At 44.7% G+C, this 72,089-nt stretch overlaps 1 long non-coding RNA gene across 1 annotated transcript; it reads right to left on the reverse strand.

Annotated features, from left to right (window-relative positions):
* Positions 1 to 9,601: 9,601 nt before the first annotated feature.
* Positions 9,602 to 36,907, reverse strand: LOC120638744. Its single transcript, XR_005660645.1, has 3 exons — positions 36,516 to 36,907; positions 29,605 to 29,658; positions 9,602 to 9,892 (listed from the first exon to the last, which is right to left on the reverse strand). It is a non-coding gene; the product is annotated as an uncharacterized LOC120638744 (long non-coding RNA).
* Positions 36,908 to 72,089: the final 35,182 nt, after the last annotated feature.

Consider the following 72,089-nt stretch of genomic DNA (forward strand, 5'->3'; position numbering starts at 1 on the left):
AGAGCCCCATGAGGGACCAGGACTGTGTTTAACCTGGTTCGCCCTATCTGCTACGGCACTTAATACAGTGCCTGGCCCTGAGCAAGCACTCGAATGCCGTAAAAAAAGAAAAATCGATAATACTTATTGACTACATTCTGCGTGCCTATTAAGCATGAGCCAGTATAATCAAAGGAACAGTCATAATCTCTTCCCCTAAGGAACACTGAATCCTCACCACATTCATTACAGTGATTTCAGTTTATCCTTTACTGAATTTCTCAAATCCAGTCCTCTCTATCCTCACATTCTCTATCACTACAAATCAAGCCATCCTCAACTCTCAGCTGCGTCTTTACCGTCTTTCTTCCTCTGACCTCTTCCCTCTTCAGTATAACTACAGGCAACATCATTAAGTTCGACTCCTTCCAAAACAACCTGCTCTACCTATTTCTCTCTGCAGTGAATAAAAATCAATCAATAGTATTTATCTTCATCCAGCCTAAGTATTCGATCTATAGGCGTTGCAACAACTTTTTCCCACTTATGTCTCTTTTCTTTCACTAGACTCCTAGCTGACACTCTCTGCTCTCTTGAGCTTATTGTAGTGCTCTGCACCAGGCCACTCTTAACGATATTATTATGTATTTATTTATATCCTTATACTTTGGTTCATTTCCTTACCTGTAACTTTGATGTCCACTCCCAGCTAGAAGTAAGGTTTTTGAGAACGGGGAGTGTATCTACTTCAGTATATAAAATACTTAGTACAGTGCTCTACACGGTGCAAATAATCACTAAATAGAGTTTTGAATAGAATTGATTGCCTGGACAGCTATAGTCGGCAAACTGAAAATAAAAATGAGATTGGAGAATCACGATAACAACTGAGAGGTCTGCATTGAGGGCAGATGGGACTGCCCAGCCCTAAAATTATACAGCTACTTTTTAAACAAGGTTATTAATAATAACAATTGTGTTATTTGTTATGTGCTTACTATGTCCCAAGCACTGTACTAAGTGCTGGGGTGGATACAAGTAAATCGAGTTGGACACAATCCCTGCCCCACAAGGAGCTCAGAGTTAACCCTCATTCATGATGAAGGGAGGAAAGGAGGAGGATGCAGGGGATAGCTTTCCATACCAAAACACACAAATCGTTTTTTTTTTCTTTTTGTATTGTAGAGATAAGGCAAAACCCAAGAGATTAATCCTGCTTTTATTGCTCTTTGGTCAGGAATCAAGATCAGTCAGTACTCCAGAAAGTGAGCGGAACAAGATTAAGACATGCAAAGCCTGGATGAAATCCATCCTGTTTGACTCTCCCTCAAATTCCATAAAAATAAAGGTGCTTTCTACTGAAAGAGGATAATTTTGAGGAAACAGCTCAGGTCTATGGCAACACCAACAACCGCGGAAGCCTTTAAACTTCAAAGTGAGACTAATTCTGGGTGATTGCTTCAGATCATTAGCCATGGATCTCTCATCTCTTGTAATGTCAATTTCCACTTTGATATTTGCCTTGACAGAAGATTTAAGCATAGGTATACATTTTATTTTTGTTTGTCTCTCCCGTTTCTCAGCTCCTTGTAGAGTTTCTTTATTCTGTGCTTTTCCAAGTCCCTAGTACGGTGCAGTAGACCAATCGATTCTAGTTGAATGCTTACTATCTACAGAGCACTGTATTAAGCGCTCAATATCACTAGCCCTGCAGAAGTTGCCCAACAATGGTATTTCTTGAGTGCTTAGTTTGTGCAGAGCAGTGCCCTAAATCTTAACAACACAAGACATGATTCCTGCCCTCAATAAGTAAAGATAGCAAATGTAGCCCGCGTATCCAGAACTTTTACACTCACCAAACCATCAGTAGCATTTCTTGCAAACCTACTATGTGCCAATCAGAATATGTAATTTCTATTAGTGTTTGTCTCCCCGTCTAGACTGTAAGCTCGTGGTGGGCAGGGAATGTATCCATCGTTATTTTACTTAGAACCGTGCTCTGCACACAGTAAGCAGAAGCAGAGAAACAGAGAAGCAGCATAGCATAATGCAAGAGCACGGGCGGGGAGTCGGAGAGCATGGGTTCTAATCCTGACTCCGCCACTTGACAGCTGTGCGACTCTGGGCAAGCCACTTAACTTCTCTGTGCCTCTTGTACCTCATCTGTAAAATGGGGATTAAGACTACCAACCTGATTATCTTGTATCCACCACAGCGTTTAGAAGCTCCTAAATATCATTGTTATCATTAAGCATTCAAATATGATTGATTGACTAGGATAGGTGTTTTGGAGAGTACAACAGAGGTAGAAGACACACTCTCTGCCCTCAGCGAGTTTACCCTCTAACAGTGGAGACAGATAGTTTACAGATAAGAGGAAGAAGAGACTGGAAATGTGTGGAAAAGCAAATACTTACAAAGGAGAGGTGAAAAATCAATCACTTCCAGAAAAATAATGATTACTGTGGTATATATATATATATATATTTTTTTTTTAAGAGCCATGTGTCCCATGTGGGACAAGGACTGTCCAACGTCACTGACTTGTATCTACCTCAGCACTTAGAACAGTGTTCGGTACATAGTAAGCACTTAAGTACCATAATTATTATTATTTTTAAGTGTCGGGGTACATACAGGTTAATCGGATCAGAGAGAGCTCCTGTCTCACATAGGGCTCACTGTCTGGAGGAGGAAGAACAGGTATTTTAATCAATCAGTGATATTTATTGATACTTTATTATGTGGAGAACAGTATACAGCGCTCTTGGGAGAATACAATTAGCAGACTGGTTCCCTGCCCATGATAAGCTTACAGTCTAGAGGGAGAGACTGACATCAATTAATTCAATCATATTTGAGCGAGTACTGTATGCAAAACACTGTCCTAAGAGCTTGACAAATAAACAAGATCTTATCCCCATTTTACAGATGTGGGCACTGAGGTTCAAAGAAGTGACTTGCCCAAGCACACAGAAGTAAAGAGATGGAGCCAGGATTAGAATCCAGATCTTTCCTCTCCAAAGCCAATGCTCTAGCTACTAGGCTATGCTGCTTCCCTGGTGAGGTACTTTGTTCCCACCTGTTATAAAAATGAATGTGGGGAAAAAGACAAGCATCCAGCAGTGGACACCAAAAATTAACTGAGAAGCAAGAGGATCGTACTAGTGAGAAATAGGAGGGGCAGTGGTATTTACAGAGGACTTACTGAATGCCGTACACTGTGCTAAGTGCTGGGGAAAGAAAGGAAAGGAATTGGGATTGTTTTAGTACTGGATAGGAGAAAGCTATGAGACAAATTTCAAGAGACACTTCACCATTAAATTTGCCATAACTATGGATGAATGAACCTAAGGACATGGCCCTTGAGAGCTGAGCAGTGTTGCTTAGTGGATAGAGCATAGGCCTGGGGAGTCAGAAGGAGCTGGGCTCCGCGCCACTCATCTGCTGTGTGACCTTGGGCAGATCATTTCACTGTGCCTCAGTTCCCTCATCTGTAAAATGAGGATTAAGATTGTGAGCCCCATGCGGACCGGGGACTCCGTCCAATCTGATTAATTTGCATCTACTCCAGGGCTTGGAACAGTGTGTGGCATTATAGTAAGAGCTTAACAAGAACCTCAGTGGAAAGAGCACGGGCTCTGGAGTCAGAAGTCAGAAGTTCGAATTCCGACTCTGCCACTTGTCAGCTGTGTGACTGTGGGCAAGTCACTTAACATCTCTGTGCCTCAGTTACCTCATCTGTAAAATGGGGATGAAGACTGAGCCCCACGTGGGACAAGCTGATTCCCCTGTGTCTCCCCCAGCGCTTAGAACAGTGCTCTCCACATAGTAAGTGCTTAACAAATACCGACATTATTATTATTATTACCTTGTATAGGCAAGGGAATTTGGAGTCTTTAAGGACCGACAACCAGAAAAGCAGCATGACCTAGTGGAAAGAGGATGGGCCTGGGAAACAGAAAACTTAATTTCTAATCCCGGCTATGCCCCCATCTGCTGCGAGACCTTAGTCAAGTCATTTCTCTTCCTCTGTGCCTCGGTCATCTCATCTGCGAAATGAGGACTAAGACTGTGAGCCTATGCGCGACATGGATGGTGTCCAACCTCAGTGACTTCTATCTACACCAGCGCTCAGTACAGTGCCTGGCACATAGGAAAGGCTTAGCAAATTCCATTTTCAAAAAGAAAAGTTGAAAAGTAAGTCTGCTCTATGTGCCGACTGCAGACACAGAGCCGTCCAGGAAATCTTTCAAGGAACCGTCCAGGACTAAGATTGTAAATGAATCAGCGTCCACCATGTCTAAGGAAACTGGCATCAGCTAAGGCAGAAAGTGCTGATGTCGAGGGGCAGCCCGGTGACGACACTTGGCGGAAGAACAAGGTCTCTCAGAGCTCTCCTATCTTGGAAAGTTTGTCTGCTCCTGGCAATTAAGAAAATTAGCTTTTGAAATGAATAGTTTGAATCCCCGACAGCCTATTAGAGGGAACGGGAATTCAGCGAGGACTTTTGACTCTTGATTGCCATCGAAATCTTTGATGGGGTGACCTCCTCGTTCTAAAGGTCCGCAGCTAATTCTTGCCGTTTTCCTCCCTCTGGGAATAGAGACGCAAAGTAGAAACTGAGTCCAGTCAAGTCAGCGCGACCCGTGGAAAACTGACGCTCTGTCCGGGATGCGAATATCGTCATCGACTTTGTCACCCTTAACAGAGGAGGGCACCTAAAAGAATAGCATTGCCTAATTGTCCACAGGGTTATGAAACAAAGATATGTTCTGTCTAGTTTCTTGGACAGTTCCTTCTTTATTCCACAGGAAGAACATCACTGAGGATATACTACTACAAAAAGATAAGTCAGTGTTGTCGTTATCCTCAAATGTGAAGGGCAGTGATTTGTTAGCCATCCTTTCAAATCGAAATTTTTTCTCCTCGGGGCCACCAATTGATTGGTTTTACACAACAATGTTATATTTGAGGCGTAGCATGGCTTACTGGAAAGAGCACAGGCCTTGCAATCAGAGGGCCTGCGTTCTAATCCTGGATCTGCCAGTGTCCTGGTGTGTGACTTTGGGCCAGTCACTTAATTTCTCTGTGTCTCTGTTTCCTCATCTATAAAATGGGGATTTAATACTTGTTTACCCTCCTACCTAGACTGTGAGCAGAAGATGGATAGGAACTCTGTCTAACCAAGTTAACTCGTATCTACCTCAGTGCCTACAACAGTGTTTGAGAGATATTAAACCCTTAACAAATAATAATGATAAAAACAACAATAATGATGATCTAGAGCCACCTTTGCCCCACCAAGACACAGCTAGGATAAGGGCTTTTGTTTGTTTTTTTAAGACATAGGTGAGTTGTTTTAACTTGAAAAGTATTAGCAGGTGACTTTTTTTTTAGAAAAAGCCATGTTTATTACAAAGACCACTGAAAGGTTTACTATCTCGGCAGAATCCCTTTCTTGAGGCAGATATGAATTCCCAGTTGACCACACTAACCTCACTGGATAATAAGAGTATTTATGGTATTTGTTAAATGCTTATTATGTGCCAAGCGCTACTAGCTTCAAGACAGTCAGGTCAGACACCATTCCTGTCCCATACAGGCTTACGGTGTAAGGAGGTGGGAGAACGGGTATTGAAGTGTCATTTTACAGATGAGAAAACTGAGGCATGGAGAAGTTAAGTGACTTGTCCAAAGGAAACAGTGCAAGAAAGGGGAGGAGCTGGACTTAGAATCCCGGTCCTCCGACTTCTCGGCTTCTGCTCTTTCCACTGGGCCGTGCTGCTTGTAGAGTGAAGGGAGAGAGAATGTAGAATGAGTGAGCAAGAGAGTGTGTGTGTGCTTACACAAAAATACAGCTGAAGCTGTTTAGTCTGCAGACTCTAAACCCCCTCTAGTCTGGAAGCTCATTAAGGCAGGGAACCTGTCTACTAATTCTGTTTTGCATTCTCCCAAGTACTTAAGGGCTCTGCACATAGTGATTGTTCAAATAAATACCATCAGTTGATTAGTCCAGGTATCTGGACACTTCTTGAGGATAGATTTTTTTTTTTTTTTCTGAATTTCCCTTCACATTAGAGAGAAAAGCTTGCCTGCTTCTCGAGGCAAATGGCAGAGTCAGGGTTGCAACCCAGGTCCTCTGATTCCCAAATGTGTAATCTTTCCATTGGGTATTGCAAAGGAGCTTATGGTCAGATGGGGGAGATGAACACTTAAAAGGAATAAAATTAAAAATAAGATACTCATCACTTAAAAAAAATGGTGGTATTTGTTAAGCGCTTACTATGTGCAGAGCACTGTTCTAAGAGCTGGGGTAGATAGTGGGTAATCAGGTTGTCCCACGTGAGGTTCACGGTCTTAATCCCCATTTTACAGACGAGGGAACTGAGGCACAGAGAAGTCAAGTGACTTGCCCACAATCACACAGCTGACAAGTGGCAGAGCTGGGATTCAAACCCATGTCTTCTGACTCCCAAGCCCGGGCTCTTTCCACTGAGCCACGCTGCTTCTCGTGCAGGGCTTTCCACATGGAAGCCTTGGAAAGAAAAAAAAAAAAGTCAGTTAAGGAACTCCAAACTGGCATCATTTGCCAAACAAGAGGAGGCAGCTTTGACAAAAACTCTTCTTAAACTTCAGTAACGAAGCAGATTTCCAGTCATCCTCATTTGGGGCCAAATGGGAAAAGTCTGGATTCTGGGACAAGCCATATTTTTTTTCTTTTCCCAATGAAACAAAGGACAGAAACCAAAGTCATGTTCCAAAAATAGCATGACCTAAATAGACTGTGTGAGCCTGTGATAGCTCTCCCCAAGGATGCACACACACACACACACACGCACACGCAGAGAGAGAGAGAGGGAGAGAGAGAGAGATGGGCGGGGGTTGGCAGGCCAACCCCAGTGCTTTGGGAGGGATAAACCATCTCTACCCCTACTCTGAGTAGTTTTTATGGAGCCAGTTTTCTCACCTCAGGTGACCAGATCAATAGCTAGTCCAGCTGCCGCGGAAGGGAAAACACAAACAAAACAAAAATCAGCTGGCCGGAATTCTGCCCAAAGCAGTCTCTCTTCAACAACTCAGCACCAGCTTTCTGATCTTGAAATATCCACACAGTGCCCTTCCACGATGTGAATCTACCTCATATGTGAACGTGAACCTAGAGCATCAAAACTTTTGATTCTACGTTTGAGAATATCCGGAATCTCTTCCAACACTTCCAAGTCCTGTATACAGGTTGAACTGTATTTTCACAAAACTCACATCGATCCAATAAATAAGTTATAATAAGAAGCAGTACTTCAAAGAGCGTTAATATAGCCTGTAATGTTATATTATAAATTATATCATCTTACCTATCATAATAATAATGAAATAAAAGCTCCTTGTGGGCAGGGAATATTGTTCTCTCCCAAGTGCTTAGTACAGTTCTGTGCACAAAGTAACACTCAAATCCCACTGATCATTGTTATTATTAATAATAATGACAATCATAATAATTTGTAAGGGACTAGATTTTTGCCAAGTCCTGTATTAAGCACTGGGGTAGATACAAGATAATCGAGGCTTACAGTATAAGTAGGAGAGAGAAGAGGTATTGAAACTTAATTTTACGCATCTGGAAAATGGTACACAGAAAAGTTAAAAGACTTGCCCACGATCACACAGAGGGCTAGTGACAGAGCCATGATTCGAACCCAGGTCTTCTTTCTCCTGTACATCTAGGGGGAACCTCGTCCTTCAGCCAAATAATTTTCCTCTTAATAGGGAAGAACCTCCCTCACCCCTCCGCTTCACCCAAAGTTGAGGCCCCGCTCTCAGAATGAGCAATCTTCACAACCTCTTCTCTGGTGGCCCACAAGCGTCTGCTTACACAACTGAGTGTCCCACTGAAATAAAAGGTCAAGCGCCTGCCGGGGCCAAGTTCATTCATGGTGATGGATGGGCTGCTTTCATGAGTATTCCTGACTGATCCCTCTTTCAAGCAGGTCCCACTCCCTCCCATATCGTCCACGCTTCGAGCAAGACAACAAAATTTCACTACGATTGTGGGGACGGAAAGAAGATCGTGATTTTAGGGAAGGCAAAAGACAGAAGGGGCCACATTTCAGAGAGAACGTCGGAAAACCATCACGTGCGGGTCTCTCCGGACTTGACCCAACCTTTGGAGGTCTTGGGATACCGTCGTTTCTGTTAAGCATTTATCTGCCAGGGGCTGTACTAAGCGCTGGGGTGGATACAGGTCAACCCAGTTGGATAGAGTCCCTGTCCCCCACGGGGCTCATAGTCCCAACCCTCATTTTACAGACGAGGTCATTGAGGCCCGGAGCAACTTGTCCAAGGTCACATAGTGGACAAGTGGCAGAGCAAGGATTAGAACCTATGACCTTCCTCCCAGGCCCGGGCCCTATCCACTATGCCGTACTTCTCCTTACACGTCCTGAATTTCCCCCCACAGTCGTCCGATAGGAGCGAGTGCTCAACAACGTCATCGTGGGGCCCAAGCTCTTTCCGGATTTGCCTTTCCTCTAAAAACACACAATTGCCCATCTGGGGTGCACGTACTGTTGTGATTGTACTCTGCCAGGCGTTTAGTATAGTGCCCTGCACTCAGTAAGCACTTGAGAAGCAGCATGGCTTAGTGGAAGAGCGTGGACCTGGGAGTTAGAGGTTGTTAGTTCTAATCCTGGCTCTACCACTTGTCAGCTGTGTGATTTGGGGCAAGTCATTTCACTTCTCTGGGCCTCAGCTACTTCATCTGTAAAATGAGGATTAAGACTGTGAGCCCCTCGTGAGATAACCCGACTACCTTGAATCTACCCCAGGGCTCAGAACAGTGCTTGGCACCCAGTAAGCACTTAAATACCATAATAATAATAATGATAATTAATATTATTAATAAATGACTGACTCTTTCTGGAAGCCTGAGATTTATCTGAAAGGATATTAAATCGACCGAGGAGTTAACGGGTGGAGAATCCAAGGTAATCCTCACTCTGGATCCCCTCTTACATTGTAACCGCAGCAGAAAATCCCCATCAATCTCAGTTTCCTCGACAACCCCGGGGGGTGAGGGGTTAGGGGAGACTGTGTCCCTGTGTCCCGCTGAGCTGCTATCCATATATGTGGGCTTCCCATTAACAGAAAGCACTTAATCAATTCCCACCAGGGAACGGCATTGTAGCTGGCTATGTATTAAACAAGATAAAGAGACTCAGGACATTCCCTGTAGTAGCTTATAATATGAGCTGTAAAAGGACCTTCAGAGATGAAACATTTTTATAAATGGTGACAAATACAGGCAATAAAGCATCTGTGTCGTGTGCAAGCTTTAGCACCGGTGCCTCGGTTTCCCCAAAGGGAATATTAATATCTGTCCCCAGATCGACACCGGGGAGAGCAAGGAGAAAAATGAGAGAAGGAGGGAATCCTTGAGCTCCTTTTGGAACTAAATATGACAAATTCAATGATTACTATAATTATAGAAATGAATGTGGTGGAACTCTTTTGCTTTTTCGCCTCTCCCTATCGAAGGGACCAAGTTTCTGAATTTTGCCCATGTCCCACCTTTGGAAACCCAACACAATAGATATTCCCCCCCCCCCACCAAAATAAGAATGATATAACCGCCTTCTTTTCCAAGGGAGATGTCTCTATGAAAATCTATGTCTAATGGTGTCTTAATGGTCTGCAGTGGACGATTATTGCATCTTTCTGTTGCTGTGAAAAATGGTTTGGAGAATATCTTCATAATGAGCATTCATCAGACGGAGTTTAAAATGTTGTTAATAAGCAATTAAAGTATCTTTGGTATTCAGAAGCGGAATCCATTTGTGGAGTATACATCCGTCTTAATGTTTTAGAGGGTGCATTAGAACTATTCCGCTCTTATTCCAGGAACGCTGCCAACACACTCAAAAAAAAAAAAAAGAGACATAAATATTGCCTTGAAACACGATAGAATGAATGACATTAGCTGAGAAATAGACAGGAGGAAAAAAAATAGCTAACCATCTTGAATCATTCAGAAATCTGCCTTTGGTCTGATTAAATCTGTAATACTCTATTATAAATTGGTTCTTCACATACATTTAATCTTTTTAACATAACACAGGCACATGAGAGGGTTTTTTTTTTTTAACAATTAAAGAGCTTAGAGTTGAAGAACAGATATGCTGTGCCATATATTTTCCAAGGCACAGCAGAAAACAACCATCCAGACACCACCCATACTTCTTCCCCCCAAATTTTATTTTTCTACCATTGAGCTGCCACAAGATGAGAGCGTGCCCCGATTCTTACCTGGAAAAACCAATTCATAATTGGAGATTTTATGGAAAAAGACCACTAAAATTTGTTTCTGACTGACTGATGCACCGTGTTTAATATTCACTCATATCAATTCTACCATGAAGGAAAAAATAGGCCCCTCTGTAATGAACTGCGATTACTTATTTATTTCTAATGTGATTTATTAAGAATCCACTTATTGCCCGGAGGCCTCTGGGAGCACATACAAAAAACACAAAAATACAGGAATTAAATTAAATACACCAACAGCTAAAGCAGCTAAACTCCTCATTATAAAGAACAGCGGGGCTCTCCCCATCAGAGAGAACTACACCAAAAGATAATTCTTGCATAGTGTGTATGTATAATTCAGATGTGATGGTTCAGTCAGTGTTCGGCCTCTACCGAGACTGACATGAGTATGAAATTAGTGTCTTTTTTGATATGGACTCTTGTCTCTGAAAATAGAAGCCAGACACCAGCTGAGCTTAAATCAGCTCCCTAACAGGCATGGATGAAGACACAGAGATCTACTGGAAACTTTTTCTTTTTAATGGTATTAGTCAAGCGTTTACTCTGTGCCAGGCACTGTAGTAAGTACCGGGGTAGATACAAGCCACCATGTTGGACACAGTTCATGTCCCACATGGAGCTCATAGTCAATCCCCATTTTACAGATGAGAGAAGTGAGTCACTGAGAAGTAAAGTGACTTGCCCCAAGGTCACCAAACAGACAGGTAGTGGACCTGGATTAAAACTCAGGTCCTCTGGCTCCTACGCTGGGCTGTCTCCACTAAGCCACGTTGCTACTCGTGCCTCTGAGGGGCTCACTGGCTCTAACAATAATAATATTAATAATAATTATGATGATGGTATTTAAGTGCTTACTATGCTAAGCACTGGGGTGGATACAAGCAACTGGGGTTAGACACAGTCCCTATCCCGCAGGAGTCTCACAGTCTTATTCCCCATTTTCCAGATGAGGTAACTGAGGCCCAGAGAAATGAAGTGACTTAACCAAGGTCACACAGCAGTCCAGTGACGGAGCCGGGATTAGAATCGATGACCTTCTGACTTCTAGGCCGGTGCTCTATCCACTGCACCATGCTGCTTCTACAGATCAGGAACTCTATTTTCCTAATATGTTTAACCTTTCGCTCATTTCCTTCTGTTCTACAGCATTACACACAGTAAGTGCTCAATAAATACGGTCACGACAGCTATATGCCTGAAGTTCAAAAGGAACCAGCAGTATTTGGGCTTGCCATTTTGCCTAGGACTTTTTTTTCAGACATTATTTATTCATTCAATAGTATTTATTCAGTGATTATGTGCAGAGCACTGTACTAAACGCTTGGAAGGTACAATTTGGCAACAGATAGAGACAATCCCTGCCCACTGACAGATTAGTAGTAATTAGGCTGGGGAGAGTGAGGTGTGGGGAATTTCACCATCAATTGCGTGCTTGCTTCAGCCAAACAAATCCTCTTTTCCTAGCCCCAACTAGTCAACAGTATTCTCTGAGCACCTACCATCCGCAGAGCACGATTCTGCACTTTTAGATCACCATAAAATCCCGCTGCACTTTTAGATCACCATAAAATCCCGAAGCAGCGTGGCTCAGTGGAAAGAGCACGGGCTTTGGAGTCAAATCCCAGCTCTGCCACTTGTCAGCTGTGTGACTGTGGGCAAGTCACTTAACTTCTCTGGGCCTCAGTCACCTCATCTGTAAAATGGGGATTAAGATTGTGAGCCCCATGTGGGACAACCTGATTCCCCTATGTCTACCCCAGCGCTTAGAACAGTGCTCTGCACATAGTAAGCGCTTAACAAATCCCAACATTATTATTATTATTATTAACATGTCCTCTGGCCTCAAGGAGTTTATGGTCTAGCAGGGCAGGCAGAGGTGAACATAAGTTACAGGATGAGAGTTGTACAGGGCTTTATACCCAAGAGGTTTGGGGGTTAAGTGGCGAAGGGCTTGGGTGATGGGAGAAGAAAAATACCAAAAAAGAATGCAAGTGTAAAATATTTCCTCACTGGAAGGGCTTGGTTTTTTGGGGAGCTGGCAATGATTTCTCCACCTCTTTTCCTCTCGAGATGGAATGTGTGTGTGTGTGTGTGCGTGCGTATGTGTGTGCTTGTGTGTTTGTGTAGGAGAGAGTGAGGGGGAAGTTCAAACCCAAAATGGAGCATAAATGTACTTCCAATAAGCACACTAAAGGCTCCAGCAACATCAAACACTTCCTTGGCAAAACCTTCCTCCTCTGCTCAGATTTCCTGTAGTAAAGAACCTTCCGTCCACACACCTAGAAAGACTGTCCTGTGAGGGACTGATTTTGAGAGCAGAGAAACAGCCAGAGTGATAGTCTCCATGGACATTGGAATTAAAAAAAAAACACAAATAGAATCTCACCAGACAGATTGGGACCCATATGAAATTTTGAGGTGGACTTCCAAGACAGAATAGTCGGGGACCCCAAACCATAAACCCTGCTTGCCCGTCCCTACCCAGTAATAGGATAATAATATAAATAGTAATAATAACAATTGTACTATTTGTTAAGCACTTACTATAGACTAGATACTGCGGGAAACCCCGGGGTGGCTACAAACATTTTGGGTTGGTCACCTTCTCTTTCCCACATGGGACTCACAGTCTTAATCCCCAACTTTACAGACGAAGTAACTAGGAAGAGCGAAGCCAAATGACTTGCCCCCAGACCACACAGCTGACAAGTGGCAGAGTTGGAATAGGAACACAGGACCTTGTGACTCCCAGGCCTGTGCTCTAGCCCTACACCAACTTATCTACGGGATGTGATGTGACCAATTTTTGCTATCCAAATGGAGACCAGAAGTGAATTTCCTTTCTGGGGAAAAAAAACATATTCTGACATGAAGTATGTGGAGGCCAGCAATCCTACCTAATTCTCACACGTACTTTCCCCATTGATTAGCACACAGTAGACATTTAATATCCTTACTACCAGGAGCTAGATTCCGCTTCACTAGAACTCTGCCTCAGACATTTCTATGGTTCACATAAAACTCTCCTTATTTCAGCGCTTGCCATAATAATGACTGAGGTATTTTTTTTTTTTTTTAAGGACTTGCTGCACGTTGAGTACTGCACTAAATTCTGAGTTAGCTTCAAAATGATCTGGACCATTCCTTGTCTCTTACGGGGCTCACAATCTTGGTGGAACTGGCCTCTAACCTCCATTTTACAAATGAGGAAACTGAGGCACAGAAAAGTGACTTGCCCAAGGCCACACAACAGGCAAGGGGCAGAAGCAGAATTAGAACTCAGATCCTCTGATTCTCATCCTCAAGCCGCTTCTCGCCCGCAAGCACTGAAATGCCACAACTGTATTATTATTAACTTTGGACTTGAACCCAGGCCTGTTGCCTCTCGGACATAGGACGTTCTTTTTACAAGACCCTGCTGCCTGAATACAAATTAAAACTAACGGCTTTCCTTTCTAATCCATTTTTTTTCTGGACATTGGACAAGACCAGAGCCAGCCACTTCATCTTTTTATTATGATATTTGTTAAGCACTTCCTATGTGCCAGGTAATATACTAAGCACTTAGGACAGTGCTCAGCACCTAGTAAGCGCTTAACAAATGCCATCACTATTCTTATAATACTAGTTAATTAGACTGACTACAGTCCCTGACCCACATGGGGCTCACAGTCTTAATCCCCATTTTACAGATGAGGTAAGTGAAGCCCAGAGAAGAGAACTGATATGCTCAAGCAGACAGGTGGCAAAAAGCCAGAACTGGAACCCAGATCCTATCTGACCCCCCAAGCCCGTGCTCTAACCACTAGACGATACTGCCTCTGGATGAAGCCAAGGCCGACTGGAGGTCGCCGGAGGAGAAAGGGGAAAACAGGATCCAGATGCTTTTGTCCACCCCGCTTCCACCCCGGCTGGTTCCTTATTCCCGCTTTTCAATTGTTCCCGATTCTCCGAGTCGCTCTTGGGAGGAGGGGAGAAGATTCCTACGAAAGTGTACTTAGCCAAGGAATGCATCTGGATCATATAGTTTCCTTCCACTGCGCTTTCCCCGGGGTTGTTAATGACAAATGCATTATAGTTATTTATTACAAATAGATTAGCGGTGTCAGATTGGCTCAGCATTAGACTTTGAAACTGATTAGGATTCAAGATTCTTCCCAGTGCTTGTGCTGCAGGCTAACACTGTAACATGGGGCTAGATTTGTCAGAGGTACTTTCCTCTACACTGATGACTTCAATAAAAAAAGGGAGAGAATGGCGGGGAGTAGGGTTTCCAAATGCCTGCGCCTTAGAGTTAAGTAGTTAAACGTCTCCGGTCATAATGAGAAAGCCTAAGGAACAACACTGGAATCCTTCTCAGTTATGCGATGGATTTCATTCCAGGATAATTAGCGAGCGGCACCTCCCCTTTGGCTTTAATGGGGAATCTTTGAGTCAGACACAAGGCACGGGCCAACAGAGAGGGTGTTACACAGTGAAAATGACACTTCCCCAATTTCCTACTACGGCCCAGCCGGAAAAATTGGCCCTTCTAACGCCAACCTACCCACGGTACCTCCGTTTCGTCTGTTTCACCACCGACCACTCAACCACATCCTGCCTCTAGCCTGGAACTCTCTCTCCCTTCCTATCTGACAGGAGGAGACTCTCCCCACCTTCAAAGCCTTAATTCCTCATTTCCTCTTCTCCCACACCTTTCTGCATCGCTCTTTATTTCACCCCTCCCTCAACGCCATAACATTTAGGGACACATCCGTGATTTATTGATGTCTGTCACCCCCTCCAGATGGTGAGCTCATTGTGGGCAGGGAATAATAATGTTGGTATTAAGCGCTTACTGTGTGCCGAGCACTGTTCTAAGTGCTGGGGAAGATACAGGGTAATCAGGTTGTTCCACATGAGGCTCACAGTTAATCCCCATTTGACAGATGAGGTAACTGAGGCACAGAGAAGTTAAGTGACTTGCCCACAGTCACACAACTGACAAGTGGCAGATCCGGAATTCGGTCTCATGACCTCTGACTCCCAAGCCCGTGCTCTTTCTACTGAGCCACGTTACAACCATTTATACTGCACTCTCCCAAGTGCTCAGTACAGTGGTCTGCACAAAGTAAGTGCTCAATAAATTGATTGATGCCGTAGATTCTCAGACCACAGAAATCCCAACTAAGGCAGATTCACTGTACGAGCATACATCAGGAAATTCCATTCCAACTGGTATAGGATGGCTGGGTTTTCTAATCAATCTGATAGAAAACAAAGAATGAGTAGAATTATGATAGCGCTAAATAAATGAGTAAAATCGCTCGTATAAAAATGATCCAAATAAATATAACGATAATGAAGAATAAGCCTGGAATTCTGCAGAGGTAACACCACAAAGTTAAGCTGGAAATCTCCCTGTCCCAGATGCCACGGAAGCAATCTGCTTCATTTTCAACGGCTGGATGGTACAAATGGTTAAGACCGCAGCGGAGGAATGCTCACAGCATTATTAAAAGATCAGTGCAGTCTTTTTACCTCAAACCAAATATATGCAATATATTTGCATGGTAAAATGCCTTCTGTTTAATTATTCAAACGTCTTCTAGTTTGTTTAACAAGTGGTGTTTAAATAAACCAGGTAAAGGAAAATAGGTTCATAAAACATCTGCCCCTCAAAGAATCGGGAGCTGCAGGGGAATCTAGAGAAGTTAATAAAGGAATGTTATGAGTGTTCAAACTGTTAGAAAAATAGGCAGAATAAAGTCAAGGCTGAGCATTTTTCAAGTGAATATTTCACAGCGAGAAATCGGCATGAAGTTTGTAACTACAGTTTGTCGGTGCTCGATTCATCAAAACAACAAAATAAGTATGCGTGATTGCCTCATGAGCTTTGTGAAACATTTCAACATGGGAATTAGACTCGATGATTCTCTCTGGCAATGTGGAATCTAATCAACGGGAGCCATGAGGTTCTGCCACTAGAAGAAGTGGTAATTCTGTCACCAGACCAATTCACTGGCTTACAAGCATGCTTCTGTCCATCATGGACGACCACAACTGCTTGTTCTCTTGTTTTGCTTTTTTTTTTTAAAAAAAAAAAAAAAAAAAAAGACAAACACACGCCTTCCAGTCCGAGGCACAGTGCAAAACTTGATGCTCAAAGTACAGGCATTAAAAGTCTCAGAAGAGTGAAGACATAATAATAATTATAATAATGGTATTTTTAAGCACTTAACTATGTGCCTGACACTGTACTAAGCACTGCGGTGGATACAAGCATATCGGGTTGGACACAGTCCTCGTCCCATGTGCGGCTCACAGTTTCAATCCCCATTTTACAGATGAGGAAACTGAGGCACAGAGAAGTGACTTGCCCAAGGTCACAGAGCAGACAAGTGGCAGAGGTGGGATTAGAATCCGTGACCTTCTGACTCGCAGGCCTGTGCTCTATCCTTTATGCCATGCTGTTTTTTTGATGTTGTCAGGCCTTGTACCCCTTAAGCTCTTGATATTCACATCACCTCCAGCACCACAGCATTTATGGTGGGAAGCAGCTTGCCCTAATGCAACTGGCTAGGAGTCAAATGACCTGGGTTCTAATCCTAGCTCTACCAAAAACCTACTGTGTAACTTGGAAAAGTCACTCAATTTAACCATACCTCAGTCACCTCATCTATAAAATGGAGATTAAGACTGTGATCCCCATGTTGGGCATGGACTGTGTCCAAACCTGCTATCTACCCCAGTGTTTAGAACAATGTCTGGCATGTTGTAAACTCTTAAAATGCTGTTAACAACAAAAAAACCAACCCAAAAAACGGACACAAAAAAAAACCTAAGGCAATCCATTATAGACTGTCAGACAGTGGCCGTGTCCAAGCTGATTAGCTTTTATTTATCCCAGTGCTTAGTACAGTGCTTGTTATATAGTGAGCACTTAAATACCCCTCAAAATAAGGATGGGATGTTTTGAAGAGGGAGTGTCCATGGAGTAGCTATGGGCTGAAAACGACTCGTCAGCATCTGAGGACTATGATATATCCATACGTATACACGTAAATGCATATATACCCATATTCGTATACACATATGTAAACTATTGAACATTTGCTGTACACAGAGCACTATAATAAAGCAATCTTCCTCAGGATAAGGTGGGCAGGCACCTTTGCAAAATCTTTCAGGACATGGAGCGAGTTGTGATTATTGGGCTCAAGTCAATCCTGCCGGGAGAACTGACAGAGCAAAAGTTGTTTTTTTTTTTTTTTCCCCAGCCGAGGAGCGGTGTATGATCTAGAGAGGACTCCCAAAGACAATAACCCAGGGCACAGGAGGGGCCTGAGAGGTTGGCTGAGACCAGAGTCATCGGTGCTCAGAATGTGCTGAACAGTCGATCGTATTTATTGAGCACTACAGGGTGCAGAGCACCGAACCAAGAGCTTGGAAGAGTATAATAGAAGAGATATTCCTTGCCCATCACCAGCGTGCAGTCTAGAGACAAGCTGTTGATCTAGAGATGATCTTGGAGAGTCTCGGATGAAGATGGCAGGAATCGTTACAATAAACACAGAACCATTGGATTTGCCAGTTCAAGTAACATGGCAGAAGAGGCAACTACCTGCTTGGTTGGTTCTACGTAAACCTCCAATTGATACTTTCTCTTCCTCTAGACTATAAACTCATTGTGGGGAGGAAAAATATCTGCTTATTTTTATATCATACTCTCCCAAGACTGCGGCTTGGTTGTTGGTGTAGATGATAGGCTTTCAGGCTTCAAACAGGCAGGCTCACCGATGAACAGTCTGGAAAAACGAGTGAAATCTCCCATACTTTCCTGCTTCCTCAACAAGAAAGGGCATTGAAAGTCCAGTGCAATAATAAAGTGGCCTTTATTCTGGGCTCCTGTACTAACTAACTTAAAACAAAGCGATGGCAGAACTTTAAGCTCCCTGCAGGCAGAGCGCGCGTCTGTCAACTCTCTCGTATCGTACCTTACCGAGCGCTTAGGAGAGTGCTCGGCACACAATAAGCCTTCAATAAATACCACTGATAGAGAGAGTAAAGAGGCACGTCTCCGCCTGATTTTTGAGACTGAAGGGCATTTAAGAGCAAGGTGCCATGAAAGTCACAGGACTGAAAACCTTCCCCAGAGGTGACAGTTTAAAATTCCCTTCTCTCCTCCCCTAACGCGGCTTTGCCTACCTACACGTCACATAGGAATTTCAGCCAGGAGAAGGAACGGGGATTTGATTGAAGGGAATCTCCGACAATAAACAATGACAGGTTCCTCTCTAAGATTCCCTCGACAGCCTTGAAAAGATAATGAAAGAAACTACTCAGAAGGAGTAAAAGGTTGAAATTATAGTAATTGATTGGGAGACTGACTTCTAGCCATGAACCTATTACAGAAATGGTAATTGGAGGCAATGAATTAATGCAGCATATGACTGAAAAATTAGAGAACAAAGCTGAAATCGAGAAACCTGAGGATTTTAGCTCACCCCAGGGATACACTTTGGTGACTCTGCTTTGGTTTCCGTGCCTTGATTGACAAAACCGCAGACCGTGGCTGCTAAAGGCAACTTTTGCCCGCAAAGAGTAATCCCCTGCATCTATTATGCCCCGTCCAGATTCACAAAAACACAGCTATGACAGGCCACTTATTAACCACGTGGATTTGTTACGCTGTTAGCTAGAGTCATGAGGGAGTCAAGCCTTGGGTTGTTCACGTTAATTGGATTAACCGCTTGCTTCACTTCATTCGCGAAACCCGGTTCAGACAGTCAGTTGAAGGCCCGAAAGAGAACCCAAAACAAGAATTTATGCCAAGAAGGTCAACTATCCTGCAGATTCTTTAAACCTGCAGCTATCCTGGACAGAAACAAAACTTTGCAATTAATGGGCCACTGTGTTAGTTACGGGCACGTGCCTTTTAACTAATAATTCATAATAATGATGCTATTTGTTAGACTCTATGTGCCAAGCACTGTTCTAAGCTCTGGGGTAGATACAAGTTAATCAGGTTGGATATAGTGCCTGTCCCACATGGGGTTCACTCTCATCCCCAGTTTACAGACGAGGTAACTAACTAAAGGCACAGAGAAGTGAAATGACTTGCCCAAGATCACAAAACTAGTAGGACTTGTAGTTGAAATCTTACTTTTCAAACAACCAGTAGTGCAACACAGTGGAATAAGTGCTAACTCAGCCATCAAAATGGATTTACTCACACACACACACACACAGCAGAAACCTTTCTGACCACACTTCTAAATTCCCACCTCCACCCCACCCCGCTCCCTCTCCCGAGGGGACGGCCAAAACAAAGTTGTTGTATTGTTGCATTTGTTGTTGCATTTTAAGGAAAGTTGTAGTTTAAGGCCTAGCAGATGTGAAATAAAAGCATGTAGGCAGAATGGTAAGAAATCAAAAGCAAATCTATAATTACATCTTTGTGGCAACAGACCTTTGGCAAGATTAACAATTAGAGGCATTTCACAGACTTTGTTTTCTTCTGCTGTAAACCTCTGAGCAGAAAATTCATATCTGACCTGCCCGCATGCGTAACTAAGAGAAAAATTCAATCTAATTTCATTCTGGCTAAATATTTTTCCCCAATACATCATTCTTTTTCTTCTTTAAAAAAAAAAACAAAACTTGCCATCTCACACTGTAAATGATAATTCAACCATACACAATCTATCAAACCAGAAGAAAATCAAATCAAGCTTCAACTAAACCAATAAAATGCTTCAGTTTTATGTTTCCTCATAAACCAAACACCACAGAATTTAACTGCATTCTCACTCTGAGGCTGGAACATGAAATCCTAATTGTGGGGATAATACAGCTAGCTTATCATGCTTCATTCCTTGCAAAAATGAATACCCCATGTAAGGTATATCCCTTCCCTTTTTTAAGTGAAAAAAAATCACTCTACTTTACAAACGGTTAGGTAGACAACTACTGTTATGAAACCTCTCATTCCTCAGCCGCTTTTAGCTATTCAAGTGGTGTACTAGACAGATTTCTTCATCTTTGCGTTTGTTTGAAAGCATTCACTATAGATTCCTTTTGGAAAGCATAACTAAACAATCACAAATGTCTCTGTGTGAAATATCAAAACGCCTAAGTGAATTATTTTCAAATAATAGAGTTCAAAAGACCCGTCACAATGCACCTCTTGCATTGAGTTGATTATCAAACAACTTCCCATTCCGTTTGGGTCGGTTTCCCTTTTATCGTGAAGAAGGGAATGAGTCATGCCTTTAAATATCAATTTTCAAATAAAAATAAACCTGTTTCTCTCATCCAGTCACCAGAATTGGCCTCCAAATCCTATCACTGCAGGGAAAAAATGAAAAAAAAAAAAGGTAACTAGACTCAGAGCTTGACTCATTATATGGATGTTTAGCAATGTGTGCGGCTGATCTTTTAAATAGGAGTCAGGCAATATACTGATCATCCAATTCAAAAAAGAAAAATAGTGATATTATGCAGCTGTGTGAAAGCCTGGGCAGCAGGTGAGGGCATTTCTGAACGGAATTTCAATCTGAACCGGGGAAAGTTTTGTAAGCCATATAAGGGCTAATCACATGCTCACAGCTGGAACTGATGTGAATTGTTAGTCATTTTCCTTTCTACCATATGCTGTATTCCCAAGGCCATGTGCGGCTGAGTCGGTAATCCAAGGGAACACCAGGCAGAGAAAAATCCAGCTGAAATGGGGAAACCACCATTCCCAATCACTTCCTAAATAGCGTCGTAGATGTTTTGCTTTTTGTGATTTAGAAAGGGGACCGACGACAACAACAAAAATGAAGCTCACATTAGCAGAAACCCGCTTGATCTAGAAAGCACGTGGAATTTGGTTAAGAAAGAGACAGACCAGAATCAATCAGTTAATGGAATTTGAGCATTCGTGGCACGTAGCATACTGTGCTAAGCACTTGTGAGGGCCCAAGGCAGTGAATTTGGCCAGCATGATTCTTGGCCTCAAGGAGCTTACAATCATTCTGTTTTATTGGTATTCGTTAAGCACTTGCAACATGCCAGGCGCTGTTCTAAGCCCTGGGAGAGATATAAGATAATCAAGTTGGACACAGTCCACATCCCTTGTGGGGCTCATCTTAGTCCTCATTGTACAGATGAGGTAAAAGGCACAGAGCAGTTGCCCAAGGACACACAGAAGACAAGTATGTGGAATGTGTAGGAGAAGTAGCCTGACGTAGTGGTTAGAGCATGGGCCTGCGAGTCAGAAGGTCATGGGTTCTAGTCCCTGCTCTGCCACTTCTCTGCTGTGTGACCTTGGGATAGTCACTCCATTCCTCTGGATCTCAGTTACCTCATCTGTAAAATGGGGATTGAGGTAGTGAGCCCCACATGCGACAGGGGCTGTGTCCAACTCCAATTGCTTGCATCCATCTCAGTGCTCAGTACAGTGCCTGGCACATCGTAAGCATTTAACAAATATTTCCCCCCGCCCTTCTAGACTTAGAGACAATCCCGGCCCACAGTGGGCCCAATTTGTTGCTGATTTGTATTTCCCAAGCGCTCTGCACCCAGTAAGTGCTAAATAAATATGATCGAATGGCAAACCATCTGGTGAGGGAGGCTAGTGCAATAAGGCAGACTCTCTACAGGCAGGGCTAGAGGTGTTGGTTACCTAAACAACTACGACCATTTGCCCTACCCTCCAATCAACTTGTGTTGGTTGGAGAGACAGACGCACATTTTCCAACGAATGGCAGAAGGAGAGAGAACAGGCGTGCAGCCGGAAACAGTACAAACATCTCAGGATAAGGGATCACAGGCCTGGGAGTCGGACCTGGGTTCTTCTCCTCAATCCTCACCTTATCGACTTTGTGACCCAGGGCAAGTCACTTCACTGTTCCTCAGTTACCCCTCCTGTAAAATGGGGATTAAGACAAAGCCCCATATGGGACATGGACTGTTCCTAATCTGATTATCTTGTACCTATCCCAGCACTAAGGGCCCGGCCCATGGCAAGCACTTAACGATTACCATTAAAAATGAAGATGCAAATAAAAACCCAAGGACCATGCCTTGCAAATGTTTATCCAACTCATAGATAGGAACCTATAATCTGCAGGATTCTAAACACATTATGGGCAGGGAAGGGGTCTGCTAATTCTACTGTTTTGTACTCTCCCAAGCATTTAGTACAGTGCTCTGCACATAGTAAGGGCTGAATAAATACCATTGATTGCACTATCAAATCTATACATTTAATTCCCAAAATACCATTGATTGATTGCACTATCAAACCAACCTATACATTTAATTCCCATCCTAGGCACTTATTGACATAAGTGAAAGCTGTATGGGTTTTGCTGGTTTTGTGTGACTACATTCTGGCAAATTAAACAGAGAAAGAAAGATTTCCAGAGGAGAGGTTTGGGGATGATTCTAGGGGCAGGCAGAGTTGTAGTCTGGGAGAAAGAGGTCCAGACCAGGGAACAGCAGGGGTGAGTGTTTTGTGGCAGGGCAGTTGAGAAATGCATTTAGATGGTGAGCTTAAGCAGAGTGAAGAGAGCTGGGCTGCAGTGGGGTTAAAGAGCTGATTAGTAAGATGGAAAGAGCTAGGAAAGCACCTTGAAACCGGTGGTAAGGCATGTCTACTTAAGGAACGGAGAGATGTGTAGCATGTGGAAGGACTTGGGGAGAGGAGACAAGTTTGCCAATCGAAAATCCAGGAATTTGATCTGTTCAGCAGTTCATTTCATTCAATCCTATTTATTGAGCACTTACTGTGTGCAAAGCACTGTACTAACCACTTGGAAAGCACAGTTCCACAATATAGAGACGTTCCCTGTCCCCAACAGGTTCACAGTCTACAAGGCGGGAGACAGGCATCAAAACAAGTCAACGGGCATCGGTAGCATCAATATAAATAAATCATACACAGATATATATATATACACACAGTGACATATATGGGCAGGGAACATTTCCACTAATTCTATTGTACTGTACTCTCTGAAGCTCTTAGTACAGGATTCTGCACATGGTAACCATTCAATCGATACCATTGATTGACTGATTGATTCATCCCTGGGTTACCAATGCTTACGCTGTACATTCGAGTGAATGATTGTGTGTTGGGGGGGTGGGGGGGAAGGGAGTACCTTCCCAGAAATTGGCACCTGCACAATTTGTTAAGCAGTCAAAAGATTCACCCTTAAAACCACTAGCACCACCATCCAAACCCTCCTTTCTCTTATTTCAGATTTTTTTTTTTTAACCTCTCCGAAGCCTTCCTCCTGAAACTAAGTAAATACTCTCTGACTCCTACCTTGTTCTGCTGGTTGAAGCTTGGCCATGTTACTGGGTTGTGAAAACTACAAGTCCAACCCCTGGACCGTTTTGTGACAGATTGGGTTGGCACCAATTTCATTTCAGGGGAAACGCCGGATTCGTTTGTGGTCCCTCGGTGATTTATACCGTTCTCACGTTTCACTGTTTAAAATGATTCTTAATTAGCTTGATTTTGTTTAGTTAGCCTTTTTGTTTCTTCCTCTGCACACATGACTGATTAGACATAAGCTACTGTCAAACTGTGTTAAAGCTCCAGTCTCACAGTCCTATTCAGAAAGAAAAACACTGGCAGGGAGTTTGTCTTCAGCTTAGAAGAGTTTAATTAGAACAATTAAATGCGCCTGCAGAACAAAAATCATATTTAGGGGAATCTTCCTGCCATTTTTTTTTTTAAGTGAGGAAAATCTTAAATATCGTATATCCTTTCAAGATGATTTCATCTCAGAAACACTGCTGGTAATCTTATTTCCCATTCTCTGCATGTTCCCTGCTTCGGAGATTACGTTACGACGAACAATGCCGGTTAAGCTATCCCGATCCAATGCCGCTGCACTCTGGGTACACAGTGTGCACTGACAAATGTGAATCATTCACCCCTACCGCTGAAAGCTTTCTTAGTCTCCATTAACTTTGGATCCCCTTGGTACTCTTAGTGCTTAAAAACAGTTCAGAGATATGGCCATAAACTCTCCGATGTCTCGAATTACATCATGCTATTTGAGATTCACTCTAGCAAGACTCACTTTTTTTGTTCCTTGGGCTGTGAGCGTATTACTGGTCTAGGACAGGGAGACGTGTCAGTCTAGGTGTGCATTTGAGAGCAGATTTGGGAGAAATGCCGGAAGACGTGTGTAGGTGAGCTAACGGGTGAGAGTAGCAAGGGGACAGAAAAATACCTTTGGTAAAAAAAAAAAAACATACTCCGATAGAGGCTTTCTTCCCCCCCACCAACCACTTCCCAAGTAAAACCGAACCGTCTGTGATTTCAGAGTCGGAAACGCTGCAGGTGGAACACTCCTCGAGTTTTTGGTACGACTCAGCCGAAGTTGGGGGTGACGTGGTAACGACCGGCTGGCAGCCCCTGCTCGGTCGATCAGTAAACCGCATTTACTGAGAGCTTGCTGTGTGCAAAGCACTCTACCACGGGCTGGGAAGAGTCCAACGCAACAGTAAACAGACATATTCCCCGTCCATCTCCGTGTGCACGATGAACACTGGAGGGGAACCTACTCTGTTCGCAGTCTACATCAAGAGAGGACATCGATCCCAATTGCGTGTTTTGATATAAAGGCCTATTTCAGTGCCTGAGATTAAACGGAGACCATGTCATTGCGAACCCCCTACAAGACGCTCCATCCAGTCAACGCTAAAGCAATACCCATGACCGGTTCGACCGCTCTGACTCCAGTGAGTTGTTCGTTCTATGAACTACTGAGTTCGGTGGATCAGTTAAACTTTTTCAGCCAATAAACCATTTACCTGCTCTCAAAGAAAAAAAAAAACTGCACCATTGCCAGCATCATAATAATGATATATCTGCTGACAGTGATCATCAATAGGCAAAATAATTCAGTGCTAATGCTAATGATCTTCATTTAAATTTTTATTAAAATTCTTGCTTGACAAGAGCATAATTTCCTTTGGTTCTGTCAAATTTATTTCCGTCTCTGAGCCTTAGGGCCTGTGCTAATCTGAATGTTTGGTTACACACACACACACACACACACACCCCCCCACACACTTCAAATTCTAATGTAAAAGAACTCTCCTGTTGGAATGTTTTCTTTCTCCCACTGCTATTTGTTGGTTCTCTTTCATCTGTGCAATTTTTGACAGGAAAATGAAAACATAATCCTGATTGCTAACTGAAAAGGGACACATGCTATTTTTATTTCAACCTTGTGCATCTGTCAGAGAAATGATTTACATAGGGCTTTACTTCTGTTCTTTCTACAGTCTTTGGCCTAGGAACCATGGGTCATGTTACTATTGATGCTTAGAAGGTGAGAATTGGCACTGGGTGGTTTGTTTCATGGCTTGTCTTCGCATTCTGTCTGGCAATACATTCTTTTTCCTCCACTCTTTAGAGATGGAGTCAGATGTAACCAAACGGCATGTGAGAATAAAAAAAAAACACACACCACTGAATAATGTAGGAAGTAAATGATTATTATGGTCCACGGATCCTATGAAACAACCAAAACAGCATGACATGAAATAGAGGAGGGAGATGGGCCCCATTTAATCCATTTGGAAGCAATGCCATCTTTCATAGGTTTCCTTTGATGCACTCTTGAAGGAATGCTGATATCATAGAATTAGTTGTCATCACCACCCAGGAGATACATAACTGTGTTTCTATCTCAGTCGGTATATGAGGAGAGCTATTTCAGTTCATCCTGAATTGCCGATGGATTACCGTTTACCCAGATTAAAGATCCCCATTCTTCTTCTCCCACTCCCTTCTGCATCTCCTTGATTTGCTCCCTGTTTTCCGCCCCCCCTTCAAGTATGACAGCACTTACGTACATATATGTGATTTATTTGTTTTGCTTTGATAGCCGTCTCCCCCGCCTCTAGCCTGTAAACTTATTGTGGGCAGGGAATGTGTCTTTTTATTAGTGTATTGTACTCTCCAAGCACTTAGCACAATGTCTGCACACAGCAAGTGCTCAATAAATATGATTTAATGAATTTTCCCAAGCTATCTTCCAACAGAAGCTGCAGGGGGAGTGGGGGTGAGGTGGTGACGGGGGAATGGGTGTGAATGGGGAAGAAACTGAATGACTAATCACAAAATATTACAGTTCCCAACTTGGAAAATGTTACAGTTCCCGACTTGGACAGATTCATAATTTTTCTCCAATTCCAAAGTCTTTTGCCAAACCTGGCTTGCAATTTTGGACTGGCTTCAATATATCCCTTGACCTGTGTGTGGTTTTCTATTCCTTTGAGAACGCCATTTTCAATGTGCCAGACTGATTTGCAGTTAGGAAAAATGTTTAAAAATTAGGTTTCATAAATATCTTAATTCAGTTAATGGTTATTTAGGTCTTGCCTCAGCCTGTGAACAAGTGTTTAGGGGAGGAACTGATAAGGAGATGAAACACCCCCTGACTGACTGGGAATGGGCCGTGTGCCTATTATGCCCTGTTGGTGGATAGGGATTGTCTCTCTTTGTGGCCGAATTGTACTTTCCAACCATTTAGTAGTGCTCTGCACATAGTAGGTGCTCAATAAATATGATTGAATGATGTCATTTTTTTTGCAGTATATATTAAGCACTTACTATGTGCCAGACACTGTACTAAGCACTGGGGTAGATGCAAGCTGATCAGGTTGGACATAGTCCGTGTCCACCTGGGGCTCACAGTCTCAATCTCCATTTCATTAATGAGGTACCTGAGGCCCAGAGAAATCAATTGACCACCAGCCTAAGGTCATGCAGCAGACAAGTGGCAGACCTCAAATTAGAACCCAGTGCCTTCTGGCATCCAGATCCATGCTCTAGACCACATTACGTTAAGCAGTTAATAGTCCAAGCACCGTATTAAATACTGGATTTGATGTTATAATCAGACAAGGACCCCAACCCCACCAAGGATTCACAGGTATAAAGGACCCGAGTACTAATTCAAGTTCCACAACTTGTCTGCTGTGTGACCTTGGGCAAGTCACTTAGCCTTTCGGTGCCCCAGTTTCCACATCCGTGCAATGGGAATTAAGACTCATACAGTGCCTGGCCCATAACAAGTGCTTAGCAAATCCTATTTCATCCCTGCTTTACAGATGAAGAAACTAAGCCCCCAAGAAAGGACACCCAAGATCACACAGCAGGCAAGAGGTGGAGCCAGAAATAAAAGCCAGGTTCTCCCTCTCCTCTGATGGTCACTTGTGGATTTTGTCCATCAACAAAAATGATCACACATGGGGTCAGTGGGGTGAATCTAAGTTCAGAATTCTGAAAGCTAAAAAGGCGGCTCTGTAAATATGGATTCAGGTATTGGAATCACTTTATCCAACTCATTTTACAGATGAGGTGACTTGCCCAAAGTCACACAGCTGATTAGTAGCAGAGAAGGTATTAGAACCCACGACCTCTGACTCTCACGCCCGTGCTCTTTCCGCTAAGCCATGCTGAGTCTCCCTCTCTCAAGTGCTTAGTGCAAAGCTCTGCACACAATGAGCATTCAATAAATGCAATCGATTGACTGAAGAGGTGATTGTCTTAACTAAGGCAAAGGGACAGTGTGGAGCTTCACATCTCTTCTGGGAAAACCCAATGGACCTGGAATTATGGACATTAATTGGCCAATGAATGAGAGAGATTGACCTGGAAATTATTCTAACTCAGAAAAGCTGTGTGTCGTGATAGAGCGCCATCCGCCTTGAAGCAGCGTAGTCTAATGGAAAGAGCACGGCCCTGGGAGTCAGAGAACCTGGGTACCAAACCCGTCTAGGCCACTTTTCTGCTGCATGATCTTGGGCAGACCGCTTCCTTTCTGTGCCTTGGCTACCTCATCTGCAAAATGGGGATGAAGACACTGAACCCCTTGTGGGACAGAGACTTGGTCCAACCTGATTAGCTTTTATCTACCCCAGGGCTTAATACAGTGCCTGACACATAGTAAGCACTTAGATACCATAAAAAGAGAAATCAGTAGATCTAGAGAGAGATAGCTAGTTGTCTTTACCACCCAAAGCAAACATCACTGACAGTGAAATCCACGTAAGGGGGATGGATGTGGAGAAAAGGAATCTTGACGCGAACAAATATTCTCCACCATTTGGGCCTGTAGATGGGTAGAGGAGTCACCCAATGCCATGACTGTAGGTGACTGAAGAGTTCTCCAATCAAGGAACCTGCTGAACTCCAATCCCTTTGGGGAGCAGGTGGTGAGAAAGGGAAGAGGGGTGGCTGGAGTGGGGAGATGCGTTAAGGAAATTGATGCTTCCGAACAACAACTTCCTCCATCGGATCCAAGCCTCTACGCCACCCTCTTCCTCCGGGACGGAGACAACCTTGGAATGCCCTCGGATGCCCAACCGAAACAAAAGCTTTCCACCTCAAGACAGGATGCTAAAGGCTAAATTTTACCCATTTAATGGCAAAGCAGTTACCACTTGAGTACTGGGAAGGGACCTAAATCAAAGCCAAGGGTAGAGAAATCCTTCCGTTACGGCAGGTGGGAGTTATGGCCTACTAGACTGTCACAGGAGAAGGATAATTCCGTTACGATCAGCAAGTCTATTAAACCAAATAGAGTTGCTAAACAAAGCGCTTAGGCCCCTCCCAGGGTGAAAAAAACCAAAACCTACAAAACCCCCAAAGGGCCAGTTGAAAAGCAAGCAAAACTTCCTGGTGAACCTTCAATACATGCTGGGGAACAGGACGCCAGTCTTTAGAGATTAGGAAACAAAACCTAAACTGTTGGAAAAGATCTTTCACGTTTCACAGCGGTTATTTATCTCATTCTAGAATGAGCAGTGCATTCGATTCCCAGACCTCTGCTTCCATGCTAGAAATCGTTTGCCAACTGTGGTTATCAATTAACAAATGAACAAAACGAGCGACGGCGCTTTCTATGCCTACGAACAAATCTTCTTCCCCACAACCTCTCCACTTCTAAATAATTGCATTTTGATGATTTGATCAAAGAGAAAAATCAATGAAAACCTGAATGCAAATGTGACATTTAGTCAGAGAATCTTCCATCAAAAGCGTGAGTTGAGCTGACGGATTCTGCCACGGACCGATTCTTTCTTCATCATTAAAATTACCTGACATGAAACCGTTAAAATTCTCTGTAAAATATCATTACACTGTACAGACCGCTGGTAAAAAAATAAATAAAAAATCAACTGGATGGGCACTCTGAGGAAGCCAGGTGAACTTTTCTAAATGCTCTTAAACATAAGTGGAACCACAGATATCGAAATGGTATCGCTTTTAAGTAACTACATAAACACAGCACTTACTGTTATTTTCTTGCAGCAAAATTGGTGTCCACAACACAAGTTGGAAGTTATTGCCTGTGAAAAGTCACAAAGACAACGATAAGTTAATTTAAAATACAATAAACCTTGAATTGCGATAGCTAATAAGGTTCTCTTTGTGTTCATAAATAAGAAATATACCAACCATAATGTCCCCATTTTAGTTTCTTTTCATGAATTAAGAACTACAAATGGCCAATGAAAATTATGCGTTAATGGAGGCCGTATCTCAGGAAATACTAAAAGTCTCAATTGAGAAAACAGAAGTGAACTTTCAATTACGGAATTAAAACAAAAATCCTTTCCACAGCTTTGGAGGACGCACTCAATATTGTCCGCATGCCTACAGACGACGTATCGTGAGAGGAATGTTGTGATTGAATTGGGGCTCGGGTAGTAGAATTGGCTTTGGCCTAAATTTCTGGAGATTGATCCCATGTTCACCCTTGGTATACCGATATTATCTAATCCTCCTAGAAATCCTGAAGACATCCTGAGATTTAACACTGTCGGAGTTGTGCGCTCTTAAGACAGAATATACCGACGACAGAGAATGACTTTGGCTGGAACTAAAGGTAGTGGAATCGTTCACAGAGTGATCAGGAAAACCTTTAAATAGCATTAAGATTTACTTCAAGTTTTACTTTCAACGGGGAAAAGAAAGGGGAGACAAAGAGATAATAGGTTTTCGAAATACCCTCTCCCACTCACCCCTATTCTCTCCCAAGAAACAAAGGCACTTTAAAGAAGAAACATTATTTGGGCTTCTGGTGAGATTTAATGAGTTTAAAATGCTCTCTCCTCTCCAGAGCCAAGGTTATCCCTGTCTGTGGGAAGGCTGTTACCCACAGACATTAACTCTTTCAGGACACGACAAGAAAGTCTTGCCGTTTCAGGAGCCTGGGGACTAGAGCTAAGTGAAGTTAAGACAGAGAACCTCCGGAGAGGACCTCTCACCGGGAAAGGGCTCGTGCCCAAAGAAGCGAGACCATTATTACATATGGGATTAAATGTGGATTTTTAAATCTGCTTAAACATTTTGAATGTCATCGGCATTACAACTCCTAGACACCGAACACGGCAGCCTTTTAAATAGCATGTTTTCAATACCGTAAGGGTTTAATGCCAGTATATTTTTAACACGCTATCTTGCCGATATGTCTCATGCTTCATATACTACAAGAGTTAACATTTAGTACAGAATTGCCAAGTAGCTACTTTGTGCAATAGCGGCCTCTAATTTATTACTTTTTGCTGATTTGCTACTGGAATAATTAAAGCCTGCTGACATTAAAGCAACTTAACATTGTTACTCTCTTCATTTCTGAAATACTTTATCAATGGTTCACTGAAACTAGCTCAATTTGTTTTTTGGGGAGGGATATTCTGATGGAACAGATCTAAATCTTGACCAGTTTCTCTAAAGGTAAAAGCAACTCTAATTTGTCATGCTTTCCTGGGTATAAGATTTGAGCTAGTTTCAAGAAAATGGAAAGGTAGATGAAAAGCATACACTTAGCACTCAGAATTCTTAGAGATTCATAATCATTCAGTATTTATTGGGTGCCTAAAGTTATACACAGGGCTAAGAAAATGCACTGAGTTGTTTAGAGTCCAATAATTCACTAATCCAGGTAGACCCTCTTTCTCTACTGGGAGAATTAGAGTCAGAAGAGAGACACAGATCCAAGATTTGCTCATTTAGAGCCAACGGGGAGCTACCAGAGGGAAAATCTTTAAAGAACAGTGGTACATCAAAGCTATTGCAGCATATATATATATATATATGCTTTATATATATTATGTTTTCTCTAAAGTATCCCTGCATTGCAAACTACTGTAAAATAAGATTAGATCAATTTTAAATCAAGCCAACCAACAACCGCCTGCCTATCTCTGATGATTAATGGCTAAACTCTATAATGCCTATTTCCTTCTCCTCTCTAACGAGCTCTACTTTCCCAGGTGGAATCCCTGCATTCATCCCCGCATTCTGGACCTTGTCCTCATCGCTCCGGCGAAATGGTTTTCACAGAGTGGCAATAATGACAGTTTTATTGAGCCCTTACTCGCTATTCAACCGTTGTGGTAGCCGCTGGGGTCATTGTGAAATGTTCAGATTGTGATCCTCTCTGGCCCACATCAAGGCTCATAAGGGAGGAGGAAGGAGAAAGCCCTTCTTTATCCCCTTTTACAGAGGAGGAAACTGAGGCCCAGAGATGTTAAGTGACTTGGCTAAGGTCACAGAGCGGGGCAGTGACAAAGGTTGGGTGGGAGCTGAGATCTTCCAGAAGGCATTGTTGCCGTGACCTTCGCACTCATCTGTGAGACCCATAAAGAACAAAAGAGTGTGCTCTCTACACACTTAGCCATAGGGCTCTCTGAATTGGACTTTCATGGCCTGGGGGAAAGAGTCTGGTCCTATAATAATAATGTTGGTATTTCTTAAGCGCTTACTGTGTGTAAAGCACTGTTCTAAGCGCTGGGGGAGATACAGGGTAATCAGGTTGTCCCACGTGAGGCTCACAGTCTTAATCCCCATTTTACAGATGAGGTAAATGAGGCATAGAAAAGTGAAGCGACTTGCCCACAGTCACACAGCTGAGAAGTTGCAGAGCTGGGATTCGAACCCGTGACTTCTGACTCCCAAGCCTTGCTCTTTCCACTGAGCCATGCTGCTTCTCTATGCTTCTATGTCAGAGGATTTAGGTTTTAATCCCACCACTTCTGTCTGCTGTTGGACCTTGACCAAATCGCTTCACTTCTTTGTACCCAGTTACCTCATCTGGAAAAAGGGGATTAAGACTGTGAGCTCCATGTGGGACCTCATTAGCTTCTATCTACACCAACGCTTACTACAGTGCCTGGCACATAGGAAGTGCTTAAATACCATTTTAAAAAATAATATGTCTAACAATCCATCTCCCCACCTTCAAACTCTGATTCATTTTACATTTTTTCCAAGAGGCCTTCCCTAAGCCCTCATTTTTTCCACTTCCCCTCCTCATTTTCCTTGTATTTTTCACCCCGCCCTCAGCCCCACAGCATTTATGTACCTAGCTGTAATTTCTCCCATTGTGCCCCTCCCTTCTACACTGTAATCTCCTTATGGGCATGAAATAGTCTGTCAAATATGTTCTGTTGTCCTTTACCGAGCACAAAGTACAGTTTCTGCACTCAGTTAAGCATTCAATAAGTATGATTGATCAACTGATATAGAACATGCCAGTCTTAAATGGCTTAATTTGCCATGTCAGGGAAATCAGACTCAAAGAAAAAGAAAATACTCCCAGGGAAATGAATGTACTCCTTCAACACACTTGCCTGCGTGTAACCTTGGACAAATCACTTGACTTCTGAGTACCTCGGTTTCCTCATCTGTAAAATGGGGGTTAAGACCATGAGCCTTACATGGGACAGGGACTGTGTCCACCTGATCAGCTCCTATCTACTCCAGCACTTAGTACTGTTCCTGGCACAGGATAAAAGCTAAACAAATACCGTAAAAACTCTGAGAGACACACAGACACATACAAACCTCACATTTGAAAGGCCAAAGTGAAACCTCCAAAGACAATCAATACGTTAGAGTAGCAGACCAGCGAAAGACGACAGCAATAGACAGATCATCTGGGAGAAGCACTTTCCTTAGTGGATAGAGTCCGGGCTGGGAGCCAGAAGGATCTGAGTTCTAATCCCAGCTCTGCCACATATCTGCTGTGTGACCTTGAGCAAGTCACTTCCCTTTTCTGGGCCTCAGTTACCTCATCTTTAAAACAGGGATTGGGAGTGTGAGCCAGGTTGACAAGTACCAGGTACCAGAACTATTAGAATGAAAATCCAAGAGAGGGGCTTGTGGGTCTGGAGCAGGTGACCAGATGGACTGATCCAAAATCTGCAACCAGAGGGCAGAGACCAGCAACCTGGCAGAGAGAGACTTTTACCTGTTCCCATTTGACTCAGGTGATAATGTGTCAGAGAGCAACCAGTGCTATATATTGAGCACTTACTCTGTGCAGAGCACTGTACTGAGCTCTTGGGAGAGTACAATATAAAGTTGGTGGACATACCCCCTACCCAATTAATGGATTTTGTTGAGCACTTACTATGCACACGACACTGTTCTAAGCGTTTGGGAGAATACAATAAACGAATTGGCAGACACGCTCCCTCCCCGCAACGAGCTTACAGTCTAGAGGGAAAGATTTTTGGGGGGGGGGGGGGAATTGCTTCAATCCTGCTATGTGCCAAGCACTGTACTAAGCACTGCGATAGATATAAACTAACCAGGTTGGACACAGTCCATGTCCCACAGGGGGCTCACAGAATTTCCATTTTACAGATGAGGTAACTGAGGCCTAGAGAAGCAAAGTGACTTGCCTAAGGTCACGCAGCAGAAAAGGGGTTTAGAACCCAGGTCGTTCTGACTGCCAGGCCTGCGCTCTCTCCATTTTGCCACACCCCTTCAGTCCCACCTGGGGAGGAGATCACATTGTCTTCTAACAACGATCGACGGAATCCGCTTTCCCTCAGCCCTGTCTCTCTGAAGCCGAAGACGCAGAAACTGAATGAAACATGGTTAAACAGCTCAAGGAATCACACCTGCAAGGAGGTTAACACCGTACAGCCATTTTGTCTCTTCTGCCAACCCGAGGCTGCCAGCTTGCCAGGGCCCACACCGGTTCTTTGATATTTGTTCTAGTTCCTCTGTGATGAGCGCGTAATCGGACGGTACGCTCACAGGGTATCCCCAGGCGGCAGAGGCATTCGGTTTGATGTTGCCAGAGATGAATCTTGGCATTGGTCAGGGTCGGAACACCGATCCCAAACCCTCTCCTTCTAAAGCCCCGTCACTCCCAAGTTTCCGTTGGAACATTTTGGCAGATTCTCTTTCAGATCGGAGAGACTCGCCACATGGGTCTCCCTTAGCTCTCCTAGGCAGTTAGAAAACAACAACAACAAAAAATAAACCAGGACCAAATAAGTCCCAGCTAGATTGGCCAGCCTGACGCGTCCCACTGCCCTCAAGCTATTGACTTGAAAAGCTTGGATCTCTACATCCTGGCTGGCTCTCACACACAGAAAACTAAATTCAGGTCCCACAGCTTGCTGGGAGTTGTAGTTTGGACGCCCCAAAGTGTGTCTGCCCAGGTGTTACAGATGCTATGTTATATTAAACCCATTTGCCCAGGTGTCCCAGATGCCAAGTGGAAAAGGAGAGGCAACCCAGCCCGGCCTATAATAATGTTGGTATTTGTTAAGCGCTTACTATGTGCGGAGCACTGTTCTAAGTGCTGGGGTGGACACAGGGGAATCAGGTTGTCCCCCCGTGGGGCTCACAGTCTTCATCCCCATTTTACAGAGGAGGTAACTGAGGCACAGAGAAGTGAAGTGACTTGCCCACAGTCACACAGCCGACGAGTGACCGAGCAGCGATTCGAACCCGTGACCTCTGACTAGCGTCCAGGCCTGAACTTCTAATCTCAGCTCCAATTGGTCAAGTCACTTTACGTCTCTGGGTCTCATTTCCCTTATTTGGAAAATGGGTATTAAGACTGTGAGCCTTTTGTGGGACAGGGATGGTGTCAAAGCCGATTAGCTTGTGTCTACCTCGGTGCTTAGAACAGTTCCTGGCAAATAAACACTTAATACCACACTTATAATTACTTCTGTAGTTTGGGTGCTCTAGAGTGCGACGGCATATTCAACCGTTGCCTGGGTGTTAGAATTTCTGAGGAGAAAAGGAGTAGCAGTGCTGCGAATTCATTAGAGTGGCTCAGTGGAAAGGGCTAGGGAGACAGAAGTCATGGGTTTGAATCCCGGCTCTGCCACCTGTCGGCTGTGTGACTGTGGGCGAGTCACTTTACTTCTCTGTGCCTCAGTTCCCTCATCTGTAAAATGGGGATGAAGACTCTGAGCCTCACGTGGGACAACCTGATGACGCTGTATCGACCCCCCAGTGCTTAGAACAGTGCTCTGCGCATAGTAAGCGCTTAACAAATACTAACATTATTATCATTTCCAAGGAAAAGTTGTGACTGGACGTGAACTAAGAGTCAAGCCTATTTATTAAGCGCTTACCAAGTGCAGAGCACTTGGGAGAGTACAGCATAATGCAGTTCGTAGGCCAATTCCCTCCCCACAAAAAGCTTACTGGAAGTCGCTCATGGGAATATCAGTCATTTACGGAGCACTTCCTACGTGCAGAGCACTGAACCAAGGGCTTGGGAGAGTACAGTACCAGAGTTGGGAGACATGTACCTACCCACAAAGAGACATCCCTCTTCGGCTTGATGCGGCCAGGGAACGTGTCTGTCAACTCCGTTGCGGCGTACTCTCCGAGGCCCTTAAAATAGTGCTCTGCACACTCAAAGTGCTCCATAGGTGGGTAAATTACTAAGACCCCTGTGCAGAGTGAGCCCACCTCAATATGCTGATGTACGTGACAAAAAATAAATTGCAAAAACCCTCAAGGGAGGACGGATAGATACGTATTTTTTAATGAGCGAGGTGGAGGAAGACTGAAACTGACTCAGCTCTAACTGTGGTATTAGGTGCCTGCGTAGCACCTTCCTAAGAACTGGGCCAGATATAAAATAATCAGGGTGGACACAGTCCCTTGTTCTAGATGGGATTCACAGTCTAAGAGGGAGGGAGAACAGGTATTTCATCTAAAGGGATATTTAAACAATGTCCCTGTTTTCAAGTGCCAGGTGGATTGTTATTCCAATGGGCCTGAACTGGCCCTTCTGCACACAGAGTGGATTTTTCCATGCACTCAAGTCCAGACCCTTTGGCTCATTATCCCCCACGCATCTCAAAATCATCTTATTTTCACTTAGCAAATCACCACCTTTGCAAAAAAAATAAAGGATGATGGAGGGATAACTCACAGTCTCTCCAGTTCTTCCAAATTTTGGGATTCAGCAAGCCCGTCCTTCGCCTCCTTGCCCACCTAAGGGGGCCTCAGCCTACTCCTCTCTCGAGCACAGTTCCCTTCATCCGCAGCAGTGACGGACAGGGGGACTCCTTCAACCTCCCCCATCATCCACCTCAACCACTCATCCTTCCCCCCACTTCTACTCCCACACGCTCCAAGCTACGTTTAACCGAGCGCCCGACTCCAGGAACTCTTAGATAAAAAAGGTTACCTCCTTCGGGTCCCCCAGACAACTTCTCCCCGTTTTTTCCCCTAACCCTTCTTCCTAGAACAGAGGTAGGCAGGGAGAAGAGCTGAAACCTCTCCCACCCTCAGCCTTTCTGTTTCAATAAACTTCACCTGAATCTCAGTGAGGTGAAACACCCATTTGTAAGTGCTTAACAATTATGATTTAAAAAAAAAAAAATGATGCTCAGGTGTTGAAGATTTAGAGCAGTCATCCTTAAAGGGGAAAGCCCTTCTGCCCGGCTAAGATATGCTGCCACAAGTCCCCTCCTGTACTCATTGCTTAGAACAGTGCTCAGTGTTCGGAACAGTGCTTGGCACGTAGTAAGTGCTCAACAAATACTATCACTATTATTTATATAAATGTATATCTATATCTGCTAAGCACTTATTTGTGCTTGGCACAGTTCTAAGCATTGGGGTAGATACAAAGTAATCAGATTGGATATAGTCCCTGTCCTACATGGGGCTCACTATCTTAAACCCCACTTTACAGAGGAGATAACTGAGGCAGCCAGAAGTGACTTGTGCATGGTCACACAGCAGACAGGTAATCGAGCAGGGATTAGAACCCAAGACCTTCTGGCTCCCTAGTCTGTGCCCATTAGGAAATGCTGCTTCTCAGAAGTGCACGTCGGAAGGACAGGTGAGGAAAAGACTTAGAGGGAAGAAGTGGACTCTAAGCTTGTTGTGGACAGGGAACGCGTCTACCAACTCTGTTGTATTGTACTCTCCCCCAAAACTTAGTCCAGTGCTCTGCACACAATCAGTGCTCAATAAATATGACTGAGTGATTGACCGGTGGATTGAGCACGGTCCTCGGAGCCAGACGACCTGGGTCCTAATTCTGGCTCCGCCACTTATATACTGTGTGACCTCGAGCAAGTCACTTAACTTCTCGGTGCCTCAGTCTCCTCACCTGCAAAATGAGGTTTCATTTCCCTTTTCGATACCCGGTCTCCCTCCTACTTACACGGTGAGCCCCGTAACGGACAGGGACTGAGTTAGATCTGATGAACTTGTATCTACAGTGCTTGTCACGTATAAAGCACATTACAAATACCACCAATTAAAAAAAGGAAGAGAGAGGTAAAGAAGAGGGGGAGGGCACCATCCCTCCTGTGAGTAAAAGTCTGGGCATGGCAGTCAGTTTTTAAAGGCGAGTATCCCAGGCCTTTCCATTTATCTTTTTAAAATTCGTTAGGCACTAACAAATATCCGTTTTTGTATTTGCTTGAGGTCGCTACAAGCTAATCCAGCTGGACACAGTCCACGTCCCACATGGGGCTCAAGGTCTTAATCCCCATTTGACAGATGAGAGAACTGAGGCCCAGAGAAAGGAAGTGACTTGCTCAAGGCCCCACAGCAGACAAGTGGCAGAATTGGGATTGGAGCTCGGCTCCTTCCGGCTCCCAAGCCCGCGCTCTAGCCATGAGGCCACGCTGCTTCTCTATTTTTATTGCTCTCCACTACTCTTGAGCTTTAAACGTATTAGCGACACCCTCTGTCTCTGGAAGTTAGTAAGTTGAGAATGCCTGCGTTAATGCCTGAAGATCCCAAGTACCAATAAAGGAACATTTTACGGGTACACATCAAATCTTTGGAGCTAAACAAGACAAAAACCTTTTTATGGAATATTGTGGCTCTGAAGAGAAGGTCTCTGAAGAAATATAAATCTGAGTAATTTGTCTCTCAAAAGAATAAATAAAAAGCACAGAGTGCATTTCCATTAACATAAAAAATTGGAAATAAGTAGTAGGTAAATGTTGTTGTACATCTTCAGTCGGTGGCTCTCACACAAAGACACATATTTCTAATTATACAAAACAAATTGTACAGAATAAAGCACCGCCGCAAACGGCGCTTAGCCTGCCCTTTCAATTTGTGTATTTACATAAATTAGATTTATGGTTTTTACATTATAGCGCTAGCAGCCCAGCACAGTAAAGCAAGTAAAATAATGTCTCCAATTAAATAGCTTCCCCCCTCAGCTTCAGCGAGCCCTCTAGTTCCTCTGCACGAGTCAACCTGGACAGGAAGACCGAAAGCGTTTTAAACCTAAAATCCTTAATTACCGGGATTTTTCTCCTCCAGAGATCCGAATGAAGGGAAGGGGTGAAGGAAAGTTCCATCACCTTTGATAGCGGCGAAAAAACCACGTTCCGGCCCTCCCCAGGTGTGTCCGGTTTCACAGTGGCCCCCGTCAGGAAGAGTCCAGATCCATCGTCCATTGAGAGCAGTTGGTCTCTCAAGGGGAACTGGCCCGTCCCTAAATGACGGGCCGAGGTGACACCGTAATGGTGATTACAACCAATTTCCTTTCGGGCTGTCAAGGTGGAGAATCCGAGAGGCGGGCCTGCAGATTCTATCGCTCTCTCTAAACCCCCTGACCCTCCGGTGGGTGTTTGAGGCACAGTCATTAATGTCTTACCGGGCCCCTCGATAAAACGAGGAAACCCGTTGGGATGTAACCCTACCCTGGGGATCTTCACCGGCCGGGCGTTGCTGCAAAGAACCCAAGACGTTTAAGACGTCGTGAAAGGAACGCGGCTCGAAGGTGTCGGTTTTACTTCAGCCCCGGTGGGTCTGTTGACGATAGAGAGGGAGACTTAGAGTCGGGGTGAGAGGGATGAATTTGAATTTCAGTGGGGATACTAAAAAATGTTCCCCGCCTGGTCCATTTTCTCACGCAGTGATGGTGACCATGAGAATGATTCTGGCGTTCATTAAGATTTCTTACTGCACGTGAAATTCTGGGATCGATACTGAACAGAACGGTCTCTATTCTTGGCAGGACTTACAATTTATGTAGAAGGGGGGAATGAAATGGTCGTAGAGAAATTTGAACTCTCTGGGAGAAACAAGTCTAGAAAACCCCAACTTCTTCTTGCGAAGCAGCGTGGCTCAGTGGAAAGAGCGCGGGCTTGGGAGTCAGATGTCATGGGTTCGAATCCAGGCTCTGCCACTTGTCAGCTGTGGGACTGTGGGCAAGTCACTTCACTTCTCTGGGACTCCTCCTCTGTAAAATGGGGATTCACTGTGAGCCTCACGTGGGACAACCTGATGACCCGGTATCTCCCCCAGCGCTTAGAACAGTGCTCTGCACACAGTGAGCGCTTAACAAATACCAACATTATCATTATTATTGTTATTCCGTTCACTCTGCATGAGTTTTTCATTTGAAGTCCCATAGCAGAGATCTGAGATAAACATGTTTGCCTTTGGCAATATAAGGGCAATGATAAAAGTGATAATGGTGGTGTTTATTAAGTGTTGACTATATGATGAGGATGATGATGTTGGTATTTGTTAAGCGCTTACTATGTGCAGAGCACTGCTCTAAGCGCTGGGGGATACAAGGTGATCAAGTTGTCCCACGTGGGGCTCACAGGTTTAATCCCCATTTTACAGATGAGGTAACTGAGGCACAGAGAAGTTAAGTGACTTGCCCACCGTTACCCAGCAGACGGAAGTAGCTGGAAGCTCAATGTGGGCAGGATACCTGGCTACCAACTATGCTATACTGTATTCTCGCAAGTGCCTAGTACAGTGCTCAGCACACAGTAAGTGCTCAGTGAATACTATCGATTGAAGTGGTGGAGGGATTATTCGATAGTATTTATTGAGCGCTTACTATGTGCAGAGCACCGTACTAAGCGCTTGGAATGAACAAGTCGGCAACAGATAGAGACGGTCCCTGCCGTTTGACGGGATTAGAACCCAGGTCCTCCGATTCCAGGCCTGCGCTCTTTCCACTAGGCCATACCGCCGCTCATCGGTATAGACATTGGATGCCCCAGGATATATTTGCAGCAAATAAGTCAAGCGTGTTCAAAGAATTTAAAATAATTGAGTGCCAAATTGGCCTCGATTAAAAAAAAAAAGTATTTTCCCTCCTCTCAGGGTTCTATCTGCTAATTAAGCAACACAGACGGAATAAGTATGTGTTCATCTTCTAATAATAATAATAATAATAATAATGTTGGTATTTGTTAAGCACTTACTATGTGCCGAGCACTGTTCTAAGCGCTGGGGGGAGATACAGGGGAATCGGGCCGTCCCACGTGAGGCTCACAGTTAATCTCCATTTTACAGAGGAGGTAACTGAGGCACAGAGAAGTGAAGTGACTCGCCCACAGTCACCCAGCTGACAAGCGGCAGAGCCGGGAGTCGAACTCATGACCTCTGACTCCCAAGCCCGGGCTCTTTCCAGTGAGCCACGCTGCTTCTGACATGGTCAACACCAAAGCCACTCCTATCTCGAGGTCCCTCCGTTTCCCTGCCCAAAATGGGATAAATTACCAGTTTCCTCGGCAAGATGAAATATTAAACATGTGTCATGAGTTCGCCATGCCTGTTACTCTTCCCGTGCAAAGAGAGTAACAAATGGGGATGGTTTCACCGCCTTAGGATTTGTTATATCTGCTACGCAAATAGGCTGCCGACCAGGCCCTGTACCGGGAGGGAAGCAAAATTAAATGCCTACGATTGCTACCAGCAATTATGAAAAATTATTAATCTGTCGAGAGGAAACTAATGGACGTGATTAGGAGAAACCGAAAGTCTGCATCTTATGGAAATCGATAGCCTAGAAGTATTCCACCAAGATAATGAATTTCAAAGTGGCGAGAGGATGATTCAGTAGGCTTTACTACGTCCTTCGTCTGTCCCTCTCAATTTCCACGCCTGACAGTGACTTCGAACTGAGTCCACGGAGAAACCAGTAACTAGCCGAGAGTAGCCGTGAAGTTGTATGAGAGTGTTGACGACATATCTCTTTTCCCACCTTGAAAATGAAAAGTCAGCCCTTCAAGCAAGTCTGACTTTTTTATGTTATTATCTAAGCGCTTACTGTGTGGCAGACCCTGTACCAAACTCTGGGGTAGAAACCAACCAGTCAGATTGGACCCAGTCCACGTCCCACACATCAATTCACATTTTGCAGATGTGGGGAGTGAGGCACCGAGCAGTTAGGTGACTTGCCCAAGGTCACACAGCAGGCAAGTGGCAGGGGGAGGATTAGAACCCAGATCCCTCTGAGTCCCAGGCCCTAGGCCATGCTGCTTCTAAATTTACCCCAGCAGCCGTCTTAAGCTCTTACATATTAATGTTGGTATTTGTTAAGCGCTTACTCTGTGCGGAGCACTGTTCTAAGCGCTGGGGGAGATACAGGGTCAGCGGGTTGTCCCACGGGAGGCTCACGGTTAATCCCCATTTGACAGATGAGGTCACTGAGGCACCGAGAAGTGAAGCGACTCGCCCACAGTCACACAGCTGACAAGCGGCAGAGCCGGGATACGAACCCATGACCTCTGACTCCCAAGCCCGGGCTCTTTCCACTGAGCCACGCTGAGGATATGTAAGGCATGTGTATTTTTGTGAGTTATTGCTCAAGTAAGAGATTATGTAAGGTGTGCATACAAGTCTAGGAAGTTCATTCATTTAACGGTATTTAGTGAGCGCTTACTTGGGCAGAGCACTGCATTAAGCGCCTGTACCCCCTTGTACTAAGTTGTACCCACCCAAGCCTTTGAGAAGCAACGTGACCTAGTGGAAAGAGCACGGACCTGGGAGTCTGAAGGACCTGAGTTCTAATCCCAGCTCTGCCGCTTGTCTGTTGTATGACCTTGGGCCAGTCATTTCACTTCCTCTGTACTTCAGTCGCCTCATCTTCAAAATGGGGACTAAGATAGTGAGCACTAGGCGGGACAGGGACTGTGTCCAAATCGCTAAACTTGTATCCACCCCACTGCTTAGTACGGTGCCTGGCACATAGGGTGTGCTTAACAACTGCCACTGCAGCGTGGCTCAGTGGAAAGAACCCGGGCTTTGGAGTCAGAGGTCACGGGTTCCAATCCCAGCTCTGCCACTCGTCAGCTGTGTGACCGTGGGCAAGTCACTTCACTTCTCGGGGCCTCAGTTACCTCATCTGGAAAATGGGGATGAAGACTGTGATCCCCACGTGGGACATCCTGATTACCCTGTGTCTACCCCAGCGCTTAAAATAGTGTTGTGCACATAGTAAGCGCTTAACAAATACCAACAGTGTTATTATTATTATTATTATAGTGCTTCCCAGTCACCAGGCTCTCAGTCAAGGCCACTGAATAATGACTGAATAATGGATCGATCATTTTTTTCCAAAAGGAGAATCACTTTGAAAATGCCCTTTCATTTCTTCTTTCCAACATAAGGCAGAACACCTTTCGGGTGGCTTCGCGGACGGCAATTTGAACGTCAGAGGAGTCTCCGCCGCGGAGCTCTTGGAGCCGGGCTGCTTCCCGTTTACGTGTGCTCGAGAGCTCCTGCGAGAAAATCCAGCCCGGGCCAAGTGGAGGCTGTTCCTTCGGGGGGGGGGGGGGCTCTAAGCAATAGCTCGCACTTACTGCCGACTTCCTTCAGGTGCAAGCAAGGAGCCTTCTGTCTCCGATTACATTATTTATCTTCACTCCCTGCCGGAGGAGGGATGTCTGAAACAGTTTCCTAAAGACACTAGCTTGGCAACTGTGGCTCCTCATGGAGTTCGCACCAAGGAAACTTGCTTTGATCTTCTTTTGCTCCTCTCCAGATGGGAATGTATTCTCTCCCGGGAACGAACGGGGAGGCGGCCACGCGGACGCCTGGCTCGGTGGACTTCGGCAACGCTTTTTAGTCATTTTGACTTGAAACGTGGTATCCGGGGAAATTTACTGAGTCATTACTGAGTCCTTACTGAGTGCCAAGTGCTTGGAAGAATAGAAAATGTGTCTGTTTGTTATTGTGTACTCTGCCAAGCACTTAGTACAAGGCTCTGCACACAGTAAGCGCTAAATGAATACTATTGAATGAATGAATACAACAATAAAGAGACACATTCCTTGCCCCAAATGAGCTTATAGGGTCTAGAGACACGATTACAGTCTAGAGGTCAGGCTGAAGATGGTTGGTCGTGTGTGGCTGCTTTATTTGTCAACCCTATATTGTGTGCAAAGCAGTGGGCTGAGCACCGGGGTGCGTACGTGATGAGCGGATCGGACCCCGTTTCCATACAGATAAATCGTTCCCCTTCATATGTGAAGGAGACGCCACTGCACGTAAAGTTCACCTCTGGGTGTGCTTGCGGTTGAAAAGGACAAGGGGGTATCCGCAGTCGTGGCCATTTTGAGCACGTGAAAAGGCTGACTCTGTTGCATCGACGTAATTAACATCTTCAGTGCCTGGTTCTGTTTTCCCATTTATCTCCTGCCGCTTTCCACGTGAAGCCTTTGCTCACAGAGAGTCGCTTCCTTCTCGATGGCACTGGGCCACGCAAATCTTTCCGATGCAACGGACTCCTAGTTTTCAGCTCGGATAAAGCCTGGTTTAAAGCTTGCTTTACCACATCCTTAAAGCACTTTCATTCATTCAGTCAGTCGGATCGTGGAGGGCTTACTGTGTGCCGAGCACTGTACTGAGCGCTGGGGAAAGGACAAGACAACAATAAAGCAATTCCTCTGCCCTCCTAGCTTTGGGTTTCCCATTTGGTCCCTCCAGTCGGCAGTTGCTGAAATCTCCCACTGACTCTTGCTCTCCTCTAGAGTCATTCATTCATTCATTCATTCATTCTTCATTCATTCATTCAATAGTATTTATTGAGCGCTTACTATGTGCAGAGCACTGTATTAAGCGCTTGGAATGTACAATTCAGCAACAGAGACAATCCCTGCCCACTGACGGGCTTGCAGTCTAATCGGATATCTGTTAAGCGCTTACTATGTGCTGAGCACTGTTCTAAGTGCTGGGGTAGATACAGGGTAATTAGGTTGTCCCACATGAGGCTCAAAGTCTTAATCCCCATTTTACAGATGAGGTCACCGAGGCACAGAGAAGTGAAGGGCCTTGCCCACCGTCACACGGCTGACAAGTGGCAGAGCCGGGATTCGAACCTAAGACACCTGACTCCCAAGCCCGGGCTCTTTCCACTGAGCGACGCTGCTTGTTTAAGCACTTACTGTGTGCCAGGCACTGTTCTAAGCACTAGGGTAGAGACAAGCGAAGCGGGTTGGACATAATCCATGTCCCACATGGGGCTCACGGTCTTTATCCCCTCTTTACAGATGAGGGAACTGAGGCACAGAGAAGTTAAGTGACTAGCCCAAAGTCAGCCAGCAGACAGATGCGACCTACAGTCTACAACCTGAAAAAGAAGTTTATTCCACTGAGGGCAAAGCCGACCTCATTTCCTGTTCTAATTCCTCATTTCCTCCTCTCCCACTTCTTTTTGCTTTGCACTTGAATATGCTCCCTTAATTCACCCCTCCATCATCCCCGCGGCGCTTACAGACATATCAATCACTTATGTATTTATAATCGATGTGTCTCCCACTCTAGACTGTAAGCCATCGTGGAAGGTTTCTGCTAATTCTGTTATATTATCCTCTCCCAAGAGCTTAGAACAGTGCTCTGCCCACCGTAAGCTCTCCATCAAAATGATCCATCTATTGATCGATTGCTGGGCTAGAAGTCTCGGAGGTTTCTCTTCTCCTGGCTGGGAGGGGACGTACCAACAATTGTCCATTCCTTACTTTTTTCCCCCTCGTCCCCTGTGGACACGTGGAGGTGAGAGAAAACTCAAACAGCTCCATTTCCATCACTTACCTCACTCTTGGGATGAGACAGCTGTAATTACCACCACCAGTAAATCAGTTAATTGAAAGCCCGTCTCCTCCAAGGGGCCTTCCCAGACTAAGCCCCACTTTTCCTCATCTCCCGCTCCCTTCTGCATCGCCCTGACTCGCTCCCTTCTCAGCCCCAAAGAACCTACGGGCATATCTGTAACTCTATCTACTTATATCGAGGTCTGCCTCCCCCGCTCCAGACTATGAGCTCGTTATGGGCAGGGAATGTCACCGTTTATTGTTGTATTGTACTTTCCGCAGTGCGGAGCACGGTGCTCTGCACGCAGTAAGTGTGCAGTAAATACAATAGATTGAACGAATGGATCGGAGGTATTTACTGAGCGGTTATTGTGGGCAGGCCGCTGGACTAAGCTTTTGGGAAAGCATGAATCAACAGAATTAGATGGAAGATGCATTCCTTGCCCAGAGGAGCTTTACAGTCCACAACTGCTGCTATTACTATTTCTACAGATGCTCCCTACAGTGAATCTTCGTTTGGCCTTTTCCATCACACATACGTTCGCGACCTCACACCAAATTGGAGGCAGAGGTGGGATTTGAACCCAGGACTGCTGACCCCCAACCTATGCTCTTTCCAATGGGGAGGGTTACGTGTCTCCCATGAAACGACTCGATGTTGTACAGAGGTTAAAGTCATGCTAGATTAACCATTATGTGGAACGGAAATTCCGTTGCCTCCTACTGTCCCAAGTGCTTAGTACACTGCTCTGCTCATAGTAAGTGCTCAATAAATACTTCCGATGGATAGCTTTCCTGACTTGGTCCACACTTTAGGGAGTTGTTTATTCCTATCATCTCTCGTTACTCTGGACTTGAAGCCAGCAAATCCAGATGTTACCATTAGCATATTTGGAGAAACAGCGTTGCCTAAAGGAAATCAATCAGTGACTCAAAAGCATTTCTTGAATGCTTAACGGGTGCAGAATAGTGTAAGAACGGGGGCCTGGGCGACAGTGGACCTGGATCCTAATTCCACCTCTACAACGTTTTTTCTTTTTATTTATATGTGTCAAACGCTGGTGTAAAAGCTGGGGTAGATATAAATTAAATAAGTTGAACATAGTTTCTATCCTGCATTGGGGATCACCGTCTAAGTTGGAGGGAGAAGAGGAGAACTGAGGCACAGTGACCTTGAGTGACTGGTCCAAGGTCACACAGCAGTTGGCAGAGGCGAGATTAGACTACAAGTCCTCTTTCGCTAGGCCACGCTGCTTCTCACTAAGCCATGCTGTGTCACCTTGGGCAGGTCTCTCTGCTCCCCCCTTTCCCTCTGCTCCTCCCCCTCTCCCGTCCCCTCCCCTCGGCACCGTACTCGTCCGCTCAACTGTATAGATCTTCGTTACCCTATTTATTTTGTTAATGAGATGTACATCACCTTGAGTCTATTTATTTGCTATTGTCTTAATGAGACGTTCTTCCCCTCGATTCTATTTATCGCCATTGTTCTCGTCTGTCCGTCTCCCCCCCGATTAGACCGTAAGCCCGTCAAAGGGCAGGGACCGTCACTATCCGTTACCGATTTGTACATTCCAAGCGCTTAGTACAGTGCTCTGCACATAGTAAGCGCTCGATAAATTCTACTGAATGAAGTCTCAACTTTTCTATGGGCCAATTTCCTTATCTGTAAAATTAAATCCTCTTCTCCCTCCAACTTAGACTGTGAGGTCTGTGTGGATCAGGGTGTGCACTTGACCTGATTAAATTGTATCTACCCCACTGTGAAGTGCAGTGCTTGACACATAGAAAGCATTTCATAAACGCTACAATTATTATTATTGTATGACATCTCAATTATTCTTGCTGCTACTGCTGATGTGCCCTGCCTATCCATTTTGCGAGTTTATGTCCATGTGAGTGGAAGTTCGATCCTATGATATTTCAAGGAATCCTTACTTTTCATATTTATTGAACACACAAAATGCGTAGAGCATTTTGCACTAGAAACTTGGAAGCTGGGAAAAAAAGAATGGCCCAATCCTTTCCAACGATGACTAGAAAGTTTAACAGGCAAACAAAAGCAAAAAAAGGATGACAGAAAATAGCTAAAATGGCCTGGGAAAAGATATGATTTGCACACGTGAGACAAAGTGATATCAAAATATAGCAATAGAAAAGGTGACGTATGAAAATTCAAGCGGCTGATGAGATGTCATGACCAGAATTTCAGGAGGAGTACTGAGGAGATGAATCATGGAGGAAGTGGCCTTTTTGGAGGAGTTTGAAGAGAAGAAGGCTTGTCGGAGAAGTAGTGTGGTCTAGTGGAAAGAATTTGGTCCTTGGAGTCAGGAGACCAGAGTTCTAATCCTGACTCCCCCATTTGCCAGCTGAGGAACTTTAGACAAGCCACTTAATGTCTCGGGGCCTCAATTTCATCCTCTGTAAAATGGGGATTAAATACCTGTATTCCGTCCCCCTTAGACTGTGAAGGACTTTTTTTTAACTAAACTATCTTTCATCTGCCCCAGCAGTTAATCCAATATCTGGGAGGTACGTGATTAGGTGAGATGATCGGCTGCTTGCCTGCTGCATGACCTGGGCAGGTCACTTAACTTCTCTGTGCCTCGTTTTCGTCATCTGTAAAAAGGAGATTCAACATTTTACCTCTCTCCGACTTAAATTGCGATCCCCGTGTGGGAAAGGAAGGAATTGGGATTAAACTGATTATCTTGTATCTGGCCCAGAATTTAGGACGGCGCATGGCACAAAATAAGTCCTTAACAAATATTACTTTTATTGTTATTATTATTGGGAAGGTGTGCATTATGGGTGAGAGGAAACACACAAGCAATTCACTGAGGGGAGGAGAAGGCAGAAAATGAGGATGCTTAAGTGGTTTGGAGGAGGGAAGAGATAGAGAAAAGAACAGGGAGTTGGGAATAAAGCCTAGAGTCACCATCTAATTCATGGAGAGAGAAAGGATCGTCTATACAAATTTATCTTGCTGCTGCAATATTTGTAAATGATCATTTCCCTTCCCTTCCCTTCTGTGAAATTAAACTGTGGCATTAACGCTCTGCCTTTTTTTCGTTAACCTGTCCTGGAACTCTCTATTTCCAGAGCCTTCCCAAAATCCCACCTCCTCCGGTAAGTCTTCCCCACTCAATTTACAATCCCCTGTTCGTATCAACCCCCTCTGAGGATCACACCTGGAGAGTTTCCAGTCCTCCACCAGTCTCGACTACAGGAAGGAGAGTCAGGCAGAGGCATATCCAGTCTGTTCTCATCTTGGGCGGTGGCTAGCGAGGGGCAAGCCATCTGTTACAAGTCAAAACTCACCAGTGCTGGGCAGCGGCGGCACGGGAGAGAATCAAGGGCGAAGACTCAAGTTTACTGTGCGGAGGAAGGCAACGGCAACCTGCTTCTAGATTTTTAATAATAATAATGTGGGTATTTGTTAAGCGCTTCCTATGTGCAGAGCACTGTTCTAAGCGCTGGGGTAGACATAGGGGGATCAGGTTGTCCCACGTGGGGCTCACAGTCTTAATCCCCATTTTACAGATGAGGTAACCGAGGCCCAGAGAAGTTAAGTGACTTGCCCTCAGTCACACAGCTGACAAGTGGCAGAGCTGGGATTCGAACTCATAACCTCTGACTCCAAAGCCCGTGCTCTTTCCACTGAGCCACGCTGCTTCTCTCTTTTTACTAAGAAAACTCTCCGGATCCACTACCAGCACCATTGCGGGTGGAGGCGGGTCCTTCTGGGAGAGATATGTCCGTGGCGTCGCTACGGGTCGAAGACGACTCGACGGCATAAGACAGGTTCGCATCAAACCCAACGGCAACTCAAAGTATTTGTGTATTCTCATTCCTATTCTCACCACGTAAATCCATATAAATATTTAATTGTGCGTCATCCCGACATTAGTACGACACGCTGTTATACGCTCACGTTTCCTCCTTCTGCCACACTTGATAAATCACTTTTATCCACCTGCCTGCCTCTTCAGTTTGCAAACTCCATGAGGGCAGAGAAAGTGAATCGCCCTTCTCTTCTACCTTCCTAAGCGCTTCAGCGAAACATTTTACACTCATCGGCTTTCAGTAAATACCATCGGTTGATGAATGGATGGACTTTTTTTTGTCTTTGGCCTGTTTTGTGCAGGAATGATTAAAGAATGGCAATTCACGGGGGGAGGAGGGAGGAGAGACAGGAATGGCCCAGTCCTTTCCCACGATGACTAGAAAATTTAACAGGCGAACAAAAAAAAAAGGAAAAAAGGGAGAAAGGATTCGTCTCTGACAAATCAATTTAAAACTTTAAAGTAGCTTCTAGATTTGTCATGATATTTCTTCTTCCTTTTTATCCCACGGCTGGTCCTTCCCCTCAGCTAAGGGACCTGGGGTTAGGGAATTCCAAAACTAACCCACGAATGGAAGGGTGTTGAATTTCCTCTTGCTGTTTTGCTGTTTCTGAGTCTCCTATCTCTCAGAGGCCAGGCCAGAGCCTTGCTCTGCAAAACAAATGAATAAAAAAATAATAATTTCCTTAGACTGGCTTCATCGCCCCCTGACCCTTTATAGGAGGAGTAGATTGGGAGTCCGTGCAGCTGACACCCCCAAGCTTTAACCAGAGCCAAAGGAGAAGCTCCGCTGCATTGGTGGGGCTTCCGAAAGGAAGGCGGGAGATTCTTTTCCTCATCTGCCCAACTGAGGAGACGCTGCGGGTGTGATCAGCGATGAGGAATTTGGGGATATCAGGTTCGAATTCATTTTTCCGGAAGAAAGAGCTTGATGCACTAGTGCCACCTAGTTGCTCCACTAGATCGTTAGAAGCTAAAGTCACCCAACACTTTTTCACCGCTTTAATTCCAAGCCAGGTGAGTTTGCCGTAAACTCATCATGGGCCGGGAGAAGGCCGGCTGATTCCGTTGGATTGTACTCTCCCAAGTGCGGAGTACAGAGAAGAAGAAGCAGCGTGGCTTAGTGGATAGAGCGTGGGTCTAGGAGACAGAGGGTCATGGGTTCTAATTCCCGCTCTGCCACACGTCCGCTGTGTGACTTTGGGTAAGTCACTTCACTTCTCTGGACCTCAGTTCCCTCATCTTTAGAACTGGGTTTTAAGACTCTGAGGCCTACGAGGGACAGAGACTGCGTCCAACCCACGGGCCAAAGACTCAGAAGGTGATGGATTCTAATCCCGACCCCACCGCTTGTCTGCTGTGTGACCTTGGGCAAGTCACTTCACTTCCTCTGTGCTTCAGTTATCTCATCTGTAGAAATGGGGATTTGAGACTGTGAGCCCCACGTGGGGTAGCGACAGTGTCCAATCCGATTTGCTTGTAACCACCCCAGCGCTTAGTACGGTGTCTGGAACGTAGTAAGCGCTTAACGAATATCATCATCATTATTTTCATTCTCATTATTTTTATTACTCTGCACCTACCTCGGTGCTTAGAACAGTGCTCGGCACAAAGTAAGCATTTAATAAGTACCATCATCATCATTAATATTATTATCATTACGGAACTCTGCCCGTAGAAAGAGCTTAACGAATACCATAGACCGATGGATTGATTTTAGGCTGCCTTATTCTTCATTCCTTGGAAGATCATTTCCTACGTCCAGCTTGTTTCTGACTACCCTGAACCTTTGGAATGTCGCTCTTCCAAATGAGGATACTCAGTTAGTTCAGAGAAGCAATTTATCGGTTGAAATGTGGACTTGCGTGAGTGGGTGACTCCTGGACCACTTGCTGTTGTTGTAACAAATTTGGTATTTATTAATAATGATAATAATGATATCAATAATATCACACTACTAATTACTGTGATATCCCTTAAGTGCTTACTGTGTGCCAGGCACTGTACCGGGACCTGGGGTTGATACAAGCGAATCGGGGTGTGATAGAGTCCTTGTCCCAAGTTGGGCTCACAGCTACTTGTCCGCTGCATGACCTCGGGAAAGTCATTTCACTTCTCTGGGCCTCAGTTACCTCATCTGTAAAATGGGGATTGAGACTGTGAGCCCCACTGGGGACAAGGGGCTGTGTCTAACCTGATCGGATTGTAACCACTCCAGCAACTGGAACAGCGCCGGGCACGTCGTAAGCACTTGACAAATACAGTTATTATTATTAAACCCGTTTTGCAGATGAAGTAGCTGAGGCACAGAAAAGTGACTTGCCTAGGGTCACGCAGCAGACGAGCGGCAGAGCTGGCATTAGAACCCACATCCTCTGACTCCCAGCAAAGTGCTCTTGCCACTGGGCCATGAACCCATGTCTTCTGACTGATGCCCAGGCACATGCCCTATTCACGAGACCACACTGCTTTCCACTTTTTTAAGCATTTTCTTACGCGCTTCTTACGTACCAAGCACTGGTTTGGAGAAGAGATAATCGGTTTAGACTTAGTGGCTGTCCCAGATGGCTCTCTCCGTCTAAAGGGAGAGTGATCAGATTGATATCCCCGTTTCACAGATGAGGAAACTGAGGCCCAGAGAAGTGATGTGGCTTGCCCAAGGACATCCAGCGGGCAAGGGGCAGAGTTGGGATTAGAACCCAGGACTGCTGACTCCAAGAGGAAGGCATTGGTTGAGTATCAAGAAGCCTTTTATTAGTCGAAATCCGGACTTGCATTTGCTAGATCGGTAGCATGTATTTGTTGAGTGCTACTAAATGGCCAGTATATATGTTGGTATTTGTTAAGCGCTTACTATGTGCACAGCACTGTGCTAAGCGCTGGGGAGATACAGGGTAATCAGGTTGCCCCAGGTGGGGCTCACGGTTAATCCCCATTTTACAGATGAGGGAACTGAGGCCTGAGAAGTGAAGTGACTTGCCCACAGTCACACAGCTGACAGGTGGCAGAGCCGGGATCCGAACCCATGACCTCTGACTCCCAAGCCTGGGCTCTTTCCACTGAGCTACGCTGCTTCTCTAGAGTAGTAGAGAAGAGATCACTGGAAAGGACTTAGCCTCCTCCCTCCATGGGGCTCACAGTCTAACGGGAGTGTGAACGGGTATCGAATTCCCATTTTACGGACGAGGAAACTGAGCTCCGGAGAAGTAAAATGACTTGTCCAAAGTCACGCAGCAGGTCACGGGTCGAGCCGGGATTAGATCTCAGGTCTGCTGATTTCCAGACCTGTGCTTTTTGCCATTAGGCCATGCTGTTCCCTACACCATCCCCAGAGGTGAACTCCTCCTCTCTGAAAATCCCTCCTCCGACGTCCGCGTTGATTCCTGCTGGTGCAGTCTGGAGAGAATAGTTACGGAGAGGAAGACATGGGGCTGAATGTGGGAAAAGTCCTTCCTGAGAGGGCGACCGATCGAGGACAACAGGAATGTTTGGAAGGCCCTTTCCCAAGGATGAGCCTGCTCTTTGGAAGCGATTCCTCGGTACAGCAGTAACGAAACTGATGATTCCGTTTCACGTAAACGCCTCTTAGGCTGCGTTTCAACCGATTCCAACGAACGGGGCACGTGCTTTGAAATTGCTGTATTCCCGAAATTTTCTTTTGTTTCAATTTGATTTGCATTCTTTATTGAATGAGTCTCATCAATATCGTAGTAATGAATAATAGCACTCTATGTAGAAAAGTGCTCTCCCCAGCAGGGATGATATTTTTAAAGTCCAAAGGCTTTGGACTGAAACAAAAATTCCCCGTGTGTTCCTTACGGCAACAAAATATGCCACTAACCTATGCGTTTAGGGGTTATTACATTTTATTAAATATTCTTTGTGCACTGGAATACTTCCTGCTAATGAGCTTCACAAACAGCTCTCTTAATGGGGCTGAATTTGTCATTTGGTCTTCGAAATGGTTGAGCAACTACAGAGATGAGTGTGCCGGTGCTTTTGAACATAATTGTCCTTAAATACATTTTCAGCAATTCAGAATGTAAGTGGGACATTTTACCCTGCAAAACTTCAATATTTGCAAGTGGAGATGGGGCATTCAAAAACGTCTACCTTATCAACAAGGTCTTTTCCTCTGGAGGTATTGGTTTCGAGTCCAAGTTTTGTAAACTGGAGGCATTAATCAAATTTAGGGTCATTATCCTGTTTTATATAATCTTTTTTTAAAAGATTGAAAGGTTTAAGTGCTTATTAGAGTGCTCTGCATACGGTGAGTGCTCAATAAATGCCACTGATTGATTTATTATCCACCAAATTGCATTCATCTGGGAGGAACTGGGTAGAGTTTTTCATTTTCTCTTACACAATCTCCCTGTCTTGAAAACCAGCCTACTCACATGTAGACACTTAGATGGACAGAGACATAATTCTCGTTTTGAGAATAGATACTGCATCAGAATGAGAATACATTTCCTTTCCAATTAGAACTAAACAAAGGCGATCTCATATCCATGTCAAATCCATGTACATTTAAGACACAAATTCAGCAATTTGCCTGTCAAAATTTCTTTTGCGAAAAGCTTCTGGAACTCATTCATTAAAAAAACAAAACAAAACAAAACAAACCCCTCTCCCCCAATTATTTTGTCTTATTTTTTTAAAAAAAGAAATAAGCCGGGAAAATTGCCATAAGCTACGTGCCGTAAACTATGTAAACTACAGTGAAACACTGCAGCTAAATAAACATTGCTTTTAAATAGTAATACCTTGTATTAATACAATGCTTTCACGCTTCCTTAATGCATTCACGTAATCTACTTTCACCCTCACTACAGGCTGGCGAGGTATTATTATTCCCATTTTACAGGTGACAAAAATGATACTTGGAAGGGTTAAGTGACTTGCCCAAGGTGACCCAGCAGACTATTGGTGGATCCGGGATCTAGACACCAACCTCTCGAACCGCAAGTTAATTTCCAGTAGACCACGGTCTCTCATCACGGTGATGTTATTTCCCACCTCTGGGCATTCTCTCTAAGAGCTTAGTAAGCACTTAATAAATACTATTACTACTATCAACCAATCAATGGTATTTTTTGACGGCTGAGTGTGTGCGGAGCGCTGTACTAAATGCTTGAGGCAGTACAAAGCAACAGAGTTGGTAGACATGTTCCCTGCACACGGTGAGTTGATAGTCCAGAAGCATTATCACGGTTACAAACTCAAATCTGAAGCGGTTTGTTATCCTCCAGGAAAGTTTGCCCTTACGGATCAAGACATTTTGAGGGCGGGTCATTTGAAATCCAAAAACAACCCAAAAGGAATCAATTATTTTTAACAACTTTTGGGTCATTTAAACTTTGAGGGGAAGTTCTTCTGCACTTATGTTTTCATTACATTCTTATACGGCTGGTTCGTAGGCTACTATTTTGATACTTCTCTATCTGTCAATGATTTTTTTACGACTGTCTTCTTTCTGGATTATAAACTCTTTGTGGGCATGAATCATGCCCTCTTCTATTTTACTCTCATAATTAACAATGATAATGATAACGATGATAACGATAAGCACTTAGTGTCAAGAACTGTACTAAGGGCTGGGTTAGATACAGTGAAATCAGGGGATCACAATCTAAGAGGGAGGGAGAATGGATATTATACAAGTGAAGAAATGGAGGCGCAGATGATTTAAAGAACTTGTCCGGAATCACAGAGCAAGAAGGTGACTAGGATTAGAACTCAGGTCTCCTGCCCCCCGATCCTGTGCGCATTCCTTAAAACCCCACTGCTTCTAAGTTGTATAATACTAGTAAGAAACAGTAGTTCTTCTTAATTGCTCATATGCAAAACACTGTAGCAGATACAAGATATTCAGGTCAGATCCATTCCCTGTCCAACATGGGGCTCACAGGCTAAGTAGGAGGAAGAACAGGTATTTAATCCCTATTTTATCGATGAGGAAACTGAGGCACAGAGAAGTTAAGTGATTTGCCCAAGGTCGCATGGAAGACAGAGTAGCAGAACTGGGATTGGAACTCAGGTCTTTTGACTTCCAGGCCCGTGTTCATTCATTCCTTCAATCGTATTCACTGAACGCTTCCTGTGTGCAGAGCACTGTACTAAGCACTTGGAGAGTACAATTCAGCAACAGATAGGGACAATCCTTACCCGACAACGGGCTCACAGTCTAGAAAGGGGGAGACAGACCACAAAACAAAACAAGTTTTGTTATTTCCACTACCCCACACTGTTTCTCAGTTAACAGTCTCCAACTTGAAATACCTGACAATATGATTTCATAAGCGGTTGTCTTTTAAAACTGAAAATGAAGGAAATTCTTTCAAAGAAATTAAGCAATTTTTTTCTATAGTAAATGTGAGCAGGAAAACTTGTGACTCTGCATAGCTTACAGTAGTATTCTGATACCTTAAAATATGCCATGTCGTAGAGAAAAACACGCTTCTATTTTATTCAGATGGATTGCCCCTTTTTAAAACTGCTGATTACAAATTCCGTGAGTGCACCCTTAGCACACCTGAGTTTTTTATGTAAAAAGACAGTCCAAATAAAATAAAATGAATTACAGCAGGCGATTCCAGTAAATCTGGCTCCTATAAATGTTATTTCCAAACATTCACATTTTTGGCTTTGTGTTCAGAAACAAAGCCAAATGCTAGACTCATCTATGCCCCCTCTTTTATCAGAAACACTGAAATGTAATCAGTAATTGAAATCAGGGGAGGAAGAAATGATGCAGTGCTACTTCTTTCACTGAATTTATGATTTTTCAAAAATTACTTATATTGACCCGGTGGTTTCAGAAAAAAAAAAAAAATTCGATAAGACCCAAATTCCCATTCTGCGAACGCTGGGCGTTACAGTTCTACCCGAGAGTCATCTCTCTCGGCATGCAAATCATTTGATAAAAGGACCACATAAAGCCACTGCTTGGATCCAAGGTCTAGGTGTCAGAGTATTATAAAGACAGAGTGCGAAATGAAGTGCTTCTAACGCTTAGAACTGTGATTATCTCACAACAGGTAAAAAATCTCATACGACGTTAGCATTATTTTAAAATTGACTTTAGATTCACCAGTGATTCAGTCCACTCTAAATCCTTGATTCCGCGCGTGCTGTCAAATGGGGTCAGATCAGTGGCTAAATTTCCTCGTTTCTATTTCATTCCTCGCTGGCTTCGGATCCAGCTCTGTCCTAACCTTGAACGCGGGGACTCCTCCAGGAGACATTCCCGGATTAACCCTCCCCTTTCCAGACATGCCATTTCTCCAATCACGGCACCACCCATTTACCAATTTATTTATTTTCCCCTTTATATATCTCTATGGGTTACTAGGCTACAGAGCATACCTGCAGTTCCTTTAATGTCTGCTTCTCCTGCTAGACTGTAGAATCTGGATTGGGCAGGGATCATATCTACTATCACTGTGGTCTTCTCCCCAGCACTTAGAATAGTAGTCTGCACACGGTAGAGGGTCAGAAATACAATTAATTGAATAAATCTAAATCACGAAAGCTGCGGATGAATGTAAATCAAATAAGAACATAAAATCGAATTAAATCGCATAGAATCCGATAAAACGCAATGAGAAACAGCATGGCCTAGTGGTTAAAGCACAGGCCTGGGAGTCAGAAGGACCTGGGTTCTAATCCCAACTCTGCCACTTGTTGGCTTTGTAGGCTTGGGTAAATCACTTTTCTCTGCCTCATCTGTAAAATGGGGATTTCTCATAGACCGTGAGCCCCGTGTGGGACAGGGAGTCTGCACAACCTCACTAGTTTATCTGATCTCCAGCAGGAGAAGCAGCGTGGCTTAGTGGAAAGAGCACAGGCTTTTGAGTCAGAGGATGTGGGTTCTAATCCCGGCTCCGCCACTTATCTGCTGCGTGACTTTGGGTAAGCCACTTCACTCTCTGTGCCTCAGTTACCTCATCTGTAAAATGGGGATTAAGACTGGGAGCCCCACGTGGGACAACCTGATTATTCTGTATCTACCCCAGAGCTTAGAGCAGTGCGTAGCACATAGTAAGTGCTTAACAAATACCAAAATTATTATTATTGCAATTATTACTACAATGCCTGGCTCATAGAAAGCGGCTAACAAAACCATTACAAAAAAAATTCAGTGCTAAAAATGGGGGGTAGGTTTCCACAGTTCCAGATGTTGATGAAGTCAGGGAGGCTTGTGGGATTTTAAGGAGGCCTTTGATATGGCTGCAGTCAGCTGCATTTGGGGACGATGAGGAGGGAGTAGGTAGCTTTGAACCAATTAATCCTACACCTTAGTGAGGCGTCAGTACCTTCCCTCTGTCACACATCTAGTTCCACATCATCTCTGGGAAGAAATAAAACACTGTAATACTTGACTGTAAACACAATGTGGTCAGGGAATGTGTCTGTACTCTCCCAAGTGCTTAGTACAGTATTCTGCACACCGTAAATGCTCAGTAAACATGATGGATCGGTTGAATGACATGTGGTAGGCTAAAAAACAGATCGTCCTTGGGATAAAAAACCAGCGATGGCCACCCTATGCATATTCTTTCTCTAGATATAGAAACAGGAAAGAAAGAAGGGCAACTGTCTTTTCTCTCCAACTCTAAGTCTTGGCCAGTTTCTAAATATTAAGTCCTCTTCCTGCTTCCCTCACGCCTGCCTTACCACTAGAATACGTGTCTGCCTTCTTCATGATAGTCAATCAATCGGTAGGGTTTATCGAGGATTTTGTATGTGTGCAGACACTGTCCTGAGTGCTTGGAATTACCTCTAGTCCTTTAGATAACACAAGATCCTTAGGAAGAGCGATCTGTAGTCATTTAGATAATGTTTAAATCCTTAGAAAGAGCTATGGTATCTGTGTCGTCTTGCTACCTCTAAACAGATACCAAGGTGATTCGAGTTGTTACGTTTCTTCCGCTCTACAGCCTATCGGGCAGAGAAGGATTGGCTGATGGAATATTCATTCGTTCATTCATTCAATCATATTTATTGAGCCTTTACTGTGCTCAAAGCACTTGTACTGAACCTGTTCCCCTATTTGCTGAGAGTCACCGACTGTTATTTTTTTCAGTTCTCACTGGGATCAGATAGCTGTGGGGAAATCAAACTCAGACAGATGCTATTTACTCTCAAAGGATTGGACATTCAATCAATCAATCAATGGTATCGATTGAGCACCGTACTACGTGCTTGGAAGAGTACACTATAACAGAGTTGGTAAACGTGTTTCCTGCCCACAACGAGCTTACAGTCGAGAGGGGGAGAGACGACAGTATTACCGTCATTCAATCAGGCTGAACCAGGACCCGGGACGGCTCTGAGAAAACCTATTTTGCGAATGATCAGTCATCCGACTAGGAGTTAAACAACTGTCTCTGAGCCTATTCCGACAGACTTTGTTGAGTTGTGATCTGATCTGCACTCTTCAAATAAAAACAGTGTGAGAAGCAGTGTGGCCTAGTGGAAAGAGCATGGACCTGGAAATCAAAGGAACTGGGTTCTAATTCAGTGACCAAGATGGGCAAGTCGTTTAACTTCTCTGTGCCTCGGTTAATTCATCTGTAAAATGGGGATTAAGACTGTGAACCCCATGTGGGACAACCTGATCACCTTGTATCCCCCAGCGCTTAGAACAGTGCTTTGCACATAGTAGGCGCTTAACAAGTGCCAACATTATTATTATTATTATCATTCCTTGTATCTACCCCAGAACTTTCAAACAGTACTTGAAACCTAGGAAGCGTTCAACAAATACCAATCCATCAATCATATTTATTGAGCATTTACTGTCCGCAGAGCATTACTCTAAGCGCTTGGGAGAACACGATATAACCTATTTGGGATCCTTCCCTGACCAGAACAAGCTTACCCTCTAGAGGGACTGTACCATTAAGAAAGTTAAATTAAAAGATAAAACAAAACAATGGGAGACATTTGAAAATTCTGACCTGTCCCTGGATTTCCAATTACGAATCAAAATGGTACTAATCGATTTAGGTGATTTCGCATAGATCTATAGGGTAAAATTATCCAAAGAGGTGAAGCTTCAAATCGACGTTGCCCGTGATTAACCTTGTTCATGCCCGGAAGAAATCATTCACAGTATAGGAATTAATTCCAATCGATAGGTATCATGGGGGAAGCCCTAGACTTCTGGATCATTTGTGTGTGCGGACTCGGTGGGTGAAGGGAGCATATTCAGGGTAGGAGGCGATTGGGGAATTTTTTATCTCGGGCTGAGAAAAGAGGTGGATTTCGATGATGGGAGATCCGTAGTGAGGAGGAGTTAGGAATTGAAGGTGACTTTGAGATTTGAAGGAGCAAGAGGAATGTTGGCTGGAATGTGGGAGTGAAGGACGAGTTGCTTGGTATGACACGAGAAAAATATCACAGAGAGACTCAAATTAAAAAACAAGCTTTCCAGCTACTGCTCTGACCACGGTTAGGCCGCGGAAAGCACTATTAAAGTCATCGCCAGAGGTCGGAGCTTGTAAAAACGCTATTGGCCCACCGCGCTTTGATTTTTTTCAGGGCTCCTTCCCCCTTTATCTCCCCACTCTGAGCCTCTCTTTCTCTTCTTCCCCGCTTTTGATCTCCGCCAAATTGGATGATCAAATTGCTGTAACAAGGAGTAAAACCTTCCTCTCCGTGGGAAACCATCGAAAAGTTTGACATTCGGGTTTGAAAGAGTGGATCTGATGTCTATTTTTTGTAAGTCTTTCAACAGTTTTTCTAACACAGCCTTTACTTGTATTTTATACATAGTGGCAGCAAACATCAGAGAAGACATTTTCGGTCAAGTTAAAAAAAAAACAAAAAACGCATGTCTGCAATTATCTGCCGTTGATCACCTTCCGAGGTGCACGTACTAATAGAGTTGCCAGCTGTACAAGGAAAGAGGTAGGGATGGTTGGATTCTGGAAATGCTCGTAATTGAGAAAATCAAATTCTGCACTATCTCAAATTTGGAATCCTAATTACAATTCCAGTACGATTGGCAAATCGGTGTAAAACAACACTGAAGTAAACACATGAACAACATTCACTCAATCGAAAGTATTTAGGGAGCATTTACCGTGTGCAGAAATCTGCTCCATGTGCTTGAGAGAGGACAAGAGAATTAGATATGATCCTTGTCCTTAAGGGAGCTTACAATCCATATATTTGAATGTGTCCTTCATATTTGAAGATTATATCACTACCTGGCATAGTGGCTAGAGCACGGGCCTGGGAGTCAGAAGGTCACGGGTTCTAATCCCAGCTCTACCACCTGTCTGCAGTGTCACCTTGGACAAGTCACTTAACTTCTCTGGGTCTCAGTTACCTCATCTGTAAAATGCGGATTGAGACTGTGAGTCCCATGTGGGACGGGGACCGTTATCGGACCCGATTTCCTTGTAATAATAATGATAATAATAATGATGGTGTTGGTATGTGTTAAGCGCTTACTATGTGCCGAGCACCGTTCTAAGCGCTGGGGTAGATACAGGGGAATCAGGTTGTCCCACGTGAGGCTCACAGTAAATCCCCATTTTAGAGATGAGGGAACTGAGGCCCAGAGAAGTTAAGTGACTTGCCCACAGTCACACAGCTGACAAGTGGCAGAGCCAGGATTCGAAGTCATGACCACCCTGGCGCTTAGTACGGTGTCTGATACGTAGTAAGTGCTTTACAAATACCGCAGTTATTATCATTATTGCTATTGATAATGAAGTTTACCTGAGAATGCGGGTACACCTGTATTTAAAAAGAACTAAAGTACCAACCACTGAATGCACACACAAACTTCTCCTTTGCTGTGCTATGCTGTTTGCTGTTTTCCCTTAATGAAATGGAAATGAACAATTTAACTGCTTTATTCCCTTCCAAAGAAAAACAGCCATGCAGAATACAATGCCCAATGTATATTACTGGTATGTATCAATAAATCCAACCAACATGCAGCAGACGATACTGCAACCCAGGTCAAAACTGGGAACAAAATTCCTGAGAGAACTGCTGGTCCTCTATCATCGAGAGGGAAGCGGCTCGCTTGGAAGAATGCTTTGCAGAAAAAGAGACAAGAAGGCCAAAGGATAAAAAAAAAACAACCAGTACAAGACCCTGCAAATATTAATGATAATAACGACCGTGGCAATTTTTAAGTGCTTACTCTGTGCCAGACACTGTATGTCCTAAGCACAGAGGTATCTCAGTGTCCATCTTACAGATGAGGTAACCGAGGTACAGAGAAGTGAAATGACTTACCCCAGGTCGCATAGCAGACAAGCGGCAGAGATCAGATTAGAACCCATGACTTTCTGACTCCCAAGCCCATGTTCTAGCCATTCATTCATTCAGTCGTATTTACTGAGCACTTACTGTGTGCAGACCTCTGTATTAAGCACTTGGAAAGTACAGTTGGGTAACAGAGAGAGACAATCCCTACCCAACAACGGGCTATGCCAACAACACAAAAAGGGACAACACTTCCATGTATGTGCTCAGTGTGGCAAGAACTGTGGACCCCGACTTGACATTTGATTAAAAAAAATGTTATTTTTAAATGCTTACTTTTTGTCAAACACTGTTTCAAGCTCTGGGGTAGGTACAAGTTAATTAGGTTGGACACAATCCCCGTCCCACATGAGGTTCACAGTCTAAATAGGAGGGAGAACAGGTACCCCCTTTTAATAGTTGAGAAAACTGAGGCACGGAGAAGCTAACTGACTTGCCCAAGGTCACTCCGGAGATGAGTGGCCGGGCCGGGATTAGAACCCAGTTCCTTCTGCCTCCCAGGCCCGTGCTCTATCCATCAGGCCACACTGCTTCTCCTGGATCCTCAGCCGACCGCTGGCACAGCACGGCTCCGCCGCCGAGAGTCCTCCCCGAATGACCTCTCAGCTTCATTCGATCATTCAGTTTTATTTATTAAGCATTTGCCGTGTGCAGAGCACTGTACTAAGCGCTGGGGAAAGTGCGTTACAACAATCAAGAGTCAAAAATCCCTCCCCACGACGAGCTCAAAGTCTGGGGAGGTGGGGAGACAGATATCAATACAGATAGACATTAATACAAATAAATGAAATGACAGACAGATGCATGAGTGCTGTGAGGCTGGGAGAGGGGGGAAGAGCAAAGGGAGCGAGTCAGGGTGACGGCAGAAGGGAGCGGGAGATGAGGAAAATTGGGGCTGAATCTGGGAAGGCCTCCTGGAGGACTTCGAGTACGGGAGATCCAAAAGGACCGTCCAGTCCGTCACCTCGAGGCACCCACGGGGGAAAACCGCCCAGTGAAAGTGGCCGACGATGAGCGCGAACATTTCTGGGCGAGATAGAAAGTTTGCCCCATTGTTTCTGAGCACTCAATCTTCTCTCCACTCACAGGCCCGGCAACCGGTAATGAAGGAAGAAGGTCATGTCTACAGTAGCTCTGCACTTGCTGATCTTTAGCATTTTCAGCAATGACAGATTCACTTCGCCTTTTCCGTACCTGGAGAGATTGCACGCAAAGAACCTGGAGATTTATGCTGCTGCGCAAACAACTTGAGCGTAACTTTAATAAAATAAAAAATCAAAAACACGTCACCCCTGCCCAGAAAGTCAAGGTATGGGATGATTAATGCCGTGCTTTTTGCAAAGCGGAGAGTGATTCACCCTTTTCCATCTCCCTAGAGGCTCGGGGGTAAAATCGCTGAAACTCTCATTGAATTTGCAGCTACCCGAGTAAACGATCTCTAACAATGGATAGAAATGGACCGTCAGATCCTTTCCGTGGGATAATAAGCAGTGGATAATAATCGGGGGAAACCGCATGGGCTAGTGAATAGAGCCCAGGCCTGGGAGCCAGAAATACCCGGGTTCTAACCCCGCTCCACCCCTTGCCTGCCGTGTGATCTTGGGCCAACCACTTAATTTCTCAGTGCCCCAGTTTACTCATCTGTACTCATCTGGGAAACAGCGTGGCTCAGTGGAAAGAGCCCGGGCTCAGGAGTCAGAGGTCATGGGTTCTAATCCCGGCACCACCACCTGTCGGCTGTGTGACTTTGGGCAAGTCACTTCACTTCTCGGTGCCTCAGTAACCTCATCTGGAAAATGGGGATCAAGGCTGTGAGCCTCATGAGGGACGGCCTGAATACCCTGAATCTACCCCAGGGCTTAGAACGGCGCTCGACACGTAGTAAACGTTTAACAAATACCAACGTTATCGTTATTATTATTGAAATGGAGATGGAACATCTGTTCTCCCTCCTCCTTAGACCGTGAGTCCCATACGGGACGGGGATTAAGTCCAGGCCGATTATCTTGTCTCCATCCCAGAGTTCCGAACTGTGCTTGTGTTTAACAAGCACCTCAATCGTTTTTATTATTTGATTTGGCCCCTAAGAGTCTGCTCAGGAGAAGAGAAACTACTGGTCCTTGTGAGGTAAGCAGGCCGACCCTGTGAAATCCCAGGACGGACATCACTCAGTCTGTCAATCGCATTTTTTGAGCGATTATTGTGTGCAGAGCACTGTACTAAGCGCTGGGAGAGACTATGGTATAAAACTCACATCCCCTGCCCACAACGAAAGTACCATCTAGAGGGAGAGTTACAGCGTGTTTGGGGACATTTGGGTGTTGAAATGATCTTCATTCCGACAGCCAAATGTCCCCAAACGCTGCTTTAAACCCTAATCAATTGCTCTTTTGTGTGAAAGTGCCTCTCATCGCCCTTTGAGAAAGGCGTGGACAAACTGGAACTGGGCTAGGCTGAAGACTGTCTCGTAAAAAATAATTCAGTTCAACAGCCCTTTAATAGAGGCTGATTTTTGTTTAATTCTTTTTAAAGTTGGGATGATAATGGCTCCTGATTAATGGGTCGAGGGACCGTCAGTTACTTCTACGCTTCTTCTACATTCCATTTCTACATTACAGGTAGTGTACGAGGGCTGGGGTAGATCCGATCATTCAGTGACTCATATTTATTGAGTGCTTACTGGGTGCGGAGCACTCTACTAAGCACTTGGGAGAGCACAGCGTCACAATAAACAGACACGTTCCCGGCCCACTTGGAGCTTCAGTCTTGTTGGATGTTTCGTGTGTGGGTGTGGGAGTGCGCGCATGCACGTCTCTGCTTTCTTAACAAAAGTCTAAGGTTCTGGATTGAAACCCCATTTACCAGGCAATTTATGTGCAGGAAACATGGTCTGTGTTGTTTTTGTAACTCCCAAATTCTTAGTCCACTCCAGTTCACGCAGGGAGTGCTCAATAAACGTCATTACTCTCCTCCTGTTCCTCCCTCCTCTTCCTCCTGATACCTTTTTTTAATGGTATTTGTTAAGGCCTTACTACTACTAGTCCTAATAATAATGATGGTATTTGTTAAGCGCTCCCTATGTGCCAAGCACTGTTCTAGGCTCTGGGGTAGATACAAGGTAAGCAGCTTGTCCCATGTGAGGCTCCCAGTCTTAATCCCCATTTTACAGATGAGGTCACTGAGGCACAGAGTAATGATAATGGCGATATTTGTTAAGCACTTACTATGTGCCACGCACTGTTCTGAGCGCTGGAGAGACTGCAAGGTGATCCGGTCGTCCCACATGGGGCTCCCGGTCTTAATCCCCATTTTACAGATGAGGTCACTGAGGCACAGAGAAGTGAAGTGACTCGTCCAAAGTCACACAGCTGACAGGTGGCAGAGCTGGGATTAGAACCCATGACCTCTGACTCCCAAGCCCGTCCTTTTCCCACCGAGGCATGCCGCTTCTACATTCCATTACTACATTCCAGGTAATGTACCAAGCTTTGGGTAGATTCACTCATTCTTTCATTCTATTGCATTTATTGAACGCTTACTGTGGGCACTGTAACAATAAATGGACCCATTTTCCGCTCACAGCGAGCTTACACTCTAGAGGGGGATACAGACAGGAATAGAAATAAATAAATGACGGCTGTGGACAGAAGTGCTGTGGTGCTGGGAAGGGGGATGGATAAAGGGAGCAAGTCAGAAGAGAGCGTGAGAAGAGGAAAGGAGGACGTAGTCAGGGAAGGCCTCTTGGAGGAGATCTGCCCTCAATTCGGCTTTGAAGGTGGGGCGGGCAATTGTCAGATTTGAAGAAGTAGAGATGGTAGCCATTAGATAGCCGTAGGAGAAATAGGACCTCAGTGCTCAGAACAGTGCGTGGCACATAGGTAGCCCTTAACAGATACGATGAAAATAATAACGATAGTCATTATCACTGGAATAGTCAAAAGAGTCGCCGTAGCATTTCTGGAGCACCAACTTCAACTAGGCACTTGGGAAGCCCAGGAAAGCAAAATGATATGGGCTGGGCCAAAAGAGACTCTTGCTGGGAGGCAAAAATAGACATATTCACAACTCAAATGGAAAATGGTAAAGAATCTGATGATGATAGCCAACCAAGCTGTAATAATAATAGTATTCGTTAAGCCCTTACCACGTGCCAGGCATTTTGTCTTGTTTTGTTTGGCTTCGCTTTGCTGTCTGTCGTCCCCGTTTAGACTGTGAGCCCGTCATCGGGCAGGCATGGTCTCCATCTGTTGCCGAATTGTGCGTTCCAAGCGCGTAGTACAGTGCTCTGCACAGAGCAAGCGCTCAATAAATACGATTGAATGAATACTAAGCACTGGGGTGGATACGACTAATCAGGTTAGACACAGTCCATGTCTCACGTGGGGCTCACAGTCTCTACCCCCATTTTACAGATAAAGTAACTGAGGCCCAGAGAACTTAAGGGACTTGCCCACGGTCACACAGCAGACGAGTGGCGCAGGCAGGATTAGAACCCATGACCTTCTGACTCCCGAGCCATCACTCTTCAGCTCTCTTGCTCTCTCACGACTAGGAGAGGAAACAATTTCCAGTTCTGTCACGTTTTCTAACGAGAGAGCGCCCCACACCATTGTTCATTCAGGTCCATTGAAAACGTCTCGATTTTCACCATCCACGGTACCTTATCCAGAAGGAAATTCCCAAGTCGGACACCTCCAGATGTTTCCATTGGCTGAAAATAATTGATTACAAGGGGAGGGGAAAATAAACTAGAAATGAAATGAGTTACAAGTGAACACACAATAGGCTTTTGTGGTTTTAGTGAAAGTTGACAAAAATATCCCTGAGGCTTCGGCAATATAGCACGACAGAAAATTGCTTTATATTGCTTAATTTGGAAACATTAACATAATGGAATACGATCAATAGGCTCTAATAATTACAGCAAAACCACATAATTCCCATAAGTAAACATGTGCTTTATGTGGTATACAAATTACTATCCTGTAAAATGCATAATTACATTCCCCGTAAAGCAGTTCATCAGAAAACCCAACTATCTCGTCTCACTCTTGTGGGCATTTCAAAATACCGCGTCAAAGCTTGAAAGAGCGGTCCAGGGGCCGGGGATTTATGGGATCCATGGGGTGAGCTTCCCTCTGACTCAATGGCATCATATGGTTAAATTAAGGTGAGCGGAGAGGGAACGGAGTTTAAGGGAGGGCGGATGTTTAGAATCGCGATGACTATGTATTGGTCAGCATAGATAGATACCATTCGTCCATTCATTAGTATTTACTGAGCTCTTACTATGGGCAGAGCACTGTACTAAGCACTTGGCAACAATACAATTTGGCAACAGATAGAGACAATCCCTGCCCAATGACAGGCTCACAGTTTCGTTCATTCAGTTGTATTTATTGAGCTCTTACTGTGTGCAGAGCACTGTCCTAAGTGATCAGGACAATACAATATAACAATAAACAGACAGATTCTCCGCCCGCAGCATCATCTATGAGATATTCTTAATGTAAGGCTTGTTACCCTCTAGCAGCCAGTCAATAACTGGCGTGATTTGAACACGGACAATGTTGAGGGAACTGTATTAATCCAGCGATTAGAACAGTGCTCAGCACACAGTAAGCGCTTTACAAATACCAACATTGTTATTATTATTATTATTTTTAAGAGCTTGGAGAATGATAATAATGATGATGGCATTTGTTAAGTGCTTACTATGTCCAGAGCACTGCTTCAATCTCTCGGGTAGATACATGGTTGTCTCACTTAATTCCATTTTAGAGATGAGGTAACTGAGGCCCAGAGAAGCTAAGTGACTTGCCCAAAGTCACACAGCTGATAAGTGGCGGAGTAAGAATTAGAACCCAAGACATCTGATTTCCAGGCCCGGGATCTTTCCACTAAGCGACACTCCTTCTCAAGTATAGCCGTGCAGAAGAGGCAGAGAGCATCGTCCCGCTCCTGGCTGAGCTTACGCTCGTCGCCGTAATTATATACGTATCCGTAATTTCTTTATTTATACTAACGTCTCTCCCTCTAGACTGTAAGCTCCTCACGGGGAGTGAACATGCTCACCGAATCTGTTGTATCGTACTTTCCCAAGCACTTAGCACGGTGTTCTGCACACGGTAAACCCTGGATCAATACCGGTGATTGATTAATTATGTACATACTATCCGACTGAATACTTGCACACGGAAAGAAGTCACTGAAGAAGGATTAAATCGTATTTGAAAAGAACGAATAAAAATGCATCTTTTCATGTAGTCGTTAAGAGGCAGCGTAGCCTAGTGGAAAGAACACGGTCCTGGAAGTCAGAGAACCTGGGTTCTAACTGTGGTTCTACCTCTGTCGCGCGACTATGGGGAAGTAAGTTAAGTTCTCTGTGACTCAGTTTCCTCAACTATGAAATGGGGGTGAAATCCTACTCCCTTCTACCTAGTGTGTGAGCTCTATATGGGTCAGGGACTGCATCCAAACTGGTACCTATCCTAGCACTTAGGACAGTGCTTAGCAAACAGTAAGAGTTTAACAAATATTATAATTGTAGTTCATTAAATGATCTTTATGCCCTATTAAACTAAACTTCAATTCAAAGCAGTCCCCTTTGTCTCCCCAAAATTAGATAATAAGGTCTTTATGGGTAGGAAGTTTGCAGCTTTAGTATTCTGTATTTTCCCAACACTTACTACAGTGTCCTGCACAAAGTGGGTGCTCAGTAAATGTTACCATTGCCATTATTTCTACTACCGTTGCTGCTGCTGAGTCAGAAGGACCTGCGTTCTAATCCTGACTCTGCCACTTGTCTGCTGCGTGACATTGGGAAAGTCATTTCAGTTCTCCGTGTCTCAGTTTCCTCATCTGTAAAGTGGAGATTAGGACCGTGAATCCCATGGGGGACGGGGACTGTGTCCAACCCCATTTTCTTGTATCCACCGCAGCGTTTAGTACAGTGCCCGGCACTTAGTAAGGGCCTAACAAATACCAATATTATTCTTTTTATCATTAATATTATTATCACTTTGACTAAAAGGTGCGTGTGTATCTCTGATTCATCAATCTTGGCTGGAAAGTAGAGAGGCTTTCCAGGCCATATCCGCTGCTCCAACTCAATCGATTCCCTATTCACTGTGTTTGAATTACTAATCCTAAGAACCGACTTGATAGAGGAATATTCTCTTTCTCTCCCCTTTAATGTCTCTTTTATAGACTCCTCATAAGTTAACAAGACCATTGCCGAATAGTTATTTCTCCATAGGTTTATTCTTCTAAGCTCAGTACAGCTCAATTTAATCACGGCTTCAAAATATCATACAATAAAACTAATTTAATTACACTTAGCAATGGCCACTAGACTCATTAAAATGTTAATGGAGCTTATAATTATTAAATTGCTTAATGATTGCTAATAGGAATAAATGACAAAATAAAACTTAAGTACAAAACAAAAATGCCCTCAGGTGATTTTTTTTTGTCTCAGCTGCAATCCCGTTTGACATCGTCACTTTTTATCATTCCCGGAAATGTGATGGCTTTGAGTCTTGCCATTCTAGGCAGGAAAGAAGAAAACGTTGGTTTTCGCTTTCATTTTAGCACCGGAATGTGTTAAGAAGACAAGTTTACTATCCAAAAGTGTTTTTCCGGAATGACTAGCCAATCCTATAATTTACGGACCAAAGCAGCACCGCCTTTCGGAGAAATGAAGCGGCATGGCCTAGTGGTTAGAGAACGGGCCTGACGGTCAGAAGGACCAAGGTCCTAATCCCTGACTTGGACTAAGTCACTTCGCTCTGGGCCTGGGTTACCCCATCCGTATAATGGGAATTAATAATCGTGGTATTTGTTAAGTGCTTACTAAGTGCCGGGCACTGTAGTAAGCGCTCGGGTGGAGAGAAGCCAATTGGCTTGGCTACAATCCCTGTCCCTCACCGTGAGTCCCATGTGGGGTATGACATGTGCCCCGCACACGGTAAGCGCTCAATAAATACGACCGATTAAATGAATGAACTGTGTCCAAAACGAATAAGTTGTATCTACCACAACGTTTCGTACAGTGACCGGCACATGGTTAGCACATAGTAAGAAAAAAAAGCGGGCGCTTAAAATCACAGTGTGGAAGTAATGACCTTCTGAGCGGATTTGCAAGCGCTTATAGTACGGCGCTCTGCATACAGTAAGCACTCAGTAACGTGGATTTAACTGGAAGAATAGTAAGCTTATGGACACCACTTTCGACCGCTTTTAGACGCGTCAAAATGGGTCTCGAATTTATGACGATGGGGTCTCGCCACAGGAAAAATGGATGATATTCCATCTGAGATTCAGGACCGGAAACCTAGGAGGAGGAACTGATTCTAGTACTAGCGGCTCGCCCAGCCCCACACGCCCTCTTTCATCCCTGCCAGTTGTGTTGGCGCTGTGGAAACCGACTCTAACACCTGCCTGACTCCGTTTTCTTCTCAGTCTCCATTCTGCCTTAACCTACCTCGTTTTCCTGAGTCGTGCTTCAGCCGCAACCCGCTGCCTGCCGTCAATTTCCGCCGCATCCTGCCCTCGGTTAAAAAACCCGGAGCCACGCTCGATCGGATTCCGACGTTGGCGGGAGAGGACGTCACGCCAAATCCGGGCTCTACCTAGCTACCTCTCCCACCCTTCGGTGATGAGGTCGAGCCGCTTTTAGGGCAGCACGCCTCCGTCTATCCTCACCCGACAGATCTGTATTAAATATTGCGATAAAAAATCCTCTCGCGCGGTGCGGCTGCGACCTGATCTCTTTTCGGACTCGGCAACCTTGCGGCGTAGAGGGCAACGCGCCAGGAGGCGGCTGCGGGTAGAGCACGTGCCCAAGCATACGTTTGGCCTTCATCATATCGATCAGACACGAGGCAGACCCCCTCCTATCTCACCTCACCGATTTGCTTCTTCGACTCAGCACCCGCTGACTTCATAATAATGATGGCATTTGGTAAGCGCTTCCACAAGCACCGTGCTAAGCACTGGGGGAAAACAAGGTGATCAGGTTGTCCCACATGGGGCTCACCGTTTTCATCCCCCTTTTACAGATGAGGGAACTGAGGCCCAGAGAAGTGAAGTGATTTGCCCAAAGACACCCAGCTGACAAGCGGCGGAGGCGGGATTCGAACCCATGACCTCTGACTCCCCAGCCCGGGCTCCTCCCACTGAGCCACGCTGCTTCCCCAAGGTCGGTTCACGCCAGCAACCCGCTCGCTCTACCTCCATCTCGTCTGCCTCTCCGGCGAGCCCTCGCCCCCATCTTGGCTCACTGGAAAGAGCCCGGGCTTTGGAGTCAGAGGTCATGGGTTCAAATCCCAGCTCGGCCACTTGCCAGCTGTGTGACTTTGGGCAAGTCACTTAACTTCTCGGTGCCTCAGTTCCCTCATCTGTAAAATGGGGATGAAGACCGTGAGCCCCACATGGGACAACCTGATTCCCCTGTGTCTACCCCAGCGCTTAGAACAGTGCTCGCCACATAGTCATAGTTATTATTATTATTATTATTATTATTATTATTGCCTCTGGCCTAGAAACTCCTTCATAATAATGATAATAATCAATAGTCATAATGGCATTTGTTAAACACTCACTATGTGCCAGGATCTGATCTTCATATCTGATAGACGATCGCTCTCCCCACCTTCAAACCTTTCTGCTACTACAACCGATGATAATTACGGTAATTGTTAATACTACTACTAATAATGATGGTATTTGTTAAGCGCTTACTAGGTGCCATGCACTGCTCTAAGCACAGGGGTAGATACGAGGCAATCAGGTCGTCCCCCGTGGGGCTCACGGTCTTAATCCCCATTTTCCAGACGAGGTAACTGAGGCACAGAGAAGTCAAGAGGCTTGTCCGAGGTCACACAGCAGACCAGTGGCACAGCCGGGATTAGAACCCACGTCCCCCGACTCCCAAGCCCGTGCACTTTCCACTAAGCCGTGCCGCTTCCCTCGTGAGCCACAGTGTTTTCCTAGCTCTGTGAGCCAAGCACTGTTCTAAGCACTGGGGTAGATTCATGTTAGGTTGGACACAATCCCTGTCCCACATGGGGCTCACGGTCTTCATCCCCATTTGACAGATGAGGTAACTGAGGCCCAGAGAAGTGAAGTGACCTTCCCAAGGTCACGCAGCAGACATGGGTTAGAGTGGGGACTAAAAATAAATAAATAAATGAAATGTTGGTGTTTGTTACGCGCTTACTATGTGCAGAGCACTGTTCTAAGCGCTGGGGTAGACACGGGTAATCAGGTGGTCCCACGTGGGGCTCCCAGTCTCCATCCCCATTTGACAGATGAGGGAACTGAGGCACAGAGAAGTGAAGCGACTCGCCCACAGTCCCACAGCTGACAAGTGGCGGAGCTGGGATTCGAACTCACGGCCTCTGACTCCAAAGCCCAGGCTCTTTCCACTGAGCCACGCTGCCTCTCTGGATTAGAACCCATGACCCCCGGTCTCCCCCTCTAGACCGCAAGCTCCCGGTGGACAAGAAACCCGTCTACCGAATCTGTCACAGCGCACTCTCCTAAGCA

This window comes from Ornithorhynchus anatinus, chromosome 12 (assembly GCF_004115215.2).
Source record: "Ornithorhynchus anatinus isolate Pmale09 chromosome 12, mOrnAna1.pri.v4, whole genome shotgun sequence".
NCBI classification, from domain to species: Eukaryota; Metazoa; Chordata; class Mammalia; order Monotremata; family Ornithorhynchidae; genus Ornithorhynchus; species Ornithorhynchus anatinus.